Genomic DNA, 72,089 nt, shown 5'->3' with positions numbered 1-72,089 from the left:
CCAGTAGTGATATCAGCTCAGTTCAGCCTATTGAGCCTTTTTCTTTAAAAAAAAAAAAAAAAAATATATATATATATATATATACACACACACACACATTTCATTTATTTATTTTTTGGCCATGCTGCACCGGCATGCTGAATCTTAGTTCCTCAGCCAGGGATTGAGCCCACGTCTCCTGCAGTGGAAGCATGGAGTCTTAAACACTGGAACACCAGGGAAGTCCCATATTGTGCCCTTCTTGAGAAGATATTGTGGGCACTTTTGACTGAACTCTATGGTGCTCTGATTTCTTCAAGGATGGTCTTACAAAGATACCCAACATCCCTCTTCTGGGTCGCAGCTGAGAACTCAAGAGTTCTACTTCTTTTTCCCAGATGCATGTGGCTGGGTTGCCATACTCCTCCCAACTCCTATAGTTGACAATGGCTTGGCATTTCAATGAGAGAAATAAGTTTATGGCCACTTCAGTCTTAATCTTAGCAGAATCACCACCCTGTGCTATTTGTCACAAGCCAAAAAGGCCAATAAAAATAGGCTGTAAATTGGGTGAATGACACGAACAGTGAAGAAGAAACAACTCAAAGTGTACAGTCGGGTAATGATGTGTCATTCATTGCCACTTCACAGGAAAAGAGTGCAGGTTGACATTTGTACTTTCATCTTTATATTAGAATGTATCTGTGTTATCTTCTAATTATCTAGCTTTAAACAATTCATTCATAAATGTTTGTGTGAGTCTGGGTGCTGGGTATGCTGCTAGAAAAAGTATATAACCTAGAATGTATGTATGACATGGAGTCGATCAGAATACAATAGTAAATTGAATTATTTGTCTGAAACTTCATTCCCCACTCTTTTTCCAATACGCATTCCATCTACTATTAATACTGATGGTCCTTAAATTGCTTAAGAAAATAAACCCACGTTCCAAGTGTGAGTGAGGTCCCTTATTCTTCTGGTGTCTACTGTGAACAAGTCATCTTCCACCCTCCTGACAATCAAGTCCTCCAGATCTTGGAGAATGATGATTTCTCGTGGGAACAAACAAGAAAGTTATCCTGTTCCAGGATTATGAATGTGTAAGTGTGACTGAATTTTCCTTCTCTTGGGTCAAAAGATTAGGAGCCCCATGTTCAAATGAACTGCTGGGTCATTTGCAGCATTTCTCAAAATGTCAGAATTACTTAAAAATAAACCTCAGAGATAGAAGCATCATGACAAGGCAGAACTTCTCCATAACATAGGAAGTCAGTTTCCTAAGGTACCGTTTACCCTGTTCCAACCAGCCTCCAGAAAAGAGAAGCAAAGTACAGGTAATCCAACGGCTGAGGCGAATGCTCAGTAATACTTCTCACATTATAAAGTCATCACATCTTGTCATCTTCTCCTAAGATATCAAACTCTAAGAGGAATCCGGATAAGAATAAGCCATTTCAGCCTCAACCCTAAGGCATTCACATTCTCATGAAAATAAGCACCTATTAAGTGTACTAAAACAAGGTAAACTACAGTGATGTGAAATTGGCAAGACCCACTACAAGTGCTACTGAAATTCCAAGGAATCCAAAGTACCAGGACAGTGTGCAGGTCCTCTGATGCTGAGTCTCTGGACTCATCTCTGCTGTTCCCTTGTTGTGTCCTGTCGTGTGCCAGGCAAACCAGATGAGCTGTGATAGTGCCATGGAGCCCTCTCCTATATGGTGGCTGCTAGGAGATGTGAGAAGGGGCCAAATAAATGTAAAACAGGATTCTTGCCTCAAAAAGTTTGTGCTTGGGTGGCAAAGGTAGGTCGAAGAAAGAGATGACCCAAATTTTAACTGGCACATTGGTCTAAAAAAAAAAAGTTCTCTAAATTTGCACCATCAGCTTAATAGCTTCAAAATGCAGATAGGAAAAGCAAAAGTCATACCTACTTTAATCTAAAGGTTCTGCTCTTTGGGTTAATGTGAGTTAACGTGGGTAGTGCTGATCACTTTTTGGACTCAATTCTAAGCATTATTTCCCTCTGGTGAACTCAAGTCTCAGGTTAAACCAAAAGCAAACCTCTCCTTGCAGGATACTAGTGATAAACTGATAATTTCTCTGGCTCTTGTCTAGTCAAGTTAGACTTCAAATCAAGTTAATCTAGTTTAAGCTGAGCATTCTCAACAGTAACACCAAGCAAGATGACAATAAAATATGTTTTTTTCTAAACCGCATCAGACACTCAAATGCCAGAATCACAGGCTTAAATATACCATTGAGTATAGGAAAGTCTGCAAAATTCATCAATATCCCGAAGGTGTTCTAAGATATCTTCTCTCCTTCCTGATATTTTATGCTGGGGTTTCTACAAGAAGTTAGAGGTAGTGCAAGGGATGTCACTTTCCCTTACTGCCCATCTTTTTCCTGTGGTTTCATTCCACACCGATTCTGGGGAAGTCATAAGAATATTACTGGTAAAAAGCCTCAGTGATTCAAGGATCCATTTGGGTCTATATCATAGGAGACACCACCTTAAGGAATTGGGAGATGAAATGTTATTTTCAATAATGATGTTCAAATTTTATCAAAAGTCAGATTGCTTAGTGAAAATAAATGTTTTCAATAAACTTGTCTTTAGCTTTGTGTTTCAAAGTATCCGCCCATGAAATGATCTCTTTTGTCTTTCTCAACTCTGCTGGGATTACACTTATATAGTAAAACTCTAGGAGTTATGTACTGTACATAATAAAACTGATAGTTTATTAAGTTCAATAATAAAACTCAGTACAAAACAAAGGCTGACATATTAGAGAGGTAAACCATGCTGACCCAGACTATACCTTTATAGGTTTTTAGCATCTGTAGGTAGTTAGGTGGGCTTTTACTATCTCCAGTTCAATATAGTCTTCTGATTAAAAAACCTACTTACTACTTATCTGGTTATTCTTTTATTAGCTTGCAGACAGCATGCATTGCAGAATGTAATTTAGTTATACACCTTGTCCAGAAGCAGATGGGAAGAATGCTTTGAAAAAAAATGAACAGTTATTCATTGAAAAATATAAAAAAAGAAAGCTGAGAAGCCAAAGGGAGTCATGATCCTTTGAGAACATTGGCTTTAGGAGAAATTTTCCCTTGGGTAGGAGATTGGCCCTCTGCAGCATGAACAAATTCTTCAGCTGTTCTCCTGGGACTAGGAAGACAGACGGGGTTTATGTAAAGCAATGGCTGAGCCCGAGACATGAATATTGCATGCTGGCACTTGGTCCATCATGCCCAGTGTCTCCACGCAGGTCCTTTCTTCCAGCGTTTCCAATGCACACTAAGGGGTGAAAACAAGGGAGACTGATTTACTGGGAAACTCACCAAACTAAGATTACACCATCCAAATATATGGGTCTATGAACAATGGGGCTATGTCAAAGTAGCTTTCAAGGACAAGAACAAAGAGGCTGGTTAGCTCAAATACCCTCTGCAAGAAGCCTGGGGACTTTTTCTTTATGTAAATAAGAAGGCAGGAGGTATCTAGAGAGAGAGATGTCTTTTAATGAAATGCTTCACGCAATTGCTGGAGGTTAAGCAGTTCCATGATCTGCCATCTGCAAGCTAGAGACCTAGGAAAGCCAGCAGTATAATTCATTCTGAGTTCAAAGGCCTGGGGACCAGGGGAGTTGATAGCATAAATCTCAGAAGGTTCCAGATCAAATAAGCAGGAAGGCAGAAAAGGGGGTAAATTCCTCCTTCCTTGGCTTTTTGCTCTATTCAGGCCTTTGATGTATTGGATGGCACCCATTCATGTAGGAGAACAAAATCAACTTTACTGATCCACAGAGTCAAATGGCACTTTCATCCAGAAACAGCCTCCCAACACATCCAGAAATGATTTTTAATCTAGACATCCTGTGCCCCAGTCAAGATGACAAAAAAGTAACCATCACAGATTTTAAAGCACATTTCCCTCTATTATTAAACACTTGCATCAGACCTTAAAGATGAATATTGTCCCATTTTCAGTTTGAAACTGAGATTCAGGTAACTTGAATAGGTATAAGCACTATTATTTTTGTAAAATCATAGAATTTTTAAATTAAGAAATTGAAGACATTGTCTTACTTCAATGTCCTCAAATAGAAAATCTGAGCTTCTCCTCTTCCACTACCAGAGAGTTTAAGGATTTATGGTTAAAGGCTCTGTGGTCTTACAGTGACCTAGCAACTGATCCAGAATGAAATCCAGATATCCACAAAGCAGTCAAGGGATCTTTACTGAGGCCGAAGACAAGGTGAAGAATAAAGTGCTGGCTATGTGCATACTCCCTTTATCCTGGGCTGAGAAATGGCACAGGCTTGATCAGGAGGTACTAGAGGAGATCGTGGTGGTCAGGGGATCATTCCAAGTTCCATATTCACTGCCCAGTCAGAAATAACTCTACCACATGGACACAAAACTACACTTACTGGAGTCCTGGCTTTATGATTGGGTAGCTCAAGTTCCCTGAGGTGCTGATGCAAAGATGCAAATTAATATATAGAAATGAGACATGGGTTCGATCCCTGCATCAGAAAGATCCCCTAGAGGAGGGGAAATAACAACCCACTCCAGTATTCTTGCCTGGAGAATCCTATGGACAGGGGAGCCTGGCAGGGTACAGTCCATAGTGTTGCAAAGAATTGGACACAACTGAGCAACTAAACAAGAGCAATTCACAGAGAAGACTGGTAAATGAAGGCTGCCAGCCAGCAGTACTCCCAACTGTCTAAGAATAAGCCTATATCAGGCCCATAGGGAGAGGATTGGGCTGGGTGATATACCGCAGTATACAATGATGAACAAAAGCTATGAGCACAATCCACTGCCCTGTCCCCACATTATCTTTCATGAGCTGGGCTTTAGATGTTAAGAAAGCCTTAGATGCTTTCTTTACTGATTATATGACATGGTACATTGTAAGTACTTAGACATATTTCTCGCATATTATAAATATTCATTGAATATATGGTTACTATTACTATTTATTATCATTGTTAATAAATGCCTTCTCAAGACTGCAAGTTGAGTCAAAGGAAGTGCAAGGACTTACTGGAAGCCTTATTCTCTCTTTTTCAAGTCTTTATTGAATTTGTTACAATATTGCTTCTGTTGTTTATGCTCTGGTTTTTTGGCCCTGAGGCATGTGGGATCTTAGCTTCCTGACCAGTGATTGAATAGGCAACTCTGCACTGGAAGGCAAAATCTTAACCACTAGACCAGCTCGTGCGCCTGTGAGTAAAAGAACACACAAGTATATGACAATAAGCTATTGTGACAGCTGTCTATACGATCTTGAATTTATATTTCCATTGAAAGGAGGTGGAGGTATAGATCACCTCTTGTGTTAAGCAGCATTTTTATTTTGTAGGAAACAGATTAGGAGAGATAAAGGACTTCATTCTATGAAGCTATAGTCAAATATACGCCAGGAAAGGCACAAGTGGCACTATTTAATACAAGTTCAAAAATCCCCTTTATTATTGAGAAAGCATTTGTTCTGACTAAGTGTAAGCACACAGCTAGCACAGGAGGGTCATACATGCTAAATTGCTTCAGTCATGTCCAACTCTTTGAGACTCCATGGACTGTAGCCCACCTGGCTCCTCTGCCCATGGGATTTTCCAGGCAAGAGTACTGGAGTGGGTTGCCGTTTCCTTCTCCAGGGGATCTTCCCGACCAAGGGATTGAACCCACATCTCTTTTATCTCCTGAATTGGCAGGCAGGTTCTTTAGCACTAGCACCACCTGGGAAGTACGGAGAGACATACAGTTCAGTTCAGTTCAGTCTCTCGGTCCTATCCAACTCTTTGCGACCCCATGAATTACAGCACGCCAGGCCTCCCTGTCCATCACCAACTCCTGGAGTTTACCCAAACTCATGTCCATCGAGTCAGTGATGCCATCCAGCCATCTCATCCTCTGTCGTCCCCTTCTCCTCCTGCCCCCAATCCCTCCCAGTATCAGGGTCTTTTCCAATGAGTCAACTCTTCCTATGAGGTGGCCAAAGTACAGGAGTTTCAGCTTCAGCATCAGTCCTTCCAATGAACACCCTGGACTGATCTCCTTTAGGATGGACTAGTTGGATCTCCTTGCAGTCCAAGGGACTCTCAAGAGTCTTCTCCAACACCACAGTTTAAAAGCATCAATTCTTTGGCCCTCAGCTTTCTTCACAGTCCAACTCTCACATCCATACATGACCACTGGAAAAACCATAGCCTTGACTAGATAGACTTTGGTTGGCAAAGTAATGTCTCTGCTTTTTAATATGCTCTCTAGGTTGGTCATAACTTTCCTTCCAAGGAGCAAGCATCTTTTAATTTCATGGCTGCAGTCACCATTTGCAGTGATTTTGGAGCCCCAAAAAATAAAGTTTGACACTGTCTCCACTGTTCCCCATCTATTTCCCATGAAGTGATACGACCAGATGCCATGATCTTCGTTTTCTGAATGTTGAGCTTTAAGCCAACTTTTTCACTCTCCTCTTTCCTTTCATCAAGAGGCTTTTTAGTTCCTCTTCACTTTCTGCCATAAGGGTGGTGTCATCTGCATATCTGAGGTTATTGATATTTCTCCCAGCAATCTTTATTCCAGCTTGTGCTTCTTCCATCCCAGCATTTCTCATGATGTACTCTGCATAGAAGTTAAATAAGCACGGTAACAATATACAGACTTGATGTACTCCTTTTCCTGTTTGGAACCAGTCTGTTGTTCCATGTCCAGTTCTAACTGTTGCTTCCTGACCTGCCTATAGGCTTCTCAAGAGGCAGGTCAGGTGGTCTGGTATTCCCACATCTTTAAGAATTTTCCACAGTTTATTGTGATCCACACAGTCAAAGGCTTTGGCATAGTCAATAAAGCAGAAATAGATGTTTTCTGGAACTCGCTTGCTTTTTCGATGATCCAGTGGATGTTGGCAATTGATCTCTGGTTCCTCTGCCTTTTCTAAAACCACCTTGAACATCTGGAAGTTCACAGTTCACATATTGCTTAAGCTTGGCTTGGAGAATTTTGAGCATTACTTTACTAGCGTGTGAGATGAGGGACATACACTGGGGCTTAAACACCCACACTGTACATCTGCGGTTGGTGACCATCCACCAACCACTCCCCATTCTTCTGATACTGGTACCCAGAGTTTCCTTAGAGAACAAATCCTCTTACCATTCCTTATCACTCAGTTCATCACAGAGAACTTTCTTTCCCTCAGTGAGGCCGAAGCAGGACCTCCAAGTCAAAATAGCCCATCTCACTTCTCCGGGGAATTTAATCTAGCAATGAATAAGATAAAGCCAGAAAAAAGTTGGAGCTAGTTCATCTTATTGGTGGTTGCCCAAATAAACATTCTATCAGCTCCTGTTCCCTAAATCCCTTGCTCCTGGAATTTCTGAACCCTGGTCTAACACTTCATTGATTCTGTGAGAGTTCTACCTTTCCAATGAATTCCTCTTTCTTTCTTACTTAAGTTAACCAAGGTTGACTTTTATCACATGCACCCAAGACTGTAGGATGAAATAATTAGACTTCTTTAACCAACCAAATCCATCCCTAATGATAAGACCTTGGAAAATATACTTACTTTCAATAAAGGAAGGAAACACAAAACTGTAGCTTATGTGTGGCTTCTTCATCTGGGAAGATTTTATCAGTAAGCTGCAGTGAGAGTCTGAGAAAACAGGATACCTCCACAGAACCCTTGAATGAAGATCGATTTTTAACTATAGCATATGTATTTTATTTAAACAACTCAGAATTTTTTCCATATACAGCAAAATCTATTGATAAACTCATATTGCATTAAAAATGCCAGCACTGTCTATCAACAGAGCAACATTTAGTGCATGAAACTTCAATTATATCTAGCTGGTCTATTGGGCTGAAATTCTGAAGAGTCTGGGTTTATCTATTAGAAAGGGGTTTTTTCCCAGAATGTCTTTTACTTAGGTATGTGCTTGGATACTGCTGTGGTTTATTTTATATCAAGAAGCACATTATAAGACAAGTCAGAATGTAAAGGGAAGTCTTCAACAGTAGAATATTTTTTCAATAAACCCTTAACCTGCAACAAAATTAGATTCAGTAATCCTTTATTGAGCATCTGCTGTGTACAACTTGCTAGAGTAGTTTTTTTGGGTGGCTTTTAAGTGAACAAGGCAAAATCCTACTTGGAAGATGCATATGATAAGTCAGTGTTGCAAGAAAATAAGGCAATTAAATCAGTATTGGCTTCCTGAAAGAAATAATATTTGAGCTAGGATTTGAATAGCATTTGCGCTAGGCTGAATAAGGCTAGTAAGTAAGGCTAATAAGCCTACTTGAAAAAGTAGGCTGTCAGAAGATAAAGAAAAGGGATTGGAGTTTCCAGAAATAAAGAATACATAAAGAATTATTAACATATGGTTATGAAAAAAAAGCTAGCTAGCTGGACTATCTGGTATATGCACAAAAGTAATAAAAGATTAAGGTGCAAGAGTAGATAGTCACCATCCTGAAAAGTGTCATAAATGCCTCAGTGATGTGTTTGGATGTATTTCTTCTTTCCATAAGACAGGGCCTAGGGTACCCACAGGATTGCACTAGAACACTTGATTCTAGTTCCCCTGGACGTTAAATTTGGGCTAAGGGAAAGAGGCTTCCCTCCCTATCATCATAGAAAAATTAATTTGAGATACAACACAGACCTAAATATAAAAGTTAAAGCTGTAAAACTTCTAAAATAAGAAAACGTAGGGAAACGTACTTCCCTCATGGGAAGTAATGCTTTTTTTGAGACGGGGTACAAAAAGCACTAAACATAAAAATACTAGGCAATCAAACCTCATTACAAGTAAAAAGTTCTGCTAATCAAAAGTCACCATTAAAAAAAAAAGAAAAAAAAGTGCAAAAAATATTTGCAATACACTTTTCTAACAGTTGAAATTTACCCAAACTAGATAAACAACTTCCATAATTAGATTAAAAAGACAGCAATAAAATTCAGATTAAAAGAAAGCCTTGGGCTCAATATTTCACAAAAGAAAATACATGAATGACCAATTAGTATTATGAAGTTACTTAACACTTGTAGTCATGAGGAAATGAAAGTCAGAATCCACAGACAATACTGCAAGCCTTTTAGGATGTCTAAAGTTAGAAAACTGACAACACCAAAATTTGGGATAGATGTGTAGAAACTGCAACTTTTATCTACATCTGGTGGGGTGTAGAATGGTGCAACTACTTTGGAATATAATGTAGCTGCCTTGAATAGAGTAGAAAACACATCTATCCTGTGACTCAGCAATCATAGTCCTAAATACTTGCCCATGACAAATAAAAACATAGGTACATAAGAGATATATCCAAAAATGTTTCTTGCATCTTTATTCATAACAACCCCAAATTGGAAGTAACCCAAAAAGAGAAAGTATAAGCAAATTGTGTTATATATAATGGAAAGCTTCTCAGCATAAAAAAGAATGAACTACTGAAGTTATTACCAAATATACTGGTCTCAAGAAAACTTTCTACTCTTAAAAACATTGCAGAGCCAAAAAAGAGCCTTTTAAATGTGGTTTATAGCTCTCAATATTTACCGTATTACCAACTGAGAAATTTAAAAATGTGTATTCATTGTTCACTTTAAAATAACAATAATAATCTTATTACAGGTTAACATAAGTGAAATGTCTATGAATATAATATTTTTCAAAACAAAACATTTAGTGAGAACAGTGATACTGTTTTACTTTTTGGATCTTCAGTGTCTGGCTTAAGAAAAGGCAACCAGATTATCTTATCAATTCTTTGTTCAATATTATGCAAAACCAGTATACTTCATTTATCCTTGGGAGAATTATACTATACTTCCATGAGAGGATAAGAGTGAAAAAGGTAAATGGCACTTTTTTTCATCGTTATAAAAATATTTTTTACTTCACAGACCCTCTTTAAAAGGTCTTAAGGCGCCCTAATGACTCTAATTGGGGCTTCCCTGGTGGCTCAGATGGTAAAGCGTCTGCCTGCAATACAGGAGACCGGGGTTCAATCCCTGGGTCGGGAAGATCCCCTGGAGAAGGAAATGGCAACCCACTCCAATATTCTTGCCTGGGAAATCCCATGGATGGAGCCTGGTAGGCTACAGTCCAAGGGGTCAAAAAGAGTCGGGCACGACTGAGCGACTTCACTTCACTTCTTCACTTCAAGGTGCCCTAATGACGCATTTTGGGAATCACTAAACTATTGGTACACAAAACAATAGGATGGGTTTCAAACACATAATGAGCCAAAGAAACCAGACACACAAGCTACAGACTGTGTTACTCCATTTGTATGAAGTCTCAGGCTAGGCAGAATAATTTATAGTGACAAAAATCAGAATGGTGGTAGCCTGTGTAAAGTGAGGGTTGAGTGGGAGAAGAATAAGGAATTCGATGGAGATGTTCTATATCTTTATTAGAGTGGGGTTCCATCAATACAAACATTGAGTATTGATGAAAACACACAGAATTGCCCTCTTGAATCTGTGTACTTTACTCTACTACATTTGTATTAATTTAAAAAATCAAGAGAGAGCCAAATACTAGACTATAGTGGAACATAAATGTGACTGAAATTGAACATTTTCTAAGGTCTCTTATGTTGTTGTTGCTTAGTCGCTAAGTCATGTCCAACTCTTTGCAACCCCATGGACTATAGCCTGGTCAGGCTCCTCTGGCCATGGGATTTCCCAGGCAAGAATACTAGAGTGGGTTGCCATTTCCTTTTCCAGGGATCTTGCCAACTCAGGGATCGATACCTCGTCTCCTGCATTGGCAGATGGATTGTTTACCACTGAGCCACCAGGAAAGCCCAAAGTCTCTTAGAAGGAAGGTAAAACTATTTGACTAATCTCATAACTAAAGGAGGGTACAGATACTAATCTTATAAAGTTTAAGTTAAATATGTATGCTAAAATTTCTAGAGTAAGTGTTAAAAGAACAGAAACAGAGAGTGTAGTTTCTGAAGTAGTAGATAGTGGAAGAATGCATGAGGCAGTACATTTGAGGGATCGTGACATTTCAATAAATTCAAAATAAGCAAGACAAGGGGATGGCAGAGGGAAGAAGAAAGATAAAACTGGACAAATAGAAAATACAGAATTAAAAGTAGAAATCGCATCACTGTGGCATAATGAAATGAGCTTAGTCCATGTCAAATCCTTAACTGGATGTACAAAGTTGGATCAGTCCCTTGATTTCCTTTATAAAAAGTTTAAACAAACGAACCTCTAAGTTCTTTTCTCTGAAAGTGAAAGTGAAGCCGCTCAGTCATGTCCGACTCTTTGTGACCCCATGATTTTCCAGGCAAGAGTGCTGGAGTGGATTGCCATTTCCTTCTCCAGAGGATCTTTCCGACCCAGGAACGGAACCCGGGTCTCCCGCATTGTAGGCAGACGCTTTACCGTCTGAGCCACCAGGGAAGCCCAAATTTTCTTTCTTTTCTCTAGTGGGTTTTTTTCCCCCCTTCTTTTTCCAGGGCTTGATTCAGGACAAATTCTTACTTAAAAATCTCAATGCAGATGAATAATAATCATAATTCACATTAAAATATTCACCCTTGTGAGGGTCAAATTGCTTTTGTTTGTTTTTCAGAATGTAAACTCTGAAGCCCTTGGTTTATCTGAGATCCTTTAATGTAGTGAAAGATTTGGCTTGAAAATGCTTTCATTCAAGATCCTCACAGTAACACTCATTTAAGAACCAGATAAATAAATCCTCCACTCCCTCACTCAGTCTCTGGATGTGTACAGATCCCTTGTGCTCTTTCCTAATGTTTGGCTCATTAACAAATTCATTTGATACTTTCCTTGGGAATTTCCCACCTCTGTTGGGTGAATCGGGGCAAACAGCTTATGAGAGAGTCCTGCCTCCCTCTTGAGTGGTGCTGGATGGTGTTAGAGGGCAGCGCGACTCCCTTGAGGACCCCAATCTGTCCTTAATTACTAGTGCTAGCGGAAAGACTGTAAGCCCTCCCGGATGGCATCAGGAAGCTAAATGAGTGCTTCTAGCTGCTCACCTTTCAATGCAAACTGGGGAAAAAGAAATGGATTCTCCATGGCAGCTCAAAGGAGAAAACTTACAAGTGTTTGCTATGAGCATTATGAATTGTTACTGGATTTTTCTTTGGAGTTATTCCTCTTTTTCTAATTTATTTACTTTTAATTGAAGGATAATCACTTTACAGTATTGGGTTGGTTTCTGCCAAACATCAGCATGAACCAACCATAGGTATACATATGCTGGAGCTTTTTCTTTACTACAAAGAAAATGCATATGCATCAGGGAATCACAGCGCAGTGTTACATCAAGAGGTCAAATCTTTCATTTAACTTTTATTTGTCTTTCTGGGAAAACATGGTTCAGTCTCTCATGCCTGTTTCCCTACAGAAAAGATGTATAATTGGGATTGCTGGAAGATTCCTTAGGGACCAGCTGTTCTCCAGAGAGCACCACAGGGAGCACTGGCAACTACCAGGGTGAGTCCCTTCCTCGGGTCATCAGACTGGCCTCCAGTAGTATTCGTCTTCCAAATTCTACTATATTCTACTTAGTTAGCATATTCCTTTGAGTTTGAAATTAGCACCACTTCAGTATCTTATTGATAAGGTGGGCAGCCATTCTATTCACTTGGATTAGAGTCCTAGTGGGGACCCACCAGGAGCAGCTGGTCCAGAGAGTTTTTACTCCCAAAAAAGTACTCTCTAAATTACAAAGGCTTAAGTATGATATTATCATCCATAGCTGAATATCTTGCATTAAGCTCTGAGTAAAATATATAACTTAACAATATATATGAGTACTTGGTACTTCTTTTAGCTTCTTTTATACAATATAATATATTTACAATCTTTAAAAAAGCCAAACTGTATTAAAAACTTTATAACAAAAATATCTACATCAGGGTCACCAACAATTCTGTGGCCAGGAAATTAATTTGAAGGAAATGTGGGTACCTTTTAGTAAGTGGATGCAGTGTGGCTGCCCCTGAAAGCTCAGCATGGGGAGTGATTGCTCCAGAGAGTAGAGGGCAGTGTTAACAAAAGCTAGGGGACACGCAGCCATAAGGATGACTGCACTGAGTTGCTGGGTAGAAAGGTATGGAAGAGAAGAGAACCCCAGCAGGCTACAGTCCATGGAGTCGCAAAGAGCTGGACACTACTGAGAGACTAACAGACACATGGAAGAGCGGTGGTTTCCAGACACAAGCCAGGCTCTGCTCCCCACACCACAGCACCTCAAAGCTGCTCAGCCATGGCTGCCTGGCTTCTCAGGTTCACCCCTATGTGGCTAGCAAGTTTGGGGGCTAATTCCCAGGTAGCCCAGTGGTAAAGAATCTGCCTGCCAATGCAAGAGACACAGGAGATGCGGGTTTGATCCCTGGGTGTGGAAGATCCCCTGGAGAAGGAAATGGCAACCCATTCTAGTATTCTTGCCTGGAGAATCCCATGGACAGAGGAGCCTGGCAGGTTACAGACCAAAGTGTCACACAGAATTGGGCACAACTGAGCATGTATGCACAGACTAAACCCAGCTTCTTACTCAATCTTACATTGAGGAGTAAATCAAAAAGTTGGTTGTTTTTTTTTTCTTTTTGCAAGCCTTAGGGATCTCTCACATCCACACATGACTGCAGGAAAAACTATAGCTTTTACTAGAAGGACCTTTGTTGGCAAAGTAATGTCTCCACTTTTTAACATGCTGTCTAGGTTGGTCATAGCTTTTCTTCCAAGGAGCAAGTGTCTTTTAATTTCATGGCTGCAATCACCATCTGCAGTGATTTTGGAGCTCAAGAAACTAAATTCTCTCACTGTTTCCACTATTTCCCCATCTATTTGCCATGAAGTGATGGGACCAGATGCCATGATCTTAGTTTTCTGAACGTTGAGCTTTAAGCCAACTTTTTCACTCCCCTTTTTCACTTTCATCAAGAGGCTCTTTAGTTCTTCTTCGCTTTCTGCCATAAGGGTGGTGTCATCTGCATATCTGAGGTTATTGATATTTCTCCCAGCAATCTTGATTCCAGCTGTGCTTCATCCAGCCTGGCATTTAACATAATATACTTTGCATATAAGTTAAACAAGCAGGGTGACAATACACAGCCTAGTCAAAGCTAGATTTTTCCAGTCTAGTCAAAGCTATAGTTTTTCCAGTGGTCATGTATGGATGTGAGAGTTGGACTATAAAGAAAGCTGAGTGCTGAAGAATTGATGCTTTTGAACAGTGGTGTTGGAGGAGACTCGAGAATCCCCTGGACTGCAAGGAGATCCAACCAATCAATCCTAAAGGAAATCAATCCTGAATATTCATTGGAAAGACTGAAGCTGAAGCTGAAACTCCAAGTACTTTGGCTACCTGATGCAAAAAACTGACTCCTTGGAAAAAACCCTGATGCTGGGAAAGATCGAAGGCGGGAGGAGAAGGGGATGACAGGATGAGATGGTTGGATGGCATCACCGACTCGATGGACATGAGTTTGAGTAAACTGCAGGAGTTGGTGATGGACAAGGACGCCTGAAGTGCTGCAGTCCATGGGGTTACACAGAGTCAGACACGACTGAGTGACTGAACTGATGGGGTTCTGCTTTTCTTTGTATATTACCTCATCGAATGAGCACCATTCCATGAGGAAAGGATACCCCAACATTTTGCCAAATACATTTTAGTTGGAATGATATTACTGACAGAAGCAAAGCATTCTCTCTTCCCTGGGAAGTCCTTGCCTCCCTTCATTGTAAATTCCACCCTATCACACAAATTTCCATATTGTTACAAGCCCAGGAAGCACTTAAGGCACAATGAGAAATAGAGCTCTCCCCATATTCCTTCCTTTCTATTCACCTCTTTTTTCACCCATTTACCACCAAGGGTATCTTTCTACCAGCTGAGGAATTATTGATTCTTAGCACTACAGTGTTGTACAAAACTGCTTAAACCAATGACGGATTTGTCTACCTACCCTCAAACTCACACTGACAGGCTATTGCTCATTCCTGACCATATTTACGAAGGCAATGAGAAGAAATCTGAACATGACAGCAATTCTCAAGACCCACCGATAACAGCTACATTTGTCTGGCTGATTTTGCTTCCAGTAGGAGTTATTTCCATCAGATCACAAAAAGCGACTGGGAAAATTCTCCCTGAAGATGTGGATATCTCCATGCACTGCTTCTGTTCTACATAAAATAGAAATGACCAACTACACCTCAAGGATTACTTTACGGTGTTCTCAAATCTCTGAACCCAAAGGTTTCCATGGAAACATATACATCAGAAGGACCAATGATCAGGAGGAGTGAAAGAACAGGACGTCCTGTCCCTTTCTGACTGTCTTAACACTGGTCATAGTTATAGTCGTCCACATCATGTAGTTAGTCCATGGGGTTTCATATAGAGTTGCTTCCAGTAGCAGGAATCCTGACTCTGTGACATGAAGATAGCAGCATTCACAATGGAGGACGGCCTTCACTTCCCTCCTCAGAGTGTTCAAATTGGTAATACTTAGATTTCCTCATTTGCCTCTGATAACAGGGCTAGAAGAAGGTGGGTATTAGACACCCATTGCATTTATAAGAAAGGAAAGAAAGTGTTCAAGTGATCTGTCTTAGGCTACACAGCTTCTGACAGGAACAACTTGAGTAACTGGAGTCCAGATCTAGACATCTTTCAACTGCACCAATAATTCCATTAAGGTTTTTTCAAGCACTGGGTAAAAGCCAGGCATCCTACTGGGTGTTCTCATTAAGGCAGTTCTCAAGTTTTCACAGCCCAGAGAGGACTAATGACTCTCTACTCTACAAGACCTCAGAGTGCAGAGTACGTTTTATTAAAACACTTAGCATCTTCTTGGAGAAGGAAATGGCAGCCCACTCCAGTGTTCTTGCCTAGAGAATCCCAGGGACGGCAGAGCCTGATGGGCTCTATGGGTCTATGGGGTCGCACAGAGTCGGACACGACTGAAGTGACTTAGCATAGCACATAGCATAGCATCTTCTACTCACATAGTTATTTTCCTCTCTTTCTCCTAGGACTCTGAGATTTCCTCAAAATCAGGTTGTTTTTGTTGTTGTTCAGTTGCTAAATCATGTCTAACTCTTTGCAACCCCATGAACTGCAGCACCCCAGGCTCCCCTGTCCTTCACTATCTCCCCGAGTTTGCTAAAACTCATGTCCATTGAGTCAGTGATGCCATCCAACCATCTTACCCTCTGTTGTCCTCTTTTCCTCCTGCCCTCAATCTTTCACAGTATCAGGGTCTTTTCAAAGGAGTCAGTTCTTTTCATCAGGTAGACAAAGTACTGGAGCTTCAGCTTCAGCATCAGTCCTTTCAAAGAATATTCAAGTTGATTTTCTTTAGGATTGACTCATTTGATCTCCTTGCTGTCCAGGGGATTCTCAAGAGTCTTCTCCAGCACCACAGTTGGAAGGCATCAATTCTTTGGCCCTCAGCCTTCTTTATGATCCAACTCTCACATTTGTACATGACTACTGGGAAAATCATAGCTTTGACTAGATGGACCTTTGTTGGCAATTTGATGTCTCTGCTTTTTAATATGCTGTCTAGGTTGGTCATAACTTTTCTTCCAAGGAGCACGTGTCTTAATTTCATGGCTTGCGGTCACCATCCACAGTGATTTTGGAGGCCAAGAAAATAAAATCTGCCACTGTTTCCATTTTTTTCACATCTGTTTGCTATGAAGTAATGGGGCCTATGAAGTAATGGGACCAGATGCCATGGTCTTAGTTTTCTGAATGCTGAGTTTTAAGCCAGTTTTTTCACTCTACTCCTTCACCCTCATCAAGAAGCTCTTTAGTTCCTCTTTGCCTTCTGCCATTAGAGTGGTATCATCTGCAAATCTGATGACGTTGGTGTTTCTCCTGTCAATCTTGAGTCCATGAGTTAAGACTGTGAGCAGTCCAGCCTGGCATTTTGCATGATATACTCTGCATAGAAGTTAAATAAGCAGGGTGACAATATGCAGCCCTGAAGTACTCCTTCCCCGACTTCGAACCAGTCCATTGTTCCATGTCCAATTTCAACTGTTGCTTCTTGACCTGCATATAGGTTTCTCAGGAGACAGGTAAGGTGGTCTGGTATTCCCACCTCTTTAAGAATTTTCCACAGGTAACTTGTCTTACTCAACTTTGTATCTTCTGCATTCATCCAAGTGCCTGGAACCCAGGATACAAGAGATGTGCAGAATAAATAACAATTATGCTAATAAAATAGACTCAAAGATTAACAGTGCTGAAATAAGGCTTGAACAAAGTTTTATGGAAACAGAAAGGGGAACATGACTAAATCTACCTAGAATCTTGGGAAAGTGTCACAAGGAAGGTGACTCTAGAGCCAGGATTTCATGAAATAGGAGAGCGAAAGACATTCTAGGTGCAGGAATTTCATATACATGTCCAACATGTATTTTAAACATGGCCCTGCCTGGCCTAAGAGGCTGTACAATGCCAGAAGGGGAGGCACAAGTAAGAACAGAAATGTGATTACAGCAAAGAAACCCATGAACTAAATAAAAATAAATTTTAAGTAACTAACATAAAGTAAGCAAAATTAACAAATTTAAACAAATGAACATGTATTTTAATTTGCATTGATTGCCTTAATCAATTCATTAGAGTTTTAAAATGTGTCTCGAATTACAGCGCCGAAGAATATTTTTTAAGTAAGATTTAATAAGGGGGGTGGGGGAGGAAATCCATGCACTGCAAGGCTGAAGCTGATGAGTTAGAAGCAGCGGCCTGTTGGCCAGGGCCTGCCCGCCTCCCCGGCAAGCTTTCTCTACGCTGAGGCCCCGCCCCCGTCGCTGCCTGGGGGGCGTGGCCCGACCTCCAGGTTGGCGTGGCAGCACCGCCGCACCTGGCACGCATTCCCCGGGCTGCAGCCGCACCTCGGGGGCAGGCCTGCGTCTGAGCTGCAGAGCCTTTAGGGATCCCCGAGGTCCTCTCAATCAATAATCCCCGGGGTTTTTTATGAGGGTTGGATTATGAGGATTTGGAAAGGGGACGATTAAGCAGTACTTCAAAGACGAGCTCCGGCCGCACCTGCAGCATTTATGAAGATCTATTAATAGAAAGCACACGATTTAGCAGTAATCCCTAATTCAGAGAAAATCAATGATTTATGCCTTGGGGCCCAGGAGGCACTGAGGACTTTGGTTCATGGGCTGCCCGGAGGCAGGGTGTGCTGGCCCCACATCTGGACACGGATGATGCCGGGTCAGAGAGGGTTGTGTGGGACACTTTTGGCCCTACCAGTAACTGGAAAAGAGTTCTGCAGACTCGCAGTCAGCCCCCCCCCCCCTTTTTTCCCCCCTTTTCCTCTATCCTGTAATGTCAGCCGTTTTGGTGTAGGATCTAGGTAAATCTCAGGCCCCGCTGGTAGTAGGTATAGGGCCAGTTTGCTGGAAAGTCATAGTCAGTCCAGGGGTCTGTCTGTAGCCAGACCCCCACCCTCCTCCCTCTTCCTCACCTGGACCTCCGTTTTGTCATCTGGAGAATGGTGGAAGTCATTCCAACAGTCATCGGAGTACCTTGTGAGTAGCATGGAAATTCTAGAATTCGTCAGAGTCTTATTGGATCCTAAAGGTTTATGTTTTTGAATTTCTCACTAGAAGAGTTATAGAACAGATCCATTCATTAATGTCTTAGTTCATCTCAGAGAGCCAAAAGCCCTTTGGATATACTTTTGCTGATTAAAACAAGAGAAAAATGTGTAAATCACGAGAGGAAGGATTCAGGTTATAATCTAACACTAAAATGAAAATTCTGCAAATAGCAAGGATAGTAAGAAAGAAGTATTCAATAGAGGGTGAGGGGTGGGGGGAGTGGATATTTTCTTAAGAGAGAATTTGAGACCAGAGGATTGTTCATATTCATGGCATGATAATCAGTTTGCAAAAGATCCAAAAGTGTTTTTCAAATAATCCATTCAACTATTTAAAAATGAACAGGTATGTATGGACATTTCTATTAAAGTCTTCATATCCCCTCCCATGCACATATAGATATATTCTCTACCATTAATGTTAAATTCTTTAATTAAATCATCATGTATATTTTAATTCAGCCCCCAGGTAACACTTCTGCATTATGAACAGAAATCTGATGCACAATTCCAAAATTTCAAAACATCATAATATAGGAAGTGGTTAAACTTATTGCAAAGAAGTATGTACCATCCCAGAGTTCACCACACAGCTCCTTTTTGTAGATGGAGATAAGTTTATAGAGCATCAGTGTGGAGCAGGAGGGAATTCAAGGGATGGGTAGAGAGGGTACAAACAAAACCCCACACCCCTTGACTCAGAGCACCCAGCAATGAGACCAATCTCAGGATGGAATGCACTTAGTGGGAAAGAAGAAATCGGATTCAATCACATAATTTGCCTTTGCAGTAAAAAATTTTCTTTGTTATAAATATTTTATGTGCAGATAGATTTTTTTAAAGTAACCAACATGCAAAAGTATAAAGAAGAAAATAAAAATTGCCATGCATTTCACTGCCTGGAAATAACCATTGTTATTATTTTGGTATATTTCTTTCCATTATTTTTTTTCCTGTGCTTATCTACTTAGAGAAAGATGATACAGACGTAAGCATGAAAGTTGTTGTGGTTAAACAAAATAGGGCTCACACTTGGTGTTGCTTTGCATTGTGCTTTTTCTCTCCATACTGTCTCATGAAGGTTTTCCCATGCTATTAAATATTATTTTAAAATATAAATTTTCATGGCTTTAAAACTTAGGTTGCAAGTTTATTAGTTTCCCCCTTTTGCTAAGAGTTTATTATTAACTTTTCAATATTTTAAATAGCACAGGTATGAACATCCTAGTTTATCCCAGAGAAGTAGTAAAATGTTATATGAAGACCACATACTTGCAGAGCCAGACTGCCCAAGTTGGAATCCTAAGTCTACCACTAACCATGCATCTTTGGGCAAAATTATTTAACTTCTTTCACCTCAGTTTCTTTTTTTTTCACCTGTAAAATGGGGTTATAATAGTACTCAATTGAAGAGGTATTATTAGGAATTAATGAGTTAATGTATGTAAAGTGTTTAGAAACTTAAGATAACACCTAGTGTATCATAAGAGCTATACAGTCATTGATTGCTGTAATATAATGAGGTATGCTTGCTTAGTTTTACTCTAATTTATCCAGGATCACCCTGTATGTTTCAGGATGAATGTTTCAGGGATGATATTTATTTATGAAACATTCATACTGATTTTTCAGAGCATTTGTTTATTTACTTATTTTTATTGAATTATAGTTGATTTCTGTGAAGAAAGCTGAGCAACAAAGAACTGATGCTTTTGAACTGTGGTGTTGGAGAAGACTCTTGAGAGTCCCTTGGACTGCAAGGAGATCCAACCAGTCCATTCTAAAGGAGATCAGTCCTGGGTGTTCTTTGGAAGGAATGATGCTAAAGCTGAAACTCCAATACTTTGGCCACCTGATGCGAAGAGTTGACTCATTGGAAAAGACCCTGATGCTGGGAGGGATTGGGGGCAGGAGGATGAGATGGCTGGATGGCATCACTGACTCGATGGACATGAGTTTGAGTGAACTCTGGGAGTTGGTGATGGACAGGGAGGCCTGGCATGCTGCAATTCATGGGGTTGCAAAGAGTTGGACACGACTGAGCAACTGAACTGAACTGAACTGATGGTTGATTTGCAACTTAATTTTTGCTGTACAGCAAAGCAATTCAGTCATACATATATATGCATTCTTTTTTGTCTTTTTTAATTTAATTTTTATTTTATATTGGACTTAATTGATTTATAATGTCATTAGTTTCAGTTGTACAGCAAAGTGAATCAGATATATGTATACATATAAACCTTCATTTTTTTAGGTTGTTTTCCTTATAGCTCATTACAGAGTATTGAGTAGAGTTCCCTATGCTATACAGTAGGTCCTTGTTGATTATGCATTCTTTTTATATTCTTTTCCATTATGATTTATCACAGAATATTGAATATACTTCCCTGTTTCAGAGTTATTAGCCATCGCTCATCCCCCACATTGGGTGCAGATATGGATACTGGAAAGGTGACAAACACGATGTCCCATTATCTGGACTCCTTTTTCCATGACACTGTCATCCTTTTGGTGTTTAGACGTTCACGATCTAAAATAGGGGCTTCCCAGGTGGCTCAGTGGTAAAGAATCCACCTACCAATGCAGGAGACACAGGAGACCTGGGTTTGATCCCTGGGTTGGGAAGATCCCCTGGAGGATGAAATGGCAACCCACTCCAGTATCCTTACCTAGAAAATTCCATAAACAGAGGAGCCTGGTGGGCAACAATTCATGGAGTCACAAAGAGTCAGACATGGCTGAGCATGTACACACGTATATCTAAAATAGCATCAGGGAAGACTCAAATCCACAATCCTTTCTTTCTTGCTTTCCTCTCCCCATCCTCTATCTCTCACATCCATACCCGGACTCCTTCTAGCCCAAGCCTTCCTCTTCCCACAACTGACATATAAATCCTCAATCACAAGTAGATCAAGAGGAAAGAAGTTAATCCTGGGCCCACAAGACCTATCTTTGGAGCCATTTCTGACCATAATGTCCAAGCGTTTTTGCTACTTTCTCTTACAGTGTTTCTTTTGTTCTCCTCAGGGCTATGATTTATGCTTTAGGCTGACTTCTATTTGAGGGACATTATTCCTCCTCCTTCTGAAGGGATTGGAGGGAGAAGAGGAAAAATGTACTCTACATGTGTATCTACAGGAAATGAGGAGGGCTCGCTCTCTCTGCGGAGAGCTACAGTTTGGCAAACACCTCACCTCGGGATTTCTGACATTAATGAGGTAGCAAGGAGTGGAGAATTGCCTGCTGAGAGACAAACTTCAGGGAGATTGCTCAGAGCATCTTGCTCAGCAGAACTGATAAGATTAAACCAACCGTAACCCAGTAAACAAACCGCTTGGGAAAGACCAGAAATATGTTATGGTTTTGCTCCAAGAAATGTAACTTTGGTGCTCCGTGTGTTGGACAAGCTGAGTTATGTGAAAGAGGACTAGGTCAGAAAGCAAACCAAGGGCCTGTTTTCCTGTTTAAAAATCTGCAGCCTGGGATTAGCTTTTATAATCTTGTGGAATAAAACTCACAGGAAAGGAGGCTCCTAAAATGGTTCTGCTGAGATCACGCTTTCCTTTCTGCACTCTTTCTCTCTTTTTTTGCCTTCCGTTGAGTTCCATACCTCTCCACAGACCTAAGGCGAAATTCCCAGCTGGCCCTAATCCAGGCAGATATTTTTAATAGGGTAATTCTATACTCTGTGTACTCTTTTCTGTTTAAATGAGTCAGCAAGCTTTTACCAATGTTGAGTTTATTTGCTTGTTGATAAAGGGGCGTGCTCAGTCGCTGAGTTGTGTCTGACTTTTTGCGGCCCTATGGACAGTCGACCGCCAGGCTCCACTGTCCATGGGATTTCTCAGGCAAGAAAACTGGAGCGAGTTGTCAATTCCTTCTCCAGGGGTCTTCCCCACCCAGGGATTGAACCTGCATCTCCGGCATTGGCAAGCGGGTCCTTTACCACTAAGCCACCTGAGATCATGTTCTCCGTTAAAGGACTGTGTGTGCAGCAGCAGAAGGGCCTGTGTTCAAGTACTGTTTCTGGCTGTACCAAGAATGTGGCCAAAGGAAGCCATCAAGCCTTCACTTACCCATTTGTGACATGGGAATCCTGCCAGCCTCGCCTACTGTATAGGATCATTGTAAGGATTAAAAGAGATCACGTGTGTTTGCATGAAGCACTTCATAAATTTAAAAGTTCTCCCATGTACCATACCAACTGTACTTCCCAAACCCAGGTAACTCTTCCAGGGCAAGAAAGTCCTAAGGAAAATTTTAAATTCATTCCAGATGATATGCCCCAATCATTTGCCTGGTCTCAGTCTTAATTGGCTGGTTCTGTGGGTTGAGAGTCTCCCTTCCTTAAATTGTGCGTCCTTGACCTTTTCATAGCATTCTTTCCTTACTTCTTTTTTTTTTTTAATTTTATTTTATTTTTAAACTTTACAAAATTGTATTAGTTATGCCAAATATCATAATGAATCCGCCACAGGTATACATGTGTTCCCCATCCTGAACCCTCCTCCCTCCTCCCTCCCCATACCATCCCTCTGGGTCGTCCCAGTGCACCAGCCCCAAGCATCCAGTATCATGCATCGAACCTGGACTGGCACCTCGTTTCATACATGATATTTTACATGTTTCAATGCCATTCTCCCAAATCTTCCCACCCTCTCCCTCTACCACAGAGTCCATAAGACTGTTCTATACATCAGTGTCTCTTTTGCTGTCTCGTACACAGGGTTATTGTTACCATCTTTCTAAATTCCATATATATGCGTTAGTATACTGTATTGGTGTTTTTCTTTCTGGCTTACTTCACTCTGTATAATAGGCTCCAGTTTCATCCACCTCGTTAGAACTGATTCAAATGTATTCTTTTTAATGGCTGAGTAATACTCCATTGTGTATATGTACCATAGCTTTCTTATCCATTCATCTGCTGATGGACATCTAGGTTGCTTCCATGTCCTGGCTATTATAAACAGTGCTGCGATGAACATTGGGGTGCACGTGTCTCTTTCCCTTCTGGTTTCCTCAATGTGTATGCCCAGACTTCAGGCTCTACTTTCCTTACTTCTGACAAAATTAAAAAGCCATCAGAAACAATGAGGTCTGCATAAGCTCTGAATGCCAAATTTGGTGGTCAGTTGACTTCAGAGGTCAATGTATCTACACACCAGGCAAGAAAATTTAGCTGTAAATGTGGCTAGCTCTGAAAGGCTAGTTTTCAGAAGGTCTTTTTAAAGTTCCCTCATTGCCTCGTACAATAATTGGATGTCTTGTGACCATAAAAAGCAATAAAGCCCTGGCCATTTGTCAAATACATTCATTGGAGTATAAAGACTCTGTAGGGCGATAAACTAGTGATAAATAGGAGATGCCTGACTATTTACCCTATTTCTGAAGAATGATGCATGATTGGGTATGTGACACACTCTGGAAAACATGAGTTTTCAGACGGATATACTTATTTACCTGAGGAATATATCCACTATAGAACAAATACAACCAACCAAATAACATGAAGCTCTAGTAATAGAATAGTTGCAATGGACACACAATGTAAAAACAAACAAACAAAAAAAACACAATAAATACCCCCAAGAGATAATGATATTAACGGTAAAAATCAGAAGCCAGTGACCATAAGAATCAAGTAGATATACTAAGTATATAAAACATAGTAACTGAAATTAGTAATCCAATAGGTGAAATTAATAACAGAATGGATAATGCTCAGACATTTGGGTAATCAGAGGGGAATAAGAAAAGAATACTGTCTTTTATACAAAATATAAAAGAAAAACTAAAAACATAAAAATGCTATACAAAATATAAAGGAAAAACTAAAAAAACTAAAAACGTTTTACAAAATTTTTTACAAAAAAACTAAAAACTTTATGCAAAATATAAAGGAAAACCTAAAAAACTAAAAACTAGAAGTATCAGTGTACAGATAATGAGGGTGCAAAATAAGAGAAATAAATACAGGGGGAAAACATTTAAAAAATCATGATCAACTTTTCAGAATTAACCAAAAATGAAATGAAATAATTTAGTTTTAAAAGTCTCACAGCATGCCTAAAGATATCAAAGATGAAGAAGACATTCAAAATGCTTCTAAAAGTAAGAAAAAATAACTTACACAGGAAAAAGGATCAAATTTATACCATCTTACTGGCAAGAAACTTGGATGCAAGAAGTATTATTATGGATAAACTTGTAGCTTTATGTACAATTATCATGAAATTTTAAAAGTCTAAAATATATTAACAAGGAAGTCAAACCAATTATACAAAAAGGAAGAATTTAAGAAAGATAAAGATAAGATTCAATTAAGTAAACTAGTGGAAGAATGGGAAAAAGACAATAAAATATAAAATTAAAAGTAAATAAATAAAAATAAACTAAAACTATATAAAAAATTAAAAATAAGTAGGTTATTTGGAAGAATTAATTTTTAAAAAAGAATCTTATCAAAATGAATAGAAAAAAAAGAGCAACAAATAGAACTTACCAAACAGTAGAAAAATAATATTTTAAAGTATTATGAATATATGCAGATATGCTTCTGGAAAAAATATGATGTGGCAAAACTGAGGGAAGAAAAATGGAAAATATTGTGCAATAAACTTTAAGAACAATTTAAAAACTCTTCTCCAAAACACCCTTAGACTCAGACGTCTCTCAGTTCGGTTCAGTTCAGTCGCTCAGTCGTATCCGACTCTTTGCGACCCCATGAATTGAAGCACTCCAGGCCTCCCTGTCCATCACCAACTCCCAGAGTTCACTCAAATTCATATCCATCGAGTCTGCGATGCCGTTTACTTGAGTTCTAACAAACTTTTAATTGGAAGGTTTATTCTTGTTTTATGTAGTGTTTTCCAGAAATTAGAAACAAAAAGAAAAAGCTCTACAGGCTATTTTATGAAGTTAGTCTTGATTCCAACACAGAATAAAAAAAAAAATTTCAGGGGAAAAACCCTATTTCCATTTGAACATAGCTCAAACAAATCTTAGATTTTTAACTAACCAAATCCAATAGTACATTTTTAATTGAATCAAGATTAAGTAAAATTTAGGCAAGGATGATTTTATAAGAAAACAATACAACATACCATACTAACAGACTACGGAGAAAATTCAGAGGATAGCATCAATTGGTTGGGGGAAAGTATTGAATAAGGGCTTCCTAGGTGGCACTAGTGGTAAAGAACCCAACTGCCAGTGCAGGAGACATAAGAGACAGGGGCTGGATCCCTGGGTTGGGAAGATCCCCTGGAGAAGAGTACAGCAGTCACTTCAGTGTTCTTGCCGGAAGAATCTCATGGACAGAGGAGCCTAGCCAGCTATGATCTGCTATGGTCCACAGGGTCAGAAAGAGTCAGACATGACTGAAGTGACTTAGCATGCACACACACTGAATAAACCTCAATATGTATTTATGGTTAAAAAAATACAACAAATTTGGAATAGAAAGAAACTTTGTTTTTAAAGGTTATGTAGCTGAAATATAGCAAAAATGTTATTTTATACAGAAACTTTAGAAACATGATCAATAACAAGAAGAGAATGCCAAATATCACTGCAACTATTATCAGACATCTATAATTGAGTAGATGCTTACTGTTATCACTGGCAAATTATGTGATGAAACAGAAAATAAAAAGTGTAGGAATTGGAAGGGGAAAAGTGTAATGGGCATCATTTGCAGAAGGCTCCACTTCATGGGCTTGCCACCTCTGACCCTTCACTCAGGAGGGTCTGATGCTTGGTGTAGTGCTCTGCCTGTGCTAGAATTCTTAATAATTTTATTTATGAACTGTTAGGTGCAATCTAATAGGACAATGGAACATGCGTGGGGTCAGAGAGGAAGGGTACAGTACACTTTCTTCCACTGCCTAAGCACATAGGGTTCATGATGCCTCGTGGGCACAGACTTCTGGCGGACCCACAATGTGCAAGAGTTCACCAACACTCACAAGTAAAAGATAAGCGTGTACTATTGATGACAAAGTGGGGTCCTGACAGCCAGGAGAAGACATCCTTTCAGTTCAGCCTCAGAACTTACTTTAAATGCAGAAGGAAGGCAAAAATATTCTAAGAATCATGAATGCAAAGCAGCATAATTGTGAAACTGAATTATACTCTTAAAAATGTTTAAAACAGTAAACTTTATGATATATATGTTTGCAGAAGTTAAAGCATCTAAGTACTGAGACTTCCCTGGTGGTCTAGTGGTTCAAACATCGCCTTCCATCACGGGGGGCAGGGGGCTGCATATTCAGTCCTTGCTCAGGAAACTAAGATCCCACATGCCTTGTAGCCAAAAAACCAAAACATAAAGCAGAAACAATATTGTAACAAATTTAGTAAAGACTTTAAAAATGGTCCACGCCAAAAAAAAGTACTTAAAAATCTTGATAAATTGATAGATAAGATACATAATTTTAATTTTTATTGTTCTGATTGAAACTAAGAATTTTTATATATTCATGTTTATGTCAATTGCTAATATTCTATTAATGTATGTATGGATGTGAGAGTTGGACTGTGAAGAAGGCTGAGCGCCGAAGAATTGATGGTTTTGAACTGTGGTGTTGGAGAAGACTCTTGAGAGTCCCTTGGACTGCAAGGAGATCCAACCAGTCCATTCTGAAGGAGATCAGCCCTGGGATTTCTTTGGAAGGAATGATGCGAAAGCTGAAAGTCCAGTACTTTGGCCACCTCATGCGAAGAGTTGACTCATTGGAAAAGACTCTGATGCTGGGAGGGATTGGGGGCAGGAGGAGAAGGGGACGACAGAGGATGAGATGGCTGGATGGCATCACTGACTCAATGGATGTGAGTCTCAGTGAACTCTGGGAGTTGGTGATGGACAGGGAGGCCTGGCGTGCTGCGATTCATGGGGTCGCAAAGAGTCGGACACGACTGAGCGACTGATCTGATCTGATAGAGTTTTCATTATATTAAGATTATTAGTATACAAAGATAAAATCACAGGCACAATTATTTTCTATTTTTTTTCTCAAAGATTATTTATTAACTATTCTCACTCATGGTAGAAAAAAAAAATGTAAATGAAACTGATATAAGATGAAAAGCCAGCATTTCTTCCCCAAGGACCTCAGCTGGATTATACAGAATGGACCACTATGGGCTTCCTGTTTACAGCTCACTTACAGGAGAACTCAGAAAGCAGAAATCAAGAAATGACAGCCTAATTTTCTTCTAAGGTATGGGGTCTCACCTGGTGCAATAAAGTCGCGAGGATGATTCTTCTGAACAAAAGGTTAGAACGCTTGTAAGTCTAAGAGTGACATCCCTGCCAAGTAGCTACCCTGCTACTTTCAAAATGTCTTAATTATTGTAGAATTTTAATACATTTTAAGAATTTTAATTAAAAAAAAAGAAGGAAGTTTGAATGGCTAAAGAAACCTATACTCTTTTATTCATGTCACTTCCCTGTATGAACCAAACACTCATGCTGAAAATTATGACACAGAACAAAAGGGAAAGATAGGGCAACCCATAGCTCCTTTTCCTTTCAGTCCTTTATTCCCCCGTAAGTATAAGGCTGACAGTGTTAGAATGTTCAGCACATATCAAGAAGTGAAATAAAATTAGTTGGGTTGGTCCTATGCATATCGTTTCCACTGTTCTGGTAACATATGCATGCATGAGCTATGAAAAAATATATAATTCTGAAAACAAATTAAACCCTCTCATAGTTGCATTTTTAAGCTGGCATTGCACAGTATAAAATGAATGGTAAAATTTGAGCTGATGATTAAAAATTTTAATTTCACTTTACTTAGAACAATATTCAATACCTAAAGTAAAATACCATAGCAAGCCAAGAGAGAGACCACTGAAAAATATTGTACACTTTAGTACTCTTAGCAGCTACATTTTTTTTTTCCTGCTTTTTAAATAAAGGGCCCTGAATTTGCATTTTGTCCTGGGCCCTGCAACTTATATGGCTGCTCTTATTTGCAGATTATATGATTGTTTACATAGGGAAAAAAAGAATAGCCAAACTCTTAGAAGAACTGAAAGAATTTGGGATCCAGTTTCAGTACTTTAAAAAAGATCAATATCATGTCTCCAAACTATCAGTAATCAATTAGAAAATATAAAAGGTTTATGTTTTATTAAAGTATAAGATATTATTTATAAAAGCTAATAAAGTATCTAAGATCTAACTTAACCTGAAGTACACAAGTACCTTAAGCAGCTTCTTGAGATAATTTCAACATCCTAATAAAAGATCTAAAGGAAAATCTGATTAGTTAGGCGGTCCAAGTTCTTGGATGAAAAAATGAATGTTATGAAGGTACCAATTCTCCCCTAATTAATCTACAAATTTAAAACAGTCCCCATCACAATCCCTGCTGGAGATTTTTATAGGTATATGGAGAATAAATGTACATGAATAGCAAAGGCAAATTAGTTGAAAGTGAGAACTAGAGCAATAAAAACAAAACAAATCACAGGTCAATGGAACAGACTAGAAAGTTATAGTTATTGCTCAGTCACTAAATCATGTCTGACTCTTTGTGACCCCATGGACTGTAGCCCACCAGACTCCTCTGTCTATGGAATTATCCAGGCAAGAATACTGGAGTGGGTTGCCATTTCCTTCTCCAGAGGATCTTCCCAAAGAAGGAATTGAACCCAGGTCTCCTGCATTGCAGGCAGATTCTTTACAAGGAACCCCATAAAATAGAGTTTATGCTCTATTATGCCCCATAGAACATACGAACCCATGAAAATACCTAATTGTGCATTTGAACTGTTCTTCTGAAAGAAGAAATGCACTTAAAGCCAACTATTATTTGTTCAGTCAGTATCACTCCTGTCTTATGAGCTATGCTCAATAGGAATGTGTCTAGCAAGTTACAATTAAGCAAAAAAAAAAAAAAACAAAAAAAAAAAGACCTTTTCCTAAAGAACAGCCTTCCTTAGAAGGGAGCATTTTTAACAGTGTCACATACACACAATAAAAACAGGTAATTACTTTGGTTAAAAAGTATGCACAAGTCTCACTTGGAAGTTACGAATGGAATAAGAATGCTTTGTGCAAATGCTTACTGACTCAGTGCTTTTTATTTTTCCAATCAACAAGTTGTCTCTTGACAAATGTCATTTCAGTGGCCTCTCATGCATTACCCTGTTCTTATGCCAATGAGAACACTTCTAAAGTTTCACCCTGTAGTTTGATGTTTACAGGACTTTCCTGGTAGTCATCCTTTATCAAACTAAAGATGACTTGTTTATAGTCTTATTAGAAGTATTTTTCAGGTTGGCACTGAGTTCTCTATTAAAATTACTATGTATTTTTGTGTCTTTTAATCTAGAAACGTAAAACATTACATTACACTCAACATTTCCTGTGTTGAGCCATTCTAGTATAATGTATTTCTTTTTTTCTAGAAGCTGCTTGATTTTACTTGCATATATTTATTTATGATCTATACATGTGTGACCATAAGTAACATTTATCTATTAGATTTTTGATACTCTTCTTTTCAGTTATGGTGTGAGAAATATGGTAGTCTTTCTTGCTTTATATTTTTCTAGAGTCATCAGGTTCATACATTGCAAATTCAATGATGGAAAAAGTGGTAAGTAGGGGAATTCCCGGGCTTCCCAGGTGGTGTTAGTGGTAAAGAACCACCTGCCAAGGAAGGTAGGAGACATAAACGATATGGGCTCAGTCCCTGGGTGGGGAAGATCCACTGGAGGAGGTTATGGCTATCCACTCCAGTATTCCTGCCTGGAGAATCCCATGGACAGAGGAGTCTGGCAGTCCACAGACCAATGGGCCGCAAAGAGTTGGAGACAACTGAAGTAACTTAGCAGACACACTTACACCCTGGGGAATTCCCTGATGGTCCAATGATTAAGACTCTGCGTTTTCCAGTGCAGGGGACACAAGTTTGATCCCTGATCAGAGAACTAAGATTGTGTATGCTATGAGGTCCCCTTCGTAAAAGAGAAGAAATAAGTGATAAGTATATTCTCTAATTTGGAAATCTTTTTGCATCTGTTTTTTCTTCTTTGTTGATTTATGATGTGATTTTAAATAGCTAAATATTTATTTTATTGATGTTTTAAAGAAAAATTCTTTTTTGTTTAATTGAAGATTGTTATTTTTATTAATTTCTTAACTTTATATTCCATTAATTTCTCCTTTATCTTTATTAGTCCCCTTCATTTACCTTTTACACGTTTTGTTGTTATTTGCTAAGTCATGTCCGACTCTTTTGCAACTCCGTCAGCTGTAGCCTGCTAGGCTCCTATGTCCATGGGATTTTCCAGGAAAGAATACTGGAGTGGATTGCCGTTTCCTTCTCCAGGGGATCTTCCCGACCCAGGGATCAAACCCCTGTCTCCTGCATTGGTCGGCAAATTCTTTACCACTGAGCCACCAGTGAATGTGTATACTTTTTAATATTTTTAATTGAATGCTATTTTATCCATATTCTTTCTTGTTTTATAGAAAAAATGCACTAAATAACACATAGTCATTTGAGTAATGATATTTTAATGTAGTACATTGATTTTATATGTTTCTAAATGGTCTGCAACACTACTAGGACTTCTTCTTAAATCCTAGTTTTATTTTTATTAATTTCTAAGTGGATATAATATTGAACTTTTTTCAATATCTACTTTTGCATTATAATTAGAGAATATTCACCTATTCATTTGAACTTATGGAACTTATTGATATTTTTCATAAATATAGAACCAGTTTTTCCTATCTGAGGAAAATCTGTTTTTCTTGTTTCTTCATTCATAAGTTCTATACACATATATTTAACTAATATTGTTAGTTTGATTTTTAAATTTATATCTTTAGCTGTTTAATTTATACATTTCTGAGAGACAATGACAAAGAAACCCACCATCATGGAATTTCTGAATTTCTTCTTGTATTTCCTGCAGATTTTGCTGTATTTAATTTGATGCTTCTTTGGTGAATTGTTCTTGCTTCAGGCAGGGCATTCAGAGAAGGCAATGGCACCCCACTCCAGTACTCTTGCCTGGAAAATCCCATGGACGGAGGAGCCTGGTAGGATGCAGTCCATGGGGTTGCGAAGAGTCGGGACACGACTGAGCGACTTCACTTTCACTTTTCACTTTCATGCATTGGAGAAGGAAATGGCAACCTACTCTAGTGTTCTTGCCTGGAGAATCCCAGGGACGGCGGAGCCTGGTGGGCTGCCTGGTGGGGTCGCAGAGTCAGACATGACTGAAGCAACTTAGCAGCAGCAGGCAGGGCCTTTGCACTTGTGTATGCATTGTGTGTAGAGAAGACATTATGCTGTTCACTCTGCCTAGGAACACTTTCCCTACCATTTCATCCCTAACATTCACATGACTTGCTTACTCCATTCAGTTCATCTCTTCAGAAAGGTATTCCTGATTACCGTACTAAAATAGAAGCCTTCATCATTTTTAATCTCCTTTTATTATTATTATAGCACTCTAACCACTACCAATTATATTTATACATTCATAAATTTATTTCTTATCTTCTTTTACTAGAATAAAAGGTTCTTGAAGGCAGCAAATATGTTTGTCTAGATTAGTGTTATATTCCCAGCAATTTGACAATAGCTGGCACAATGTTGATGCTCAAAAAATAAATGTTAGTGTTAATAAATAAGAATGAATGTATCGTGCATCGAACCTGGACTGGCAACTCATTTCATACATGATATTTTACATGTTTCAATGCCATTCTCCCAAATCTTCCCACCCTCTCCCTCTCCCACAGAGTCCATAAGACTGTTCTATACATCAGTGTCTCTTTTGCTGCTTGGGGCTGGTGCACTGGGACGACCCAGAGGGATGGAATGGGGAGGGAGGAGGGAGGAGGGTTCAGGATGGGGAACACATGTAAACCTGTGGCGGATTCATTTTGATATTTGGCAAATCTAATACAGTTATGTAAAGTTTAAAAATAAAATAAAATTAAAAAAAAAATAAATAAATAAAAAAAAAAAAAAAAAAGAATGAATGTACACTTTTCTCATAAGAATTCTGTTTATCTCATTTAATGATTTTGCTTGAGTTTTGTCTACTATTAATAGTTTTTGTGTTTGTCTGGTGCATCCTTTATATTCATATTAAAAATTTTAGATATATTTTGTTTCACCTGGACCAGCAGTGTTCTGGTTTTTGCATCTTTACTCACTTTAGCAAATTGTGTTTTAACGTGAAAATATAACCTACTCACATTTATTATGGTTACTGATATACTTGGACTTATTGCTGTGATTTGAAGTTGTCTATTACTATTTTTCCCACCTTTTGTAGTATTAATTGATAGCTGACAAGCAACAGTTAGAACTGGACATGGAACAACAGACTGGTTCCAAATAGGAAAAAGAGTACATCAAGGCTGTATATTGTCACCCTCCTTATTTAACTTATATGCAGAGTACATCATGAGAAACACTGGACTAGAAGAAGCACTAGCTGGAATCAAGATTGCCGGGAGAAATATCAATAACCTCAGATATGCAGATGACACCACCCTTATGGCAGAAAATGAAGAGGAACTCAAAAGCCTCTTAATGAAAGTGAAAGTGGAGAGTGAAAAAGTTGGCTTCAAGCTCAACATTCAGAAAACAAAGATCATGGCATCTGGTCCCATCACTTCATGGGAAATAGATGGGGAAACAGTGGAAACAGTGTCAGACTTTATTTTTTTTTTTTGGCTCCAAAATCACTGCAGATGGTGACTGCAGCCATGAAATTAAAAGACGCTTACTCCTTGGAAGGAAAGTTATGACCAACCTAGATAGAATATTGAAAAGCAGAGACATTACTTTGCCAACAGAGGTCCATCTAGTCAAGGCTATGGTTTTTCCAGTGGTCATGTATGGATGTGAGAGTTGGACTGTGAAGAAGGCTGAGTGCCGAAGAATTGATGCTTTTGAAGTGTGGTGTTGGAGAAGACTCTTCAGAGTCCCTTGGACTGCAAGGAGATCCAACCAGTCCATTCTGAAGGAGGTCAGCCCTGGGATTTCTTTGGAAGGAATGATGAGAAAGCTGAAAGTCCAGTACTTTGGCCACCTCATGCGAAGAGTTGACTCATTGGAAAAGACTCAGATGCTGGGAGGGATTGGGGGCAGGAGGAGAAGGGGACGACAGAGGATGAGATGGCTGGATGGCATCACCGACTCGATGGACGTGAGTCTGAGTGAACTCCAGGAGTTGGTGATGGACAGGGAGGCCTGGCATGCTGCGATTCATGGGGTCACAAAGAGTGGGACACGACTGAGCGACTGAACTGAACTGATGGATATTTTTGCATTCCTGTCCCCTGTGATGAAAAGGACATCTTTCTTTGGTGTTAGTTCTAGAAGGTCTTGTAGGTCTTCATAGAACCATTCAACTTCAGCTTTTTTGGCATTAGCCATTGTGGCATAGACTTGGATTGCTATGGTATTGAATGGTTGGCCTTGGAAATGAACAGAGGTCATTCTGTCATTTTTGAGATTGCACTTAAGTACTGCATTTTGGACTCTTTTGTTGATTATGAGGGCTACTCCATTTCTTCTAAGGGATTCTTGACCACAGTAGTAGATACAATAGTCATCTGAGTTAAATTCACCTATTCTAGTCCATTTTAGTTCACTCATTCTTAAAATGTTGATGTTCACTCTTGCCATCTCCTGTTTGACCACTTCCAATTTACCTTGATTTATGGACCTAATATTCCAGGTTCCTATGCAACATTGTTCTTTACAGCATCAGACTTTGCTTCTATCACCAGTCACATCCACAACTTGGTGATGTTTTCACTTTGGCTCCATCTCTTCATTCTTTCTGGAGTTTTTTCTCCACTCTTCATCAGTAGCATATTCAGTTCAGTTCAGTTGCTCAGTCGTGTCCCACTCTTTGTGACTCCATGAACTGGCAGCACCCCAGGCCTCCCTGTCCATCACCAACTCCCGGAGTTCACTGAGACTCATGTCCATCAAATCAGTGATGCCATCCAGCCAGCTCATCCTCTGTCATCCCCTTCTCCTCCTGCCCCCAATCCCTCCCAGCATCAGAGTCTATTCCGATGAGTCAACTCTTCGCATGAGGTGGCCAAGTACTGGAGTTTCAGCTTTAGCATCATTCCTTCCAAAGAAATCCCAGGGCTGATCTCCTTCAGAATGGACTGGTAACATATTGGGCACCTACCAACCTGGGGAGTTCATCTTTCAGTGTCATATCTTTTTGCCTTTTCATACTGTTTATGAGGTTCTCAAGGCAAGAACTGTGAAGTGGCTTGCCATTCCCTTCTCCAGTGGACCACGTTTTGTCAGAATTCTCCACCATTACAAGCCTTACAAATAGATGAGAAAAGAAGAGGCTCTAAAGGCAAAGGAGAAAAGGAAACATATACCCATCTGAATGCAGAGTTCCAAAGACTAGCAAGGAGAGATAAAAAAGTGTTCCTCCGTGATCAATGCAAACAAATAGAGAAAAACTGTAGAATGGGAAAAACTAAAGATTTCTTCAAGAAAATTAGTGATATCAAGGGAAATTTTCATGCAAAGATGGGCTCAATAAATGACAAAAATGGTACAGACATAACAGAAGCAGAAGATATTAAAAAGAGGTGGCAAGAATACACAGAAGAACTGTACAAAAAAGATCTTCATGACCCAGATAACCACGATGGTGTGATCACTCACCTAGAGCCAGACATCCTGGAGTCCAAAATCAGGTGGGCTTAGGAAGTTTCACTACAAACAAAGCTAGTGGATGTGATGGGATTCTGCTGAGCTATTTCAAGTCCTAAAAGATGATGCTATTAAAGTGCTGCACTCAATATGCCAGCAAATTTGGAAAACTCAGCAGTGGCTGCAGGACTAGAAAAGGTCAGTTTTCATTCCAATCCCAAAGAAAAGCAATATGAAATAATTTGCAAACTACTGCACAATTGCACTCATCTTACATGCTAGCAAAGTAATATTCAAAATTCTCAAAGCCAGGCTCCAATGGTATGTGAACTGAAAACTTCCAGATGTTCAAGCTGGATTTAGAAAAGGCAGAGGAACCAGAGACCAAACATCTAGATCCAACATCCATTGGATCATAGAAAAAGCAAGAGAGTTCCAGAATAACATCTGTTGCTGCTGCTAAGTCTCTTCAGTCATGTCTGACTCTGTACAACCCCACAGACAGCAGCCCAGTAGGCTCCTCTGTCCCTGGGATTCTCCAGGCAAGAATATTGGAGTGGGTTGCCATTTCCTTCTCCAATGCATTCATGCATGCTAAGTCGCTTCTGCTTTATTGACTATGCCAAAGCCTTTAACTGTGTGGATCACAACAAACTGTGGAAAATTCTTCAAAAGACAGGAATACCAGACGACCTTAACCTTAACCTGCCTCCTGAGAAATCTGTATGCAGGTCAAGAAGCAATAGTTAAAAACAGAAATGGAACAACAGACTGGTTCCAAATTGGGAAAGGAGTACATCAAGGCTGTATATTGTCACCCTGCTTATTTAACTTATATGCAGAGTACATCATGTGAAATGCAAGGCTGGATGAAGCACAAGCTGGAATCAAGATTGCTGGGAGAAATCTCAATAACCTCAGATTGCAGATAACACCACCATTATGGCAGAAAGTGAAGAGGAACTGAAGAGCCTTTTGATGAAAGTGAAAGAGGAGGGTGAAAACGTTGGCTTAAAACTCAACATTCAGAAAACAAAGATCATGGCATCCAGTCCCATCACTTCATGGCAAATAGATGGAAAACAATGGAAACAGTGAGAGACTTTATTTTCTTGGGCTCCAAAATGACTACAGATCGTGACTGCAGCCATGAAATTAAAAGACGCTTACTCCTTGGAAGAAAAGCTATGACCAATCTAGACAACATATTAAAAAAACAGCAACATTGCTTTGCTAACAAAGGTCCATCTAGTCAAAGCTGTGGTTTTTCCAGTAGTCATGTATGGTTGTGAGAGTTGGACTATAAAGAAAGCTGAGGGCCAAAGAATTGATGCTTTTGAACTGCGGTGTTGGAGGAGACTCTTGAGAGTCCCTTAGAGTGCAAGGAGATCAAACCAGTCAATCCTAAAAGAAATCAGTCCTGAATATTCATTGGAAGGACTGATGCTGAAGCTGAAAGTCCAGTACTTTGGCCACTTGATGTGAAGAACTGACTCATTGGAAAGGACCCTGATGCTGGGAAAGATTGAAGGCAGGAGGAGAAAGGAATGACAGAGGATGAGATGGTTGGATGGCATCACCGACCCAATGGACATGAGTTTGAGCAAGCTCCGAAAGTTGGTGATGAACAGGGAGGCCTGGCGTGCTGCAGTCCATGGGGTCGCAAAGAGTCGGACACGACTGAGCGACTGAACTGAACTGATGAATATTTTATACTGTACAGTGTACCAATTCATATTCCAAGTACTTTTTAGTTTTTATATCTTTTAACATTTAAAATAACTCTATGATTTACATTGCAAATGAAGAAAGGCTTAGTAATATCCAGTAACTTACTAAAGGTCCCATAACTGCTAAATGCCAAACCCGGGCTTGGATATTATCAACCTATCTCTAGGAACCATGATCCTAACCTTCAGATTATGCTGCTTCTCTTGTCTGAGTTTTCTTTCTCTCTCTCTCACAAATGATTTGAACACTGCACATTTTACTTATACACCTCTAATGATAATATGTAAATTTCAATTAATTGTATTTCAACATATTTTCAGACAAAATGAATAATAGCTTCTACAACCCATCCCTCCTAAAATATATGAGACCACCAGCATGCTTCCTTCATTGCACCTATGCTCAAAGTTTTGTTGACATAATCTAGAATTTTCATTTCAGGTTGTCAGATTGTTATTAATTTTATTTTTCATTATACTTTTTCAAATTGCTGGCCAATAATTTCTGCCTTATAGTCTAGGAAGATTTGTTCACTTACTTTCTCGATAACCAATATTCTTCATCCAAATCCACTCTCTTACTTGACCCCTTTCATTTAATTTTTTGGAAATTGATTATAGGACCACTAATGTTTTAATTTCCTAAATGCTTTCCTTCTCCGATTATTTTCTCTGTCATAACAATCTGTCTTTGGTTTGAATGAAATAGTATTTAAATTTTCCCAAAGTTACTTGGTAGAATTTTTTTCCTAGTCTTCTATTTTCTTTCTATTTTTTCTATTTTTTTCTAGTCTTCTATTTTCTAGTCTTCTGCACTGATTCTATTTCCTTTAGTGCCAATTATGTTTCTTCATTATGTCTTTCTTAAATACTGTAAATTGTTCTCAAGTGATTTTTCACTGTCCATTCACATTTATGACAAGGATGATTGGTATTGATAGCTGTATTTGATTTTCTCTGCCTTGTGGAAGTTTGTTTTACCACTTTAACCTTTGTGTAAATGGATAAGTATACTAAAGAGCAGACTTCCCTTTAGATACATGAACGAGAAACAGGAAATCCCCAATTATCAAAATGAAGAAGACATTTCCTGGGGAGTATAGTGTTTTATGGAGTATTTCACTCCTGAATATAATTGAGTTCTTGCATCACTTTGGATTTCTAAAGTTATTAATAATTCAAGATCTTCTCCACTTTTCTCCCAAGTGCTTCCAGTATGAGTATACTAAGATATCTCCAGATGATACATGATATTAATCATTGTGATGAAATAACTTTTGAGCATTTTCTCTAGAACATATGTTAAGTGCTTTATTTGGATTATCTCACTTTTGTCTCAAAACCACTCTGTGAAGTTTGTACTTTTATTGCCCATGTTTCACAGATAATGAGACCAAGGCTGAGCGCGATAATGAAACCCATGAAGACTAAATACCTTGTCCAAGGTCACAAAGTTAGTGAAGGATGGAGCCAGTATGTCGATCCTGACAGGCTGACTTAAACATAGGTGCATCCTGCCTCTCTCTGATACGCTGCCACTTTTCTCTATTGTAATGTGGAAAATGGAATCTTCTTTAACCCTTAATTGAGTCATGAAGCTTAGAGGAAAATTCCAGAAAAAAAAAGTTTGGGTGAGACAAAGGTGTGGATTACAGGAAGGTGTGCCTTGTGCACTGAGGCATGGAATTCCTCTATCTGCAAAGGCTGACTTCTCCTAATGGCTTACCCAGGCCACACTTTGGAGAGTTAAGGGTCTGTGATAGCTCAGTTTCAGGCTGTTGTTATGATTTATAGCCAGGATACGGCCCTGCACATAGCAGTCATGTGCCATTCTGTTTAGACTCGAGTGCTCAAAAGATTGCCTCTTGTCATTTCAACCCCAGTTTAATAGGAAACACAAGCCACCCTGGAGATGACAAACCTATCGCCTGGTTGGATGTTCAACTCCTCAGCTCTGCAGAGCTTGAGATTTCTATTTTTAGAGTTTAGTGCAGCTGAACACACGCTGGGTGAGTTTTGTTTAAGGCCTCCTGCCAGACTTGACTTACCACACACACCAGCCAAAGAGGCAACACAGCAGGCCAATTAGCCAGCAGCTGTCTGTCAACTGAATAAATGAGGTGAGTAGATAGCAAAGGGCTGTCTTTGCCACAGACAGTAAGCAGAACACATGGATTAACTCTTCTGGTCTCAGAGTTCCGTAGGGTAACCCACTATTTATTCAATTGGACTCCTTGATTTTTATTAGAGGAACTTGATGACCCTACCTTTGGCAAAGTAAAGGGATCTCACCTTAATTGCCACAGAGAAAATCTGTTTTTCAGGTTATCATGAGATAATGCTAACATGAAACTGCTATCAAGACTCTGGTTGTGAGAAATGATTTTTATCAAGAGATGCCTTAAAATTATATATAATATTATAGAACAGAATGCTTTAAGAGATAAAACTCCACAGTCTGTCTGTCTAGGCTGATTATCTCAACTCCCTTCTTCCTAGCTTTGTGTTTTTGAACAAATTACCTGACCTTTCTAGTATGAGTTTCCTAGCTGGCAGATGAGAATAACAGTTCCCACATAATGGACTTGCTTAGAGGATTAAGACTTCCCTGGTGGCTCAGACAGTAAAGCGTCTGCCTACAATGCAGGAGACCTGGTTCAATCCCGAGGTCGGGAAGATCTCCTGGAGAAGGAAATGGCAGCCCACTCCAGTACCCTTGCCTGGAAAATCCGATGGACGGAGAAGCCTGGTAGGCTACAGTCCATGGGGTTGCAAAGAGTCGGACACGACTGAGAGACTTTACTTTAGAGGATTAAATCAGATAATCCTTGTAAAGTGCTTAGAACAGTACCTGGCACAGAGGAGGAGTTTAGTGGATGTTTGTTGTTGTTACATATTTGAAATTTTAACCAACCTGTAGAACCAATAAGGTAGGATTATCATCACAGTGTTTACTAATGATCTAAGAAAGGATCTAATTAAAAGGATCAAGTTCACATATTTTGAGTTTAACTGAACTGAGACTCAATCCTCCACTGTTTGATTTAAAATCTTGGAATTTTTCAAGAGCTTCACCAAACTTTACTCCTGTAGGACAGCTTTTTTCTGACTTGTTCTCTGGCCTTCTGCCAAGTCCCCACAAGTCTAAAATGAGACAGACTCATTACATCTGTGATTGGAGGAAATGAAGGGCTCATGTTAGGACTGTTGTCTACCACATCACACAGCAGTTTATGTGCTCATGAGAGAAATTCCTTGGGAATCAATTTTTGATAAAATTGTGCTCTTTCTGAATAAGTGGTTTGTTTTATTTTTCTTACAGAGAACTGTCTCTAATCATGATCTTTCTTTGTTTTGGCTGTTAGGAAGCTTACAGTCAATTTGGTTGCCCTTTTCTAGTCTTTCCAACTACTTATCTTATTCCAGATTTGTAATACCCCTTTTCTTATTCCCTTCTTTCATTCCCTTGATAATATATTTTATCCCATTGAACAGAATACATTTTAGAAACTTCTACAGTGCCTTTCAGAAAAAAACAAAAATGAATGTATAAAAATTCTAAAAATATAGTTCAATATATGTTCATCTCATTTCTTGGATTTGGCCTTAGCTAGTCCCATTGGGTCCAGCATTTTCCCAGGGTTAGAAAAGCCCCACTGGAAATATGAACATAATTACTTAGAGCTTCATGATATCTAGTATGTTAATAACAAGCCAAGGCTAGGCTGATTTAAACTAAATCAGCAAAGTTTATGGAAATAAAAAATTTCATCATCAATCATATGCTAATTTATTTCATACACAAATGATTGGCTGCTAGGGATATAAAAAAATCAAGGGTAGGTAACAAGTGCATATGTGCTCAGTCACATCCAACTCTTTGCAACCCCATGAACAGAGGAGCCCGTAGGGAAGAATACTGGAGGGAGTTGCCATTTCCTCCTCCAGGGGATCTTCCCAACCCAGGGACTGAACCTGCATCTCCTAAGTCTCCTACACTGGCAGGTGGATTCTTTACCACTGAGCCACCTAGGAAGCCTATAGGGAACCAGAAGAGGAAGCAATTATATCAGCTTATGAACAACCCTTTCTCTTCATTCAAGGCTGGTGCAGGTTCCCCTTCGCTGTGTTCTCTGCCTTGTATTTATTACACTACAATGTAATAAGTTGTTTCTTGATTTTTATTACTTTCCTAAGCCCAAGATAGCACCATAGTGATACATAGAGAGATGATATAAATAATACAAAGTCAACGCATTTTCTTGAATGAATGAATCAAGGGTGCAGAGGAAAAACACTCAGTAGAGTTGGGTAGATGGGAGACTTGAGGATTTCTGTCTTAATAGACACAGGAACATTGTGTCTACTAAGTGAAAATGTGTAAGTCAGTCAAAGAAGAAGAGGTAGGAAATTCTAAGCAAAGGAATTTGTGTGCACATCATGGAAAGTATGATGTGCTGGGGGAATTGCAAATATTTCAATTTGTCTCCCATCTGGGTTAAGACGGACTAGAAGAGATGAACTTGGAATGTGAATTTTATCTTGTGCCTTATAGAGAGTCATTGATGAATTTTACGTAGGGGAAGGGGCAGGCTATGAGATGATCGTGTATGTGTTTTAGAGAGATTACTTTGACTCCAGTGAGGACTGGGGATGGATGGCAGACATTTAGGAGGCAATTGCATCAATCTAGGAGAGAAATGATGAAGCTTTTAATTAATTAGGTAGTGGGAGTTGTGATGTAGAGAAGGGGTATACGTGAGGTTTTAAGGTAGTGGAGTCAACAGACTTAGTGATCAATTGCAGATGGAAAATGTGGGAGGGGGAGGAGTCCGCAATGCTTCCCACGTTTCTATGTTGGTTAACAGGATGGATGTTGGTGTCATTTTTCTAAACAAAAAATAAAAAAAGAAGGTGAGGGGAGTGTGATTAAGTGAAGTTTGGACACATTGCCCTTGTGATGCCATGGGTAAGGCCAAGTACAGCAGGCTTTTAGATGCAAGGATCCAGAGCTTCAAAGATTGATTTGGCTAGACACTGCATAATTTGGGGTCTCCCCAAGTTAGCTCTACACAGTCGGTGTAGAGCTGACTGTGGAAGACGTGAGCAGAATGTGCTTTCTAAGCAGATTAGAAAAGGGTAAAGGATAGAATACAGTGAGACATTGACCTTTGAGAGATGAGCAGAAAAAGAGGATCCAACAAAGGCTGAGAAAAGCAAATGGGAGAGAAAAATTAGTAAGATCTCAAGCCAAGAGAAAAAAAAATTATGAAGAAGCCAGGAGAGTCTTTCATTTCTAGCAACTTGACACACTAGATATCCTGAACAATCCTCCTTCTGGAAAAAAGTGCTGGAAAAAATTTTTAAAATATTTTCAAATGAATTGCCAAACTGGTAAGTAAGGAATCCTCAGAAGCAAAAATCATAATGCAAGTATAGATCCAGAGAGTCAAGCTGGCCCTGAGAAACTACTATTGAGCTCCAGAGAACTTGAGCTTTCACCTTGAGAGCCACGCAACGTACACAAAGCAGGAGCAAATAAGAGGAAGAGTCTAATAGGAGATGCTTTAGAAATGTGAGATTTCTACAAGAGTATACAAGAGTACAAGAGTAAAAATAAATAAATCAGCTCAGCCGGAGAAGAAAACAAGAATCTTGCCCAGTATGAGTTGCTTCTCTTCAGTAAGAAAGGGGAAAAAATATCACCCTGAGAAAAAGTTTCTTCTAAGAATTCAGAATTGTGAACTAGATCTTACATTGTTTCAAAATGAAATCATATTAAGAAAAAGAAAACCACAAATACTAAAACACAAAGTAAACATCGAAACACTATTCAACAGAAATAGCAGAGATCTGCTCTCACATTAACAAAGATTATATGTTCTAAAGTTGTCAAGCAAAGAGCAAAAACAAAATGTTTCATGTATTAAAGATATTAAAGGGCACATTAAACATACAATACAAAGTCCAAAATATTACTAACCAAATTTATGGAAGGAGGCAAGTACAAGACTGCAAGAGAGGTAATATTTGGAGATATTGTGGTTAAAATTTTAAAGAATTGATTAAAGAAACCAATTTTAACTCTAGGCAAGCTACAAATTTCAAGCAGAATGTGTTTTAAGGCACATTAGTGATATGCAATATACCAAAGAAGAAGAGAACATCTTAAAAGTGAACAGAAAGAAAAGAACATTCATGTTAAAAGAGGGAGAGCAACATCTGAATTCTCAGCAAAAAATAGGTAGTCAAATAAAATACCCAATGTCCTGAGAAAACAAAGCTGTTGTTCTAGGATTGTTTATTCTCTTTCAAGAATAAAGACAAAATATTAAATTTTCAGTTAAGCAAGAGTTTGCCATCAACAGGACTTGATTTAAGAAACTTTGAAAATGTGTACTTAATAAAGGAGAAGGAAGTAGCTGCAGATGGAAGGCAAAAGATAGAAAAATAAATAATGTACAAAGAAATTAATAATTGTGTGGGTAAACATAAATCATTAATTCTTTAAAAATAGCACTAACATATATGTTAGATGTTAATGTTATTTTTATATATTATATATATATTAGTATATTACTAGTATACTGTATAAAGTATATTATTATATATGATAATTATATATAATGATTATTTATATGTATTGGTGCAATTGCAAGAGATTGGAATGCTCTTAGATCTTCTGTTATCTGAACCGAGGTAACAATGCCAACTACCTTTATATTTTGTTAAGTACACATGTTAAATGCCCAGAGAAACTTTAAAGCACTTGAAAATTTTTACTTTATCTCTTAAAATTATTTATACTTTGACAGGACACTTTAAATTATTTCTGTAACGATTCAGATAACACAGGCATAAAGCAGTCAATATTTCTTAAAAATCAGAGACTGACCAATACTGTCAAATGTACAAGAAAGTCAAGTAAATTAAAGAGTAGAGTTCTCCTAGAATTTAGAAACTAGAAGTTTCTCTAACAGCTAGAAATCTTGAAGGAAGGTGCCAGTGCAGTCATGAGAGTGGATATCTGACTATGTGAAGAGGCAACTGTGGGTAAGGACATGAAGATAATGAGCATCCATCTTTTTTCTTTTTTTTAAAGAATTTTGACTATAATGGGAAAACGAAACAGAAAAGCGTTAGATGCAGAATCAAGAAGAATTTTACGTTTAGAGATATGTGAGTTTATTTATAGGCTAAGAACAGTAAGCAATTGACTGGGATTAGTTGAGGATGGAAAAAAGAAAGATAATTAAAGAATCCATGTCCCCAGAACATGATGCAGAGTACAGGTGGAGAGGATAGGCCAGAAAGACAACACCTTTCCATTTATACAAGGATACAAGGAGCAGACTAAAATAAATAGAATCAGAAATGAAAGTGAAAATACCCTAAATATCATAGAAATACAAAGGATCATAAGAGACTACTACGAATAATTATACATCAACAAATTTGACAACCTGGAAGAAATAGATAAATTCCTCGATATATACAATCTTTCAACACTGAATCATATAGAAATAAAAATATGAACAAATTACTAGTAAAAGATTGAATCAATAATCAAAATCTCCAAGCAAACAAAATTCCAGGACCAGATGGCTTCCCTGGTGAATTCTACTAAACTCTCATAGAAGAATTAATACTAATCTTTCTCAAATTCTTCCCCAAAATAGAAGGAAGAATGCTTCCAAATTCATTTTATAAGGCCAGCATTCGCATGAGGTGGCCAAAGTACTGATCCCAAAACCAAGCAAGTTCAGTTCAGTTCAGTTCAGTCGCTCAGTCGTGTCCGACTCTTTGCGACCCCATGAATCGTAGCACACCAGGCCTCCCTGTCCATCACCAACTCCTGGAGTTCACTCAGACTCACATCCATCGAGTCAGTGATGCCATCCAGCCATCTCATCCTCTGTCGTCCCCTTCTCCTCCTGCCCCCAATCCCCCCCAGCATCCAAGTCTTTTCCAATGAGTCAACTCTTCGCATGAGGTGGCCAAAGTACTGGACTTTCAGCTTTCGCATCATTCCTTCCAAAGAAACCCCAGGGCTGATCTCCTTGGGAATGGACTGGTTGGATCTCCTTGCAGTCCAAGGGACTCTCAAGAGTCTTCTCCAACACCACACTTCAAAAGCATCAATTCTTCGGCGCTCAGCCTTCTTCACAGTCCAACTCTCACATCCATACATGACCACAGGAAAAACCATAGCCTTGACTAGACGAACCTTGGTTGGCAAAGTAATGTCTCTGCTTTTCAATATGCTATCTAGGTTGGTCATAACTTTGCTTCCAAGGAGCAAGCGTCTTTTAATTTCATGGCTTCAGTCACCATCTGCAGTGATTTTGGAGTCCCCCAAAAATAAATTCTGACACTGTTTCTGCTGTTTCCCCAACTATTTCCCATGAAGTGATGGGACCGGATGCCATGATCTTCGTTTTCTGAATGTTGAGCTTTAAGCCAACTTTTTCACTCTCCTCTTTCAATTTCATCAAGAGACTTTTGAGTTCCTCTTCACTTTCTGCCATAAGGGTGGTGTCATCTGCATATCTGAGGTTATTGATATTTCTCCCGGCAATCTTGATTCCAGCTTGTGTTTCTTCCAGTCCAGCGTTTCTCATGATGTACTCTGCATATAAGTTAAATAAGCAGGGTGACAATATACAGCCTTGACGTACTCCTTTTCCTATTTGGAACCAGTCTGTTGTTCCATGTCCAGTTCTAACTGTTGCTTCTTGACCTGCATACAAATTTCTCAAGAGGCAGATCAAGTGGTCTGGTATTCCCATCTCTTTCAGAATTTTCCACAGTTTATTGTGATCCACACAGTCAAAGGCTTTGGCATAGTCAATAAAGCAGAAATAGATGTTTTTTGGAACTCTCTTGCTTTTTCCATGATCCAGCTGATGGTGGCAATTTGATCTCTGGTTCCTCTGCCTTTTCTAAAACCAGCTTGAACATCTGGAAGTTCATGGTTTACGTATTGCTGAAGCCTGGCTTGGAGATTTTTGAACATTACTTTACTAGTGTGTGAGATGAGTGTAATTGTGCGGTAGTTTGAGCATTCTTTGGCATTGCCTTTCTTTGGGATTGGAATGAAAACTGACCTTTTCCAGTCCTGTGGCCACTGCTGAGTTTTCCAAATTTGTGGGCATATTGAGTGCAGCACTTTGACAGCATCATCTTTCAGGATTTGAAATAGTTCAACTGGAATGCCATCACCTCCACTAGCTTTGTTCGCAGTGATGCTTTGTAAGGCCCACTTGACTTCACATTCCAGGATGTGTGGCTCTAGGTCAGTGATCACACCATCATGATTATCTTGGTCATGAAGATCTTTTTTGTATAGTTCTTCTGTGTATTCTTGCCACTTCTTCTTAATATCTTCTGCTTCTGTTAGGTCCATACCATTTCTGTCCTTTATTGTGCCCATCTTTGCATGAAATGTTCCCTTGGTATCTCTAATTTTCTTGAAGAGATCTCTAGTCTTTCCCATTCTGTTGTTTTCCTCTATTTCTTTGCATTGATTGCTGAAGAAGGCTTTCTTATCTCTTCTTGCTATTCTTTGGAACTCTGCATTCACATGCTTATATCTTTCCTTTTCTCCTTTGCTTTTCACTTCTCTTCTTTCCACAGCTATTTGTAAGGCCTCCCCAGACAGCCATTTTGCTTTTTTGCATTTCTTTTCCATGGGGATGGTCTTGATCCCCATCTCCTGTACAGTGTCACAAACCTCAGTCCATAGTTCATCAGGCACTCTATCTATCAGATCTAGGCCCTTAAATCTATTTCTCACTTCCACTGTATAATCATAAGGGATTTGATTTAGGTCATACCTGAATGGTCTAGTGGTTTTCCCTACTTTCTTCAATTTCAGTCTGAATTTGGCAATAAGGAGTTCATGATCTGAGCCACAGTCAGCTCCTGGTCTTGTTTTCTTGACTGTATAGAGCTTCTCCATCTTTGGCTGCAAAGAATAGAATCAATCTGATTTTGGTGTTGACCATCTGGTGATGTCCATGTGTAGAGTCTTCTCTTGTGTTGTTGGAAGAGGGCGTTTGTTATGACCAGTGCATTTTCTTGGCAAAACTCTATTAGTCTTTGCCCTGCTTCATTCCGTATTCCAAGGCCAAATTTGCCTGTTACTCCAGGTGTTTCTTGACTTCCTACTTTTGCATTCCAGTCCAAGCAAAGATGCCATTAAAAAAGAAAATTACAGGACAATAATAACAGGACAATTCCACTTCTGGGTATTTAACAAAAGAAAGCAAAACACTAACTTGAGAAGTTATTTGCACATCCCCTCCCTGTTTTCATTACAACATTATTTACAATAACATTATTTGCTTCCAAATATGGAAGCAAAGTAAATGCCTCTTAAGAGATGAATGAACAACATTGTCTCTCTCTCTCTCTCTCTCTCTCTATATATATATATATATAGGCTTCTATATGTGTGTGTGTATATATATACATATAGGCTTCCCAGGTGGCACTAGTGGTAAAGAACTCCCCCTGACAATGCAAGAGACATAAGACACATAGCTTCCATCCCTGGATTGGGATGATACCCTGGAGAAGGAAATGGCAACACACTCCAGCATTCTTGCCTGGAGAATCCCATGAACAGAGGAGCCTGGTGGGCTACAGTCCATAGGATCACAAAGAGTTGGACATGACTGAAGTAACTTAGTGCACACACACACATATGCATATGTATATGCATATATATATATATGTGTAATTTTTAAGCCACTGAAACAGAATGTAATCTTGCCATTTGCAACAAAAGGGATGGAGCTTGAAGGCATTATGCTAAGTGAAATAAGTCAGGCAGAGAAAGACAAATACCATATGATCTCATTTGCATGTGGAATTTTAAAAAACAAAAACAAGCAAGCAAAATAAAATGTAGCTCATAGATACAAACAGTTTGATGGTCACCAGACACAGGAGGATGGTGGTGGGGAAAATAGATGAAGCAGATCAAAAAGTACAAACTTCCAGTTTGAAAGTAAGCCATGGGGATATATGTACAGCATGATGATTATAATTAATAAATATGCAATGTAATTGCATATTTGAAAGTTTCTAAGTGAGGACTTTGAATAAAGAGGATACAGGGTAAGAATGGGTACAGAGATTTTATATATATATATATAACTTTATATATGTAGATAAAACTTTATAAGAATCTTAAAAGAGGGAGGGATAAAGCAGCCTAGGATAAGTATTTATGAACAGTGAGGTATATTGAGAACTGCTGTTTAGGAAAGTGGAACTTAGGAGTGGGAACTAATATAAGACTTATGGAACCTCAAGGCATGATTCAGAGCCTAACTGAGTTTCAGAATGTCACATCTGAAAGGGGGCATCATACATGGTGGTATTATCTTTCCCCAGCAGTGCTCAGCAGGACAGCAATCAAGGAAGGAGAAGTTTGAATTCAGAGTTGGGATTTTGCTGGCTTTAGGGTCAAAGGCACAGGAGGTTGAGCTGGAGCAGAGGGAAGTTAACAGTGAAGCTAATGAAGTTTCAGGTCCAGGTTTCTGATGCGTACGCCTGCGAGGAGCCACAGAGCACTCACATGGTCATACAGTTTCTTAAATTTTACAAAAGTGTAATATTTAATTGGTCAAGACCAATCTCTTTTTCCATTCTATTTTCAGGTCTGTCACACTTCCCCTCTCTTCATGTGACAAACATTTCTGTGATCCAGCTTAAGGGAAGCCAAGGTAAGGGTTAGGTTTAGTAGAATATGTTTATAGGATTCACAGACTCTGCCATGTATAAGTAAGTCATTGTTGTTTAGTCATTGAGTTGTGTCCAACTCTTTGTGACCCGTGGACTGTAGCCCACCAGGCTCCTCTGTCCATTGGATTCTTCAGGCAAGAATACTGGAGTGTGTTGTCATTTCCTTCTCCAGGGTATCCTCCCAGCCCAGGGATCAAACCCTCGTCTCTTGCATTGACAGGTGGATTCTTTACCTCTGAGCCACCTGGGAAGCCCATAGGTAAGTTACCATTATATAACTAATTCCAGGGGAGGATTGGCTTTCAGAAAATTCCCACTGCTCCTCATCACCTGGACTGTGATGTAGATTCAGGACCAACAGTCCTCTTGGGGTGTGCATGTGTCCTGCAGTGTCCAGCACTGAAGGGGTATGAAAACTGGTTGATGAAAGTTGATGATTCGGAGAGCAATGAAGATTAGTCATTGCACAAAAAACCTGAAACACCAAGAAATCTTAAAGCCCGTAAATGAATGAGGCTTAATAGAAATTTCCCCAAATTTGACAAAAATCCTAAAATTACTGTAACAAGTTATAAAGCTCAGGGGACTTCTCTGGTGGTCCAGTGGTTAAGACTTCACCTTTAAATTCAGGGGGCTGGGGTTTGATCCCTGGTTGGGGAGTTAAGATAACACATGCCTTATGGCCAAAAAACCAAAACATAAAATAGAAGCAATATAGTAACAAATTCAATAAAGACTGAAAAAAGTTACAAAGCTGAAAGAAAATGTTCACTATGTATTTGAAATTGTTTTATTATAAATGTTTCTCTTTTATTATAATTGGGGCATTATACTGATTTTTAATTATGTGTTTATTTTTGATATTTTTATTTATTTATTATCATTTTTTTCCAGTTTTATGATGACATAATTGACACATAACATTGTGTTTGGATAAAGTGTGATTAGTGTGGTTCCTCATCATCTTACTTCCTTAAGTCACTAAATTTTGCTTATTTTCAGAAGAATAATGATTCGTCCAGTGTAGACAATGCTTCTGGAAAAGATCCTGATTTTGGAAAAGATTGAAGACAAAAGGAGAAGGGGGCAGCAGAGGATGAGATGATTAGATAGCATCACCAACTCAATGGACATGAACTTGAGCAAATTCCAGGAGATAGTGAAGGACAAGGAAGCTGGGCATGCTGCGGTCCATGGGGTCACAAAGAGTTGGACGTGACTTAGTGACTGAACAGCAACAACAACAGACGGTGTTTCAGGAAAAAGCAACAGTAGCCAAGATAAAAGATGGGGCTGCTTTATTCTTGTGGTCTTCCTGATTTCATGTAAATAGTTAATATTACTATTTATTTATTTTTGGCTGCACTATGCAGCCTATGGGATCTTAATTCTCTGACCAGAGATAGAACCTAGGCCCTGGGCAGCGAGAACACAGAGCCCTAAACACTGGACCACCAGGGAATTCCCAGTTTATATTATTTTTGACAATTTCAGGATAGTAAATAGAATCTTATGAAATATTTGCTATAAAAGGAAGCACTGACTGTGATCAGAGTGAGAGCCACTGGTCCAGGCCAACCAAGTGTCTAGGGCTTAGATTCAGTCCTCAGAATTCTTCTCTGTGTCTTTCACCTCTACATGAGTCTCCTTCAACTTATGACTCTCAACCATCCTTTCCAGTTTGAGGAGAGTGGGGCTGTGTACAAAGGTCTGCACCAGGCCATTCTATGCCTTTTTGCCAGTTGACATAAATCCACCTCAAACCACTTTTCTCTCACTCTTTCTGTTCCTCAAAGACATTGATTTGTTTCTGCCCCAGTGCTTTTGCATACTCTTCTCCTCAGGTTTTTGCATGTCTGATATCTTCTTGTTCTCAGGTCCCAGGTTTAATATAACCCTTGAAAGGGCCTTCTGGATGCCCTGTTTAAAGCTGCCCCCACAAACGCTGCATTACATGATCCTGTTTTGGCTCCTTCATCACACTAACCACTCCTGAAAATCAACTTGTGGATAAAGAAGATGTGGCACATATATACAATGGAGTATTACTCAGACATAAAAAGAAACGATATTGGGTGATTTGTAGAGAGGTGGATGAACCTAGAATTTGTCATAGAGAGTAAAGTCAGAAAGAGAAAACCAAATATCATATATTAATGCATGTATGTGAAAACTAGAAAAATGGCACAAACAAACCTACTTGCAGGGCAGTAATAGAGACATAGACATGGAGAATGGACGGGTGGACACAGTGGGGAGGGGTGGGGGTGGCATGAACTGGGAGACTGGGATTGACATATGTGCAAGTCATGTGTAAAACAGATAGCTAATGAGAACCTGATGTATCACACAGGGAACTCAGCTCAGGGATCTGTGGTGACCTAGAGAGGTGGGATGGGGAGGGGATCCAAGAGGGAAGGGATATATGTATACATGCAGTTGACTCACTTCGTTGCACAGCAGAAATATCACAACATTGTAAAGCCACACTCAGTTCAGTTCAGTCGCTCAGTCGTGTCCGACTCTTTGCAACCCCATGAATCGCAGCACGCCATGCCTCCCTGTCCATCACCAACTCGCGGAGTTCACCCAGACTCACGTCCATAGAGTCAGTGATGCCATCCAGCCATCTCATCCTCTGTCGTCCCCTTCTCCTCCTGCCCTCAGTCCCTCCCAGCATCATAGACCCCCCAAAAAAACTTTAAAAATCAAATTAACTTCTTCACTTTCCTTTTTAGTGACCTTCCCTTTCCACTGAAATGCAAGCTCTATGACAGCAATCTGTCATTTTCAGCTCTGTGTTGCCAGTAACTACACAATATCTGGCATATAATAAATGTTCAACACCTCTTTCAGAAATAGGTGGGGTCAGCTTCAGGCAGTGATAAGTTGTGAGGGGCCACACACTGCAGTGAACTGTCCATAATGGGGAGGTTCAGCTGGCACAGTGCAATCAGTCTGCACCATCTGCAGCTGTCTGGGGATCACATTTCCAAATCACCTGCTCTGGCCCAGGCTGCAGGAACTGAGCTGTCAGACAATGCCTGGTAATTACCCCAGACTCATCTACACCTTCCCTGTCTATGTCCTAATTGAGGTTTAATGACTTTGGTCACAGAAGAAGATTTGTCCTGCCTTTCTAGAGGTAGATTCTTTCATCTGAGAATCAAGCCAATTAGTCTAGCATCTGGGGTAATTGACAGAAGTCAGGCCTGACTGCATGGAATTCCCAGGCCAGACAGGTCTCTGTGGTTGCTGTCAGTGATGTGCCTGTTGGTTTTCAATGTAACTGGATGCACTTTAGAAGATGAGGACAGAGGCAGAGATGGGAGAAGTCAGAGTAGATGAGGTGTTTATGATTTAAGCTGCACACGACCTTTCTTTACACCTGCTCTATCTTAAATGCTTCTTCTGCTTTATAGACAACAAATTCATTACATAAAATTAGGTATGACTCATTTGAGTGTCCTTTGATTTTATCCTTTTAGCATAATTTATAATCCATTTAGAGTCACAATTCAGAGACCTAATTATCATATGAGTGAGGTTTCTTCTTGAAATTATTTATCTTCATTATCCTGACCCCTTGCCTTTCCTTTTGCCACTCTCTCCTCGGCTGCCCAGTCATGAGGCCCAGCAAAGGCCATGCAACTAAGAAGCTTTTGTGAAATTAGATGGACTGAACCCAGGACTAGAAGGTTACCAAACTCTAACTAAAAGAGGTAGAAACAGAGACGTGATCTCCAACCCAGGAACACCTGTGGAAATACTTGGCCTTCTAGAACCTTCAGATCCCCTGTAATGAATGGAGTAAACAGCAAGCACACATTAGGGGTTCACACCAGTCTTTCTGGACCGCCTTTGTTTGTGTTGGATTGGATCCACCCCAGAGACAGGCAACAGCTTGGGAGATGGAATACTGCTGGGTAAAGTGATGCCCTGCAGTCAGCTCCGGATGTGATTTTAGTTCTGCTCTAGGCTCTGGAAACTACCCTGTGGCTTTAAGCAACCCCTAAAATAGTCTCACAAAGAGTAGGATGATTATCACCAACAGAACTTGGCTGTGGAACAACTGGTTCACTCAGATTTTCCTTCAAGTGTGAAACAGAAGATTATAGCCCTCAGAAATATTGTTTTGAGAAGGGGGAAGTGTGCATGCTTATTGAATTATTGGGTGATGTTCCAGTACTCATTGGAAAAAGGAAGTGGTGGGTGGGCTTTGGAAAGACTGTGAATGAACATGGCCTCTGCTTATTCATATATTTTAAATCTGGGCCCAAAGTGGCCATCTCATGGGTCATATTACAGGAGAAAAGTAACAAACATGCACAGGTTTCTTTTTTAATATTCAGACATCAGAGGAGTGAAAAACCATGAGGGTCACGTCGCTAATTCTTGAAAATACTATTTCAATCAATCAACCTATCAGTATTTCCTAACCCGTTTGAATATACTAAGGGTGCTACAGAGCACAGGACAAAGGAAAATTCACAATGGTTGGTTGAATTATATCATTTACAGCAAAAGCACTCTAGGGAATTCAGAAGGAAGAGAGAGATGACAATAATTGCTAACATTTATTGAGTGCTTCCTATATGTCAGTTCAGTTCAGTTTAGTCGCTCAGTCGTGTCCGACTCTTTGCGACCCCATGAATCACAGCACACCAGGCCTCCCTGTCCATCACCAACTCCTGGAGTTCACTCAGACTCACGTCCATCGAGTCAGTGATGCCATCCAGCCATCTCATCCTCTGTCGTCCCCTTCTCCTCCTGCCCCCAATCCCTCCCAGTATCAGAGTCTTTTCCAATGAGTCAACTCTTCGCATGAGGTGGCCAAAGTACTGGAGTTTCAGCTTCAGCATCAGTCCTTCCAATGAACACCCAGGACTGATCTCCTTTAGAATGGACTGGTTGGATCTCCTTGCAGTCCAAGAGACTCTCAAGAGTCTTCTCCAACACCACAGTTCAAAACCATCAATTCTTCGGCACTCAGCTTTCTTCGAAGTCCAACTCTCACATCCATACATGACCACTGGAAAAACCATAGCCTTGACTAGATGGACCTTTGTTACCAAAGTAATGTCTCTGCTTTTCAATATGCTGTCTAGGTTGGTCATAACTTTCCTTCCAAGGAGTAAGTGTCTTTTACTTTCATGGCTGCAATCACCATCTGTGGTGATTTTGGAACCCCCCAAAATAAAGTCGGACACTGTTTCCATTGTTTCCCCATCTACTTCCCATGAAGTGATGGGACCACATGCCATGATCTTAGTTTTCTGAATGTTGAGCTTTAAGCCAAAGTTCCTCTTCACTTTCTGCCATAAGGGTGGTGTCATCTGCATATCTGAGGTTATTAATATTTCTCCCAGCAATCTTGATTCCAGCTTGTGCTTCTTCCAGTACAGTGTTTCTCATGATATACTCTGCATATAAGTTAAATAAGCAGGGTGACAATATACAGCCTTGACATACTCCTTTTCCTATTTGGAACCAGTCTGTTGTTCCATGTCCAGTTCAAACTGCTGCTTCCTGACCTGCATATAGGTCAAGCACTTTGTAAATAAATACCTGGAAGGCATTAACTTACATTATCAATCCTCGCAACCCTCTATAAAGTGGAAACTATCATCATATCTATTTTACAAATGAGGTACTAATACATAAAGAAGTTAAATAACTCCTACAGGGTACACACTTATTGAATGACATACTCCTTCTTCTTTTGGGTGAAATAATTCAGTCATACAAAAAGATATAAAAAACTATGTTAAAAAAAATGCATGTATACCCATTACCCAGCTTGAGAGATATTATTACTAGAAGATAATATCCACTGGACACTAAATATCTTATGGACACTGTGAAATCTGCTTTCAGGATGGTTGAACAGAGTGATACTGGCCCTTAGGCCACTCTGGCAATTTCTTGAGGTTCACCACTCTTTCAGGCTCATGTTGCAATTGGTGATAAATTGAACTGTCATCAGATCTTTGCATCAGCTTCTCATCACATACAAATGTTATAATGAAAAGGAGAATGGTAGATAATACTATTTAGGAAAATAAAAGTCAGGTTTCTTTGAAGAAAGAATCTCTTATCACAAATCTATAGCCACACACAAAGGGACACCCCCTGCTCTTTGCTCAGCTGCACAGCGGCATAGAAACTGCTTTCTGGGTAGTTCTCCATTCTCCTTTAGAACTTGAGCTTTCAGAACTGAGAACACAGTCTTGTTCTGAGTTTCAACAGTAGTATTTTCAAGTTTCCTGAGCTTACAGTTCTGTAGAAAATGTAAAATCATTCACAGGAGATCAAATTTAAGACAGCAGTCACTGCCTACTACTTCAGTAAAAGACTCTCGGAGAGTCCGTTTCTTGAGTATTTGTCAATGTCCTCTGATCCCTCATCCATCATTTCCTGTTGAGAACATGGAAAAGTTCTCGAACAGTGAAGATATTTCGAGAGAGATGTTATTGCATGGGTGTAGCCGCAAGCCTCGAATATCCCAGAGTAAATCACTTTCCTTTTTTACCTCTACCCCCACCAAAGTGGGGGTTCCCCAAAGGCCCAGTGGTAAAGAATCAGCCTGCAATAAGAGAGACGTGGGTTCAATTCCTGGGTTGGGAAGACCCTATGGAGAAAGAAATGACAACCCTCTCCAGTAGTCTTGCCTGGAGAATTCCATGGACAGAGGAGCCTAGCGGGCTGCAGTCCACAGGGTTGCAAAGAGTCAGACAAGACTGAAGCGACTAAGCATGCATTACTAGATGAGAGCCTCTGGACATCTTTCCTAAACACACCTCATCTTCCTCCCTCTAGAATTAACCACACTCCTAAATACAGTAAGTCCTCTACGTATGAACCTTCAAGTTAAGATCTTTCAAAGATGTGAACATGCATTCACATGTCCAGTCACAAGCTAGTTCACGGGTCTGGCATACATTGTCCCTTGCATGCACCCTCTATAAGTGCTTGTGCTTTTGTGGACTTTACTGAACACTACTGTATAGACTACTGTAGTAGAGTATCTTTATTTCAGGCCCAGGATGTCCAGAAGCAAGTATAAAAGCAGCAGTGATGTAACTGGTACTACTGTGTTTTTCCAAGTACTGTACTAAGATTTAAAATATTTTCATTGTCTTTGTTATTGTTTTTATGTATTATTTGTGTGAAAAGTATTATAAAACCTATTACAGTGCAATAGTATTTAAACAATCATGTTAGTTGGGCTTCTAGGCTAACTTTGTTGAACTTATGAATAAATTGGACTTACAAATGCATTCTGGGAATGGAACTCATTTGTATGTAAGAGACTTACTGTATACAGTCCAACTTTTTAACTGCTACCTTAAACTACCAAAGAAACCAAAAGTATGCAGCTGCTGCTGCTGCTAAGTCGCTTCAGTCGTGTCTGACTCTGTGCGACCCCATAGACGGTAGCCCACCAGGCTCCCCCTTCCCTGGGATTCTCCAGGCAAGAACACTGGAGTGGGTTGCCATTTCCTTCTCCAATGCATGAAAGTGAAAGTGAAGTTGCTCAGTCATGTCCGACCCTTAGTGACCCCATGGACTTCAGCCTAACAGGCTCCTCCGTCCATGAGAGTTTCCTAGCCCTTGGAAATAAAAATGGACATGTTTGACTTGAATGGTAACTGGGGTTTGGATCAGCAAAGAGAAGGGACTTAGGGCAAGGAGAAAACATGAGGAGAGACCAGAAGGTTGGAGTAGGGAAAGAGGTCTAGTACACACTTGACTGGAGGAGAGGGAGTACATGGACAAGTGTGAACACATTGCTCAGAATTACAACTGATATAGAAGAAGTTATAGATATAAAGTCAGATCATGAGTGGCCTTGATTGATGCATATATTTGACACTGGAAAAATAAGACAGCAAAATGGAGTCATGAATAAATGATGCTTCCCCAAAATTCAGCAGCCAATCACATCAGTCTTGTTTATAACCAGACATAAGGCCTTGCTCAGGGTGTGACACATCAAAGATGCTCAACAAATGTTTGTTCCATGAAAATTTACTGACTGAATTACTAGAAAACCCGCATCTTCCTCTGGTTCATCAAAGTTGCCAGACATATGAGATAGAGAGAGAGAGAAGGAGGGAGAAGAGGAGAAGAGTTGAAACAAGACTGGCATTTTGGGGTGTGAGGAAATTTATCAGGCAGTCAAAGAAGTTTGCTAAGAGGCAGGTGCAGCAAATCTGGACCATTTCCCATGGACCATCAGTACATCTCAAATCCAAATTTGAAGGAGATGAGTCTTTGTTCTTTTGATAGAAATGCCTTGACAGCTTTTGTTGATACCCAAGTTCACCCAAGTTCAGGTCCAAGAACCAGGCTTCTTTGCTTTCCAGATAGGCATAAATAGAGGATGCAGCCGTTCTCACTGAAGTGAAAGTCACTCAGTCATGTCCAACTCTGCAACTCCTGGACTGTATCTCACCTGGCTCCTCTGACAATGGGATTCTCTAGGCAGGAATACTTGAATGGGTAGCCATTCCCTTCTCCAGGGGATCTTTCTGACCCAGGGATCAAACCCAGGTTTCCCGCATTGCAGGCAGATTCTTTATCGTCTGAGCCACCGGGGAAGACCATGGCCATTCTCAAGGGGCTCCAAATCCAGAAAGTTTCAGTCCTATAGGCTCTTTTACTTTCCTTAATATTCTATTCCATTGTCAAATTTTCTCACAGGAGCTTTACCCAGCATAGTACCTTCATGACTTTCTATTGTTTGTGGACTAAAATCCAAATTTCCTAGTGTGGCATATAGCATCGAAGAATTTTTATATTTTGGCCTGTGTTTATTTTTCCTGCCTCATTGTCCCTCATTAAATTGATGCCACATCAGGGGCCCTAGCTATCCCCCAAGCAAGTTAGACTCTTTTCCTCTGGATATTCACTTACATGGTTCTCTCTAGTCAATATCTCCCTCACTTCTTTTACCATATACAGCAACCCTTCAACTTTCCCAAGGTATAAATTAGATGTCACAGCCTCTATGATGTCTTCCCAAGCTTCCTCAAAATTGAATTAATTTCTCCTTCCTCTGGGGATATATGTCTATTACAGAATATGTCCCATTGCATGGTATTTATTGGACTACATTTCAGCACAGCTAGACTACAAATTTCCCAAGAGTAGAGATGTAATATCTGAAACACCAGTTCCTCTTAGCATATAAAACATTACATTTATTTCTAATTAAATATCTCGGGTCTTCCCAGGTGGCTAAAGAATGTTAAAGAATCCACCTGCAATGCAGGAGACACGGGTTCAATCCTTGGGTGAGAAAGATCCTCTGGAGAAGAAAATGGCAACTCACTCCAGTATTCTTGCCTGGGAAATCCCATAGTCAGAGCAGCCTGGCAGGCTATAGTCCAGAAAAGAGTTGGACATGACTTAGTGACTGAGCATGCACACAGGTATCTTGGCAGGTAATATAAAGTATACATACTTAGTTCTAGGGCAGTGTTGAGGCACTTAAATATACTCAGAAAGCACTTTTTACTCGCTTGATCAACCTTCAGTCTACTATGAGAACACCTCCTTTTTCACGATACCAACTTTGGAAAAATACTACCATCACCTGGTAGAGGCTGCCTCTGTGACTGTGCATCAGGAACGTGGCTGCACACTGCATCCCTCACCCCATCAGACACATATGGGATTGAGACTATCTTTCCCAACGAGTCAGTGCACAATGAGGGAATTATGTTCCAGGACACTGTTCATGATTCAGCTCCACAAAGCCATCGTTCTGATTAGTCAAAGCTATGGTTTATCCAGGAGTCATGTATGGATGTGAGAGTTGGACCGTAAAGAAAAGCTGAGCACTGAAGAATTGATGCTTTTGAACTGTGGTGTGGGAGAAGACCCTTGAGAGTCCCTTGGACAGCAAGGAGATCCAACCAGTCCATCCTAAAGGAACCCAGTCCTGAATATTCATTGGAAGGACTGATGCTGAAGCTGAATCTCCAATACTTTGGCCACCTGATGCAAAGGACTGACTCACTGGAAAAGACCCTAATTCTGGGAAAGATTGAAGGCAGGAGGAGAAGGGGACAACAGAGGATGAGATGGTTGGATGGTATAACTGAATCGATGAACATGAGTTTGAGCAAACTCTGGCAATTGGTAATGGGCGGAGAAGCCTGGTGTGCTGCAGTCCATGCGATCGCAAAGAGTTAGACACGACTGAGCAAATGAACTGAACCCAACTAATAGAATCCTCATAAAGATGTGGGATTTACTTATAATCAAACTAATGCCAATAAACTACATAGTCCAACTATTCACCAAATACAGTATTAAGGTAATAAATGTTAAAAGCCATCTATATATGATGCCAAGCAACTTGCATTGTGTGTTTCTCCCCAGTGAATAGACCTATATATTTTTCTGGGGGCTCTAGTTGTGGCCATAAATTCTTAAAATTTTAAGGACAAGGTTTTTCAATTACAAATACCTAAGACTTTTTTATGGAGAAATCCAGATAGAAAACTGCATAATGGGAAATACAGGGTCTTTAGAGTACAGATCTCCTCTGATTTACCAATGACCCTAGGAAGAGCTATGAAATTCAATTTTTATTCTCTCCATCTTTGGGAATGCCATGCACTTCTCCACTCATCCCAATCCCTCTTCACCAAAGTATGAAAGTGAAAGTGCTAGTCACTCAGTCATGTCCAATGCTTTGTGATCCCCTGGACAGTAGCCCATCCAGACCCTCCTCCATCTATGGGAATTACCCAGGCAAGAATATTGGAGTGGGTTGCCATTCCCTTCTCCAGGTAATCTTCCTGATCCAGGGATCAAACCCAGGTCTCCTGCATTGCAGGCAGATTCTTTACCATCTGAGCCACCAGGGAAGCCCTAACTTCTTCACTAACTTGGCAGTAACTCAACTCTTGGGGTCTAAGGAACTCAGTGCTGGGACAGAAGTTTACTTAGGTAGATTAATGGGTATAAATTATCAAATTTCAGCTTTTCTTTCAATAGGTTTCATAGGTGATTTCTGGACTATTGTCCACTGTCACTATTGGAAAATGGCTTTTTATTTGCCAACAATAAGCTTATAAATGAACTCTTTAAAACACAACCATTTCTAAGGCTGTCTGCATCCAACCATATTGAGGAACCACATAGGAAAACAAATTCATATGCCTTTTGTACCCTGTTCTAAAGGAAACCTTTCACAATACAATATGCAGTAGCTGACTCCTGCAGTGCATTCATATGACAGACAATTGTCCATTTTGGCATTAGTTAATACTGCTGCCCAAGAGCAGATTTATATATTGCTAATGAGACATGTGATGCATTATGCAGGCTCTCAACGTTTCAATAAGTCAATGTCCTATTATATGGCTAAATGCAGGGTAACTGCTTAAAGATGAATGACTCTGCTGTTGTAGAAGACATGCATCTTCAGAGGAAGACAAACAGTTGATTAAAAGAGAATGAAGACATATGGGCATCTGGTTCACCTTTGGGGGCTCTATTAATGTCACAAATAAACATGTCTTTCAATTTTCAATTAGCAATGATTTTGAGATAGAGTGACCTGTGTGAGGACTGAAATAATGGATTCAGAATTGTCAAAGGTCCTCCTAAATATCAAGGGAAAGACTGTCCAGAGATTTGGAAGTTACTTACCTCACTGGAAGGGAAGAGAATAAGTGAGTAAAACTTCTTCAATCATCATTGCCAAGAAGTGAGACTGAGTTGAAGCAAACAACTTGGGAGGTGCATTGCCTCTTTGACAAGCTGTTATAAATGATTAACCAGGAGGAGGAAGACAAGAGAAGCAAGGGGAAAAAAGATAAGAAGGAAGAAGAGAAAAGGGCAGAAGGAAAGGAAAGAAGAGGCGGAAAAAAAGACGGACCCGAAATAAGAATGTTTAATCATAAACTTGTTCATACTTTTTATCTGGAGAATGTCACTAAATAATATAATATTCCTCATTCGCAACTAAGATTGGGAAAGTTGACTCTCAAAAGTACAGGAAATACTCCTAACTCATAACATCATGTGTGTGTGTGTGTTCAGTCATGTCTGACTCTTTGTGACCCCATGGATTATAGCCTGCAGGCTCCTCTGTCCATGGAATTCTCCAGGCAAGAATATTGGAGCCAGTTGCCATTTCCTTCTCTGGGGGATCTTCGTGACTCAGGGATCAAACATGCATCTCTTGTTCCTCCTGCATTGGTAGCCAGGTTTTTTACCAACTGAGCCACCATAACATAATATTTGCTAATATTTCTTATATTCGAGGTAATGTTTCAAGTGCTTAATGCATTCGGAAGCATTTAATCCTCACAACAACCCAGGTAGTGGACTCTTTCACCATGACTCAACATCATCAACCTTGTTTTACAAATAAGAATGTTGTGGGGGTGAGAGGGTTAACTAGTTCGTCCATGACACATAGCAGGTAAATGCAGATCCAAGATTTGGGCACAGGCGTCTGGCTTGAAAGGTCTTGCTCTTAAATACAACACATTATTGCCTCTTGATACAATGCATGTGATAATTAAAACATTTTCAGACCAATGTTGTTATTGCAACAACAAAATACCTGGGTTTTTAAGAAGTAATATAGTATTGATGAGACATGAGCAAGTGCTCAAAATTATGTCTCCTATCAAACTTCTCTACTGGAGATTGATACATTTTGTTGAAATTGTATTTTTCTTGGTTTGCTTTTCAAAGTTTGCTATAGTGCCTAGTCCATGCAGGGCTTCCCAGGTGGCGCTAGCGGTAAAGAACCTACCTGCCAATTCAGGAGATAAAAGAGATGTGGGTTCAACCCCTGGCTTTGGAAGATTCCCTGGAGGGCATGGCAGCCCACTCCAGTATTGCCTGGAGAATCCCATTGACAGAGGAGCCTGGCGGGCTACAGTCCATGGGATCACAAAGTGTCGGACACAGCTGAAGCTCCTTAGCACGCATGCGCACCAGTCCATGCAGGGCTCTGATACTGAGTGTTTATTGCTTAGGGAATCTGACAATGCATCATGCTAACAGACAAATGTAGACAGTGTAAGTCCCTATGAACATTGTCTTCTTGCAAGGGATCACAAGAAACAAAAATCTATGTGTGTGTGTATATATATATGTGTGTGTGTGTGTGTATGTATATGTGTATATGTATCTTCCTATGTATATTTTAATATATCTCCTATATGTATATGCAATATATAATCTTTGCTTACTAGATATGGAGTACTAGCACATTTTATCTTATTCACTTACTAAAAGATTGAGTTAACTAAGTGACACAACAAGGAATTGAAGTAAAGACTGACCTCAGCTTCTGTGGGTCCCTAATCACCAGGAGATATGGTCTTTTTTAATTGGTTAGTCTGTGCCTCTTGTTAACTCTGTCAGCTCAGCCAAGTTACCTACCTTCTGTGAACTCGTTTCCTCATATGTGACTTATAGACGATAAAGGCTACTCCATCATACTGTTATGCGGATTACATAAGATACATTGAAACAATATCCAGTATGCAGGAGCCAAATAGCAAATGTTAGTCTTCCTTCTTATCAATAAAACATTTTAAATTCCAGAAGATCTTACTTTGTCCCAAGTGTCTCCCTCCATCTTGCCTGTCAGCTCTTCTATCCAAAATTTAAAAAATAAACAAGAGTTCTGTGATGATCTTTACAGTTTCTGAAAACTATTGAAAACCCCAATTTCTTTCTCAAATGTGAATTCAGAGGCACAAAAGCTCAGCTTCTGTGAGAGCATGGCTGAGAGAGAGCATGGCTCAATTGCGTAACTAAAGCAGATGGTCCATGACTCTATCTCATCCAAAAGCTATGTCATTCCCAAAGTCAGCACTTCAATCAGCAGGCCCTGACTCACTGGTAGGTCATAAAATTCATTTACGGGGTTGCAACCAGCATTTTTTTTTTAAATAAAATAGAACAAAAATAAAACCAGATAGGTTTTGAAATGTCAGCATATATGACACACTTGTAGATAAGAGAGGTCATGTTTTGTGCAACTCATTTCAGTTGTGTTTAGTCTGCGCACACTACATTGCAATGTAATTCCAATTTCAACTCATGGGTGGTTTCTTGTAGATGAGTGTCCAGATCAAGGGACTGTTAAGGAACTTCTTTTGTAACCTAGGCAAAAAACATTGACATCCATATATTAATTTGGTTCAGAAGTTGCCTAATTCTTTTAGAAGTATCGCTCCACCTCTGTTGAAGTTTGAGATCTAAAATTAATTTATTAAAGGCTGGAATCCAAAGGCCCAGGAGAGTTGGTGTCTGACTTCTTATTACTAATTTTTAGTGTGGTTCTCATCACTTAATGCTCAGTATTTTTCAGTACATTTGAGAGGGATCTATAAGTTGGTGGACTTGACAAGCGTGTTAGAACTCAATACAAGCATCTAAGTAGTACTTTAAAACTCATGACCCTTAAGTTTCATGAGGATAGTATCCCTATTTTTTCTGTTATCCTTCATCCCCTCTGCCCTTGGTCATTCTGCATTTCCAAATCCCAGCAGATTGCTTGGTATAGTCTAGGAGCTAATTTATATAGACTGAATGAATTAACAGTAAGTCTAGCTTTGGATGGCAAAGCAAAATGATGATCTCCCCTAACAGTTGAATCCATTTAGCTACCAGTATACTTCTTGTTCACTTAAAGACTGAAGAACTCAGCCAAAATATTCTCAACCATAAATAGTCCTAACAGTACAAGAACAAGTTACATGACACCACAAGGAAGCAATCAGTCAAATGGAAAGTGTGGTTCATTTCTACAGAACAAAAATAGGGGTAACATTAACAAATCTACAGCATAAAATTTAAGAAGAGAAGGAGGAGGAGAGGAAGAGGAAGGAGAAGAAGAAGAGGAGGAAGGAAAAGCAGAAGAACAACTACTCTTTAGAACAAAAAAGATTAAGAAGCAACTAGTAGAATGAGTGGAACTTTCTTGGATTCTGAACTATAAGAAGATGTATTGAGGGCCTCTGGGGCAAGTAAGTATGGATTTAGTATTGAATGATTTAAGAAGGGAGAAGGCAATGGCACCCCACTCCAGTACTCTTGCCTGGGAAATCCCATGGATGGAGGATCCTGGTGGCCTGCAGTCCATGGGGTTGCTAAGAGTCAGACACAACTGAGCGACTTCACTTTCACTTTTCACTTTCATGCATTGGAGAAGGAAATGGCAATCCACTCCAGTGTTCTTGCCTGGAGAATCCCAGAGACGGGGGAGCCTGGTGGGCTGCCGTCTATGGGGTCGCACAGAGTTGGACACGACTGAAGTGGCTTAGCAGCAGCAGCAGATTTTAAGAAATTATCATTAATTTCTTAGGTATGATATGGGCACAGTGATGATGATAAACATAGAATGCCCTTATCAGTTAGCAATTTATGCTGTTTACAGAGAAAAAAAAAAATCTGTGATTTATTTTTAGATCTCCAAATAAAGAAAATGTGGATGTGTGGGGGAGGATTAGATAATATAAGATTAGCTAAATGTCCATTATTTTAAAAGTTGAAGAACAGATACATGGAGGTTCTCTATACTATTAGCTCTATTTTTGTGTACATTTGAGAATTTCCATAACAAAATATTAAACATAGTTAGCCCTAGCAGAGGAGAAACAGAGGAGGCAAAATTTCAGGGCTACAATTTCACGCTCTCTTGAACAGCGGTACTCCAGGGGGCCCAAGATGGCTTTTACTGGATCTTGTGGACTGACTTTGAACACGTTCCAAATGTGATAATCTGGTACTGCTCGCTCATTTTTTTTTTTAAGTAGAAGATCATATGCACTGTTAGAAGCATCAAAGCTTCATTCTATTCATCTTGAGCAAAATGTTCCTCCCAGTACAGCCTTTTCCTTGAAAGAGGAGGAGGGCAGCGAGAGGCTGGGGGTGAGAGGTCGGGGAGGAGAAACGACCATTGAGTTTTCCACGTTCGGGAGAATGGCAGGGTCCATGGGGAGACAGTAAATTGAAATTAAGGCTGTTTCAGGCAGCCTACAGGATGTGCCTGCAAATGTAGACATATCTAAATGGTGAAAAAGTCTGTTTGTGCCCATTCATATGAAGTGAATGCCTTGTAATGTGCTCCAGCCCCTGGGAATGGTGGCGGGATTGAGGAACGGAGGCCGGAAGAATGGGATGGATTTGACATAAGTACTTTTAAGTGCTCTGAAGGCTGGGCTCCTCCCTGCGGTTTAATAGCAAGGTCCCCTGGGAGCTACAAGGAAGGAGCCAAGTGAATCCCTACAGCTTTTCGTTTTAAGGATAACAAATCTTAAAGCAGGTGTGAGTTCAGAAAGATCCTTTTACCCCTTGTTTTCAGTCTGCTGTGGCTGGTTGGCTCTTTGTGTATTATTATCATTCCACAGAATGAAGCCTGGGGTAAGGGAAGGGAGGGGAGGCAAGAGAAGCTGAATAAACAAAAATTGCTTCGAGTGACTAATATTCATTAAGTCCGCTGGTCATGCGCTATGAAATTTATTAAACTGTGGTTTCCAAGAGAATGTATTAGAGTGGAGTTAATGAACACAAATAAAAAAGAGGCCTCCAGGAAATGGTTTCCTGGGGGCGACTTGAGATTGCTGAGTAATGTGACAAGAGATTATGACGTTAAAAGCTTCTGGCATCATCCAGAAGGCTGATTATTGGAAGGGGGTGCCCTCAGTGGAGGAGGAGAGGTAGGCAAGAGACTAAAAAGTCTGACTTGTCTTAAAGGGGGCCTAAACCCACTCACTTATATTCATTAGAGGCTCTGTGCTGAAGGCCTCTGAACTTTAGTGCTGCCATCTGGTGGAAAAAATGTTTGTTGAGTCCAGAGAATAAAGATGGCAACCACCATCTTTAAAATGTCAGGAATTTGCGTGACAGTGGGGAAAATTCTTTGTGGTGTGAAGAGCAAAGACCAGTGCTTCTAAAGTCATCAGCTCTGCATAATTTGACTTAACTATTGTATAAAGAGAGCTCTGGCATTCCATTCTGCTCTTCTGTTTCTTTAGGATTTGGGATATCTATTTCATATGATTAATTTTGTGGAATCCTACCCAACATGTTACCCCTCCTAAGAACATTTGTTTCATAACAGTTCTCCAACCAGAAACCTGGGGGCCATCCTTGCCTCTCCTCCTCCCACACCAGTCATCCAATCCACCAGCAAATCCTGTTGGGTCTAGAGACCCAATATACCAGGACCACTTCTCACCCTATAAATTGCTAAGACCTGATTTGAGCCATTGGCATCTTTCTCCTCGATGACTGCAATTCCCCAAGTTGTGCTTCTTGCTTCCAGCCTTGCAATCTACTGCCTATTCTCTGCCAGCTGCCAAAATGAACCATTGTTGTTGCTTATTTACTAAGCTGTGTCTGACTCTTTTGTGACTCTATGGACTGTAGCCGGCCAGGCTCCCCTGTCCTTGGGATTTCCCAGGCAAAAATACTGGAGTGGATTGCTATTTCCCTCTCCAGGAGATCTTCCTGACCCAGGGGTGGAACCTGCGTCTCCAGCCACATCTCCAGCATTGCAGGCAGATTCGTGACCACTGAGGCACTGGGGAAGCCCAAAATGAACCATTGGAGTGTGTGAAATCATTTCACTTCTCTGCTCAAAATCTTCCCGTGTCTCTCATTATTTACAGCTTTAATGAGAGACATACAAAAAAAAACAAAACAAACAAACAAACAAAAAAACCCCTTTCCATGACTTCTAAGCTCACTTGGAGCAGAATCTAAAGTCCTACAATGCATATCATTGCCCTAAGTGATCTACCCCAGCTCCCTAACTGTATCTCTTTGCTCTCCACTCAGTGTGTTCTGGCCACACTCCCCTTGCCAGTCCTCAAAGAAGCCATGACTATCCTTGACTCAGTTCCATCTGCCGGGAATGCTCTTTCCCCTGGACAAGATGCAGGTCTCTTTCCCTTTCTCCAGGATCTCTCTAATCCAATATTACCTTACTAAGGAGGCCTTCCATTACCATCCTGTTTAGAATAACACCTCCTCCTGGTCCTCTCAGCAGTTTTTATTTCCTTTCTTTGATATGTTTTTACCAACAGCATTTGTTGTCTCCTAAAATGTTATATATTTACATTTTGTGTCCTTCTTTTCCATCTTCCCCAAAACCTCTACAAATAGAATGTAAGATTCCCTGGTGGCTCAGAGGGTAAAGCGTCTGCCTGCAATGCAGGAGACCTGGGTTCGATCCCTGGGTCAGGAAGATCCCCTGGAGAAGGAAATGGCAACCCACTCCAGTACTCTTGCCTGGAAAATCCCATGGACAGAGAAGCCTGGTAGACTAGTCCATGGGATCGCAAAGAGTCAGACACGACTGAGTGGCTTCACTTTCACTTTCCATGAAAGCAGGAAAAATATAGTGCATTTAACATGGTTCGTTTGTTCCAGAAACTGCAAAGGCAGGCCAACCTGCTCATAATCCTTAGAGACTCCGGCTACCTATAAGCTCCCATATGGGCAGGATTTTTGTCTGACTTAGTTTCCCTCTGTTCCCAGCACCTAGTACTATGTCTGATAAATTGTATATATATCATGTTTTCTTCTTTAATAGCTTTATTGAATTATAATTTAATCTACTCATTATAAGTGTACAATTCAATGATTTTTTAAGTCAGATTTATAGAGTTGAACAATCAACACCACAATCCAGTTTTAGAACATTTCCTTGAACTCCAAAAAGTGTACTCATGCCCTTTGTAGTTCATTCTCACCACTCTCCTCAGCACCAGGCAGTTAATGTCCTGCTTCCTGTCTCTAAACATGTGCCTTTTCTGGCGATTTTATGTATATGGAATCATATAATATGTAGCTATTTATATCTGGCTTCTTCAAGTCAGCATCATTTTTTGAGGTTCATGCATGTTGTAGCATCAGTTAGTAGAATTCTTATTTCCTTTCTATTGATAAATAAGTACTGCCTTATACTGACATATAATTGTTTAAAATTAGTCATCACTTTATGGACATTTGGATTTTTCCATTTTATACTTTGAATGTTCATATACACACCTTCGTGTGGATATGTTTTCTTGGGTGGGTTCCTAACAGTGAAATTGATGAGTCATGTAAATCTATGTTTAGATTTTAAAGAAACTATCAAATTGTTTTCTAAAGTGACAATGCATTCTATATTCCCATCAACAATGCATAATGGTTCCAGTCTCTCTACTTTTTCATTAACTCTTGGTTTTATCTTTTTTATAGTTATTCTAATCAATATATAGAGATATAACATTGCAGTTTTAATTTGCATTTCTCATACAACTAATGTTCAACTTTTTTATTCACAATAATTATTAGTAACTTGAATATCTTCATTGGTAAAGTATCTACTCAGATCTTTTGCCTATTTTTATGTCAGATTATTTATCTTACTGAGTTGTAATTGTTCTTCATGTATTTTGGGTACTAGTCCTTTATGAAAAAATATGTATGACTTGAAAATATTTTCTCCTTATGTGTGTCTTGTCTTTCTATTAGGATAATGGCATCTTTGGCAATACAAACAGTTTAAATTTTGGTAATGCTCAATTTATCAGTTTTTTTATGGATCATGTTTTGGAGTTATGTTTAATAATTTTTTTCCTACTCGAGATCACAAATATTTTCTTTGATATTTTCCTCAAGAAGTTGTATAGTTTTAGCTCTTACATTTTGATCTATAATCCATTTTGAGTCAATTTTGCATATGATATGAAGGTTCCATGTCCAGGTTTTTCCATGAGGAATACAATAATCCTAGCATCCTTGTTGAAAAGATTATTGTTTCCCAGTTAATTGTCTTGACAGTCTTTGCTAAAAATCAATTACCCTTTAATGAAATGAACTATTTATGGACTCTTAAATCTGTTCCATTGATTATTAAGTGTATTCTTGCACCAATAACACACTGATTTTTTTAGTTTGTTTTTTGCTAGGATGTTATAGTAAGTTTTGAAATCAGGTAAAATAATGCCTCGAGTCTGTTATTTTCAAAACTAATTTTGGCTATCTAGGTCCTTTGTATTTCCTTATAAATTTTAAGAGAATTTTGTCAATTTTTGCAAAAATACTTGCTTGTATTTTGACAGATTGCATTGATTATATACACCAATTTGTGGTGAGTTGCCATCTTAATCATATTGTTGCATACCTTTGGTTGAGTTCCAGAAGTGGTTGTTTTTATCAATTTTGTCCAACTTGATAGTTGCCTTCAGAGAGAGGATTTGCCAACCCTGTCACACAACCATGCATGTGAATTCTATAACCCCAACCAAACTCTAAGCTCTAGGAGGCAGCTACCATATTTTCCACTACTTTGACACTCATTAAATAAAGTAAATTGCTTTTTTCTATCATATAATGTGCTGTGATGGAAAGGATTTAATAGACTTTGGAGAGGATATTGCTTGTAGATATGGCAGGAAGAATTGCAAAACAAGCATTGTCCGCATTATTATCTTCAGAAAGAGAGAAATGTCTGACAAGCTTCACTGACTAAGGTCAGACAAGGCCCAAGCAAGAAAAGTCATGGACACCCATCCAGTGTTCCAGAGTCTGTTCTCCTTCAAAGACAGGAAAAAAGAAAATAAACCTAAATTCCTATAAAATGGAATTTGGTTAGTTTTATGGGGACTTCTGGAGAGGAAAAATATATAGGGATATTTTTCTAAAGTATGTTGAAGAAAATTTATCTCAGGCATCATTTATGAAATGGGACTATAATTATGTTTCTGTCATGTTTTATATTGAGATATGTCTGAGGCTTGGGAATGGGTTAGAGGGCCTTTCAAAAGTCCCTCCTAAGAATCTTCAAATCTTGATTTATGTATCCTCCTACCACATCCATATCCATAGCTGTATTTTCTGAGTTAAAGCACAGAAGATTTATCAGTTTTTAACATATGAGAGCCTCACACATTTATCTCTCGAGTGTCATAATGGTGGACTTTCACAAGGCCCCAAAGCTTGGCACAGACTTTGAACTGTGTTTTTATTTTTATACCTTTCCTGTATTGAAAGACACATAGTGGAGAGAAAAGCGAACTGTGTTAGAGAAAGAATACAGCTGATACCCAGGTTGGGCCACCCAGAATGCACCAGGATTAATGACAATTTGGCCTGACAGCATCCTGACCACAAGAAATGAAGTCACCCTAAAAAGTGTTTTGTAGAAGAAAATTAAATCAGCAGAGTGAAAAGGGGAAAAAAAGAATTAAAAGCATAAAGTCTAAAATATACATTGTCCAAGTATTTTCCCCCCATTAATTTTGGAAGCCCTTGAGTGTTTCCAGGGAAATTTAATCTGCATGTTTCTGACCCATTTACACTTAACTCACCACAACGTTGTTTTCTGAGTCATTTGTTGTCCAAGAAGCACTCTGAACCTAGTTCATAAAGACTTTTATTAAAGTGATTGTTTTCTTTTTCCTTCAAATGAAATTATGCTTTTCCAGATTGAAATGAACATTGAAATGAACCCTAAATTTATAACTTGTGACATATAAGATGGAGCCACTTTTGATCATAATGTATTCTTAGTCAGGTTTCCAACCCAAGGTGTTTTGGTCTTGGCAGCATTACAATAAGGGGTTGAAATGAAAAGACACAGGTTTATTGCTCTTTGGATAGACAAAGTGAGCCCTCTCAGGCCTTTAAAAAAAAAAAAAAAAAAAAAAAGGCAAAGCTTTTAAAGAGCCCCAGCCAGTCTAACAGTCAGCCCTGCTTTAGAATCCATTGCAAATAAAGCTCTGAACTTGAGTACACTGGAAGGACTAGAAATGCTTCATGATCTTAAGGGCTTTGTGGCCCAAGTGACTAAACTGTAAAATGAGGGCAGCAGTAGCTTCTACCTCATAGGATTTCAGTGAGGATTAAATGAGACAATCGTGTAAGGCAGTAGGCCTCAACATTTTTGGCACCAGGGGCCAGTTTTGTAGAAGACAATTTTTCCTGGGATCAGGGCAGTGAGGGGGTTGGTTTCAGGATAATTCAAGTGCATTAATTTTTATGTACCTTATTTTTATTATTATTAATTGATATGTACAATGAAATAATTATACAACTCACCATAGCGCGGAATCGGATCATTGGGCGTTAGACTCTCATAAGCAGCACACCGCACAAATCTCTCACTTGAGCAGTTCACAGTAGGTCTGCACTCCTATGAGAATCTAATGCAGCCTCGGATCTGACAGGAAGCGGAGCTCAGGAGCTCAGGTGATAATGTGAGCAATGCGGAGTAAATACAGATGAAACATCGATTATGCCTGCCACTCACTTCCTGCGGTGGGGGAACATCTCCAATCAGTTGACTTTAAGTAAAGGAGATTACCTCAATAATGTGGATGAGCCTCATGCAGTCAGTTTCGAGGCTTTTAAGAACAAAAATAGGTTTCTCGGAGAAAAAAATTCTGCCTAAAACTCCATCAATTTCTGCCCCAGTTTCCAGACTGTTGCCTTACCCAATGGATTTCAGACTTAGCAGCCCACACGAACTGATATGATGTATCCATCCTTAAAGATGCTGATAATTTCTCCCTTAGAGTAGAGGCTTGACCCAGAAAGTGAGCGTTTTGCTCGATAACTTCTGAAGCTTCCTAAATTGTTTCACGCTTCCATTTGACTTCACTGCCCGTCTGTCACCATTATGATCCAAGGGTGTAGAGGTTTGCTTGCCCCATTTGCTTCAGTGTTACCAAGCCGCATGTGATACAACATTTATTCAGTCAACAAACGTTTATTGAGTGCCTCCTCTGTGCCAGGTACTCAACCTAGACACTGTGGAGTAGAGCTGTTAAAAAAAGGCAAAAAACCCTTTCCCTTGTGAGATTTACATCCTCATGAGGGAAGACAACATGCAAACAAATAAATAAGTAAAATATATTATTGATCTGATGATAGGTTCTTTGGGGAAAAACAAGTCAGAGGAGGAGGCAGGCAATGCTAGAGGTAGGCATCATTGAACTAGGTTGGTGAGCTGAGTCTTCCTTAAAAATATGACCTTGGAGCAAAACCAATGTATCAATAATGCTATGTGAAATTGCCAAATATTTCTGTTTTAAAATGACAGAAAATTCTGACTCACAATGGTTTAAACAATAAAGGAAGACCATTTTTCACGTAACAAAAATAATAAGTATAGCGGCATTTATTGAGCATCCACAGTGTACCAGAGACTCTGTTGAGCAGCCTACATGTATGCACTCACTTAAGGCTCACAATCAGCCTTAGAAAGTAGGTACTTTTTGTATCCTTGTTTCAT

Source organism: Bubalus kerabau, chromosome 5 (assembly GCF_029407905.1).
Source record: "Bubalus kerabau isolate K-KA32 ecotype Philippines breed swamp buffalo chromosome 5, PCC_UOA_SB_1v2, whole genome shotgun sequence".
Taxonomy (NCBI): Eukaryota; Metazoa; Chordata; class Mammalia; order Artiodactyla; family Bovidae; genus Bubalus; species Bubalus kerabau.
This window is presented reverse-complemented; position numbering follows the sequence as displayed.